The following is a 70,253-nucleotide window of genomic DNA, read 5'->3' on the forward strand; positions in this document are numbered from 1 at the left end:
AACTGTTAAAGTCAGTATTTTGGGGTGAAATGACCATTTTTGCTCCTCTAATATGTGGGGCACATACAGTTGTTGGTGATTGATCCTTTACTTAGGCCAGTGTACTTCTGAGCCCTTCCACCACCCAGGAGGGGGAAGGAAAATAGCTGTTCAGAGTTAGCCTACCAAACCAAGAAACTGAGGTACATCTTTTTGTGTGCTGTTTACCCTGATATTATGTCCAAAAGAATCACTTACACGTGTAGAGATCCCATTCTCCTGCCCGTATCTGTGTCTCTCAGAGACGGTATCACTGCTGTTAGCTAGCATCGTCAAAATGCCTGCCCGCCTTTACTGTCCTTTCGCTTGCTTCCTCTGACTCCACTCTGAATTCCCTCTCTCCTGCTGTTTGCCTCCAGGACCGGCCGTGCTACTGGAGTTTCTGTCACCTTTGCAGTTTCAGAGGGCCACCATGATCTGAGCTGATTTCGAAGAATCAAGCAGCACCTCAACACTTGAAGATGAGACACTGCAAATGTGTGAAGAACTCTCCTCCTTCTCCTTTCGGCCATCAGCTGATGCCTCGAAGCATGAGGTATGATAACTTTTATACTAGCGTGTGGAATGACAGAGGTTACTCATAATCATTAAATCACATAGCAGCACAGAGCCGGGAATGGTGGAAAAGCCATCTGGAAAGTAAGGAGTGTCTGATCCAGCGGTTGCTGTGACTCACGGGGGGATTTCACATGGGAATGACTCTGAGCAGACACAGGAGAAAGGCCTTCCAAAGCACAGGCTTGCACGGATACTATGAAAGAGCAGAGATAAAGATAAAACACTTCCATGAGGGCAGCAAAGCAACTGGGAAAGCAGCCTGTGCCTTCAGGGTATTCCTATGAATGGAAAAAGCGCTCTGCTCTGAGCTCAGAGCCAACATGCTTTCCTCAAGTGTTTGAACCACAGACCGTAATGTCAGAACAGTCACAAACACTGTGGCGGGGAAGGCACTGCCCCGAGAAACAGTAATACATGTGTGTGGGAAGCGTGGGTGCCCCCTGTGTGACTTGGGAACATGGATGGGTGGTGTGCAATGTGCACACGGATGGGGGGGTATAAATGTGCCTGTATGACCCATGCCGGTATGACCGTGGGACACGTGGGAGCATTCCGGCAGCATGGCGAGTGTGGTGTGAGTGCCTGCTCAGCCGTGCACACCGCGGTGTGAGCGCACACTCCTGTGGATGCTTATTCTGTGTGTGGTGCGCAGGGAGGCAGGCACACAGCATGTGTAGGTGCGTGACATGCAAAAGGCAACATGCCCACACGGCTGGCAGGAATTCCTGGGAATGCCTCATACGAGCCTTGGCACAGCCAGTTTCCGCATGAGTGAGGACCCAGCCCTCTCCTCCTGCCTGGCTGTGCTGGCAGGCCAAGCCCTCAGCAGCAGGGGGGAATCCCACTGTTTTCTGAAGACACCAGAAAAATGGAGCTCTTGGTTTCCAGTGCTGCAAGTCAGGTACTGTTCCCCCACCCACTGGCATGAGACAATCCATCGTGAGGAAGCACTTTGTAGCCCAGTGGTCTTCCTCTGGTCACTGTTGGTCACAATTTCCCCACACGGCAAAGCCACTGACTCCCAAAAAGCTACCCGTCTGGCTCCTGCATCCGCAGCTGAGGCAAGCTGAGCTGACCAAGGCTGGTGGCACCCAAGGAGCAGATGCCTGAAGCACTGCATACCTCTTGCACATGGGTGATGCTTAGTCACAATGGCTTGGTCTTAGGTGCTCTTGTTTTAGAATCATAGACTGGTTTGGGCTGGAAGGGACCTTTAAAGGTCATCTAGTCCAACTCCCCTGCAGTGAGCAGGGACATCTTCAACTCGATCAGGTTGCTCAGAGCTCCGTTCAGCCTGGCCTGGGATGTTTTCAGGGATGGGGCATCCACCACCTCCCTGGGCAACCTGGGCCAGTGTCTCACCACCCTTATAACTTCCTTGTATCTACTCTAAATCTACCCTCTTTTAGTTTAAAACCATTACCCCTTGTCCTATCGCATAAGGCACTGCTCCAGAGTCCCTCCCCAGCTTTCCTGGAGCCCCTTTAGGGACTGGAAGGGGCTCTAAGGTCTCTGAGGAGCCTTCTCTTCTCCAGGCTGAACCCCCCCAACTCTCTCAGCCTGTCCCCACAGCAGAGGGGCTCCAGCCCTTGGATCATCTCTGTGGCCTCCTCTGGCCCCGGTCCGGCAGGTCCATGTCCTTCTGCTTTTGGTGCCCCCAGAGCTGGAGGCAGCACTGCAGGGGCATCTCCCCAGAGCGGAGCAAAGGGGCAGTTTTACCTTCACTCCACACTGGGAGAGTTTTGGGGAAGGAGTCTCTTCTCGCCAGAGTAGCCACCAGTGCCTGGGCACGTTGCCTGCTCCTGTCTCCTCCAACCTCTGTCAGACCACGACCACGACCACGACCACGACCACGACCACGACCACGACCACGACCACGACCACGACCACGACCACGACCACGACCACGACCACGACCACGACCACGACGCGAGCCCAGCGCGTTCCCACTAGCGCCCCGAGGCGGCGGCCGCGCTGCCCCACGCCTTCATGTAAATAAGCGTGTGGCGGCGGCTGCTGATTGGCTGCGGCGCGCCGCGCTGGCGCCGCCCTCGGCAGGGAGGGGAGGCGGTGGCGGGCGGCGGGTGGCCGCAGCCAGGTGCGCCTGGTCGGGGCCGCCGCTCCGCCACCCCGCTCCGCCCGCCGCCCTGCCCTGCCCGCCACCATGACCGTCACACGGCTCGACCAGGGCCAGCGCCACCGGCCGCGGATGGCCTTCCTGAAAAAGGTGAGGGCTGAGCGGGGGTCAGCCGCACCCCTCTGGGCACCAGCACCGGCGGGCGGTGCGGTGCCTGGGGCAGCGCTGACCCGTGCTCCGGGCGGGGGGACCCGTGTTCGCAGCATCCTGCCCGGCCACGGCTCTGCGGGGTCCCTCTGGGGTTGCGGGGTCCGAGGGGTGACAGCCCCATCTCTGGGGGCTTGGGGCTGAGACCTGTTGCAGCGCCCTGTGGGTCCCAGCTGGCTCTGGGGTTCAGGCTGTGGGGCAACGTGTGCTGGAGTCATGGAGAAAATAAAACTGTAATTTGGGGGTTTTTTTATAGCTTAGCCTCAGCTGAATTATTCTCCTGACGTGTTTTCTCTGTCTCCCATCTTTTTCCCCAAAGACCCTCAAAACTGTGTCATTTCCCAGGGGAAAAACCATCATCTGCAGCACCAGGCCACTCAGTTCAGCTCTGGGCCGTGGTTGGTCCAGCACACGCGTTCCCAGTACTTCCACCTTATGTCTGCTTTGGGAGGATGTATCAATGTATCATGGCCAACTATCTGCTCTCTGCCTCTTTCTACTTTTTCAGAAGCAAGCGTATTTGTGACCAGAAACAGTTGAAAGAGTGGGAAGATGTATGCCTACGCTTTTGGATGTGATGCGTAATTTTGTAAAACATTAGGTGGTGTTTTTTTCCTGTAGCATTCATTCAAAAGTGTAGCCAGTTTCCATTTAATTTGTATCTGCAGATTTTAAAAAGCAGAGTGTTAAGCTAGCTTTTCTCCCACCCACCTTTCCTGCTTGTGGCTTATCCTGTTGAGTGGAATTAGCTGAATTTCCAGTGACAAGTACAGCCAGCCAGTTGCTGTTCAAGTCGCAGTTAGCTCTCCTGCAACGCCCACGACCTGAGGAGGGTTCCAGGGGGAGAAGGGAGGAAATTTGGGGCTGTTCAGTGCTAAGGCATGAGCCTGGCAATACAAGCACTGTACTTTTTAGGCTAGAGGAAGTAAAGATGGTATTTTCTTTGGTGCTGTCTTTCAAGGTAAATTTAGCTGGGGAGCCCTGCCAAAGGAAATACTCTGGGACAAATTCTGCACTGAGTAATATTCTGTGGAGTTGCATGTAGGGTGCAAAGGACAAGCTGTGTGCTTTGAGAAAACAACCTCCAGCAGCTGTACTTTAGCTGCTCTGTAGGAGCATAGCAGTCTTTGCAAAGTGCTCTGAGTTCCTCAGGTGGGAAGACTTGTTAAAATATAGTGAACTGCTGTTACGGACTGTGCGCCACTCACACTGTGAGCAATGAGAGGATTTGGGTAGTTCTAGTGCTTTGCAAGTCTAAGACCTGTTAGCATGAGGAAAGGAAGCTCCCAGATGGTCAGCAGAAAGGTTTTGGCTCTCATCTCTGCTTTCGTTCCTCCTCTGTTTTTTTTTCAGACCTCAGGGAAGTCACGGATGGAGCCTTGGCTGTTACATGGCAGTATGGCCTGTATGCTGAGGGCCGTGTCCTCAGAGCTCCCCTGAAATACCAAGCACCTTTACTGCTTGCCTGTGGTGGGAGCTGAGGATGCTTAGCAGGCATCCAGTGAGCGCCTTGCAGGCTTAGATCCTCAAGGAGCTAAAATCCTAGAGAGAAGCTTTGTTAATTGCTTAAATCTGTGCTCAAGCTTTGCCGCCAGCTGGCACATAGGCTGTAACTGTGGGTTTGCGCCAGCCGCACGGAGGGATTCCTGCCATGTTGTCAGGCTGCTGCCCCCGTTGCACCTTTGCAGCTGCGATGTGTCTCCGTGTGCTGGTTCTCCTCAGCTTGTGACCACAGCAATCCTGCCACCGGACAGGGGAGAGGAAAGGGGGTTACTTTGGGGGTGATGGGCAGTGCCATGTACTTGCTGTGAGGTTGCTCTGCATGACTTGGGCTGGGCGTAGAGCTTGGTCTTCATGGCCAAACCATGGGGGAATTGGGGAGCCCCTTCCAAGGCCTTGCAATGCCTGCTAGTCCATGAAATACCCATGACTAATGCTTAGGTTTTATTCTATTATTTTCCCCTCCTAAACTGTCTTGGTAGGAAGAATATTGGCACAAAAGTCTGTCGGGGCAAGGAGGAAGCCTGTGAAATGCATTTTGGCTGTATGCACTTGGCCAGATGCTGGGAGAGCTTGAATCAGCCCAAGCTCTTGGTGCCTGTGCCCGCCCCAGCAGCCAGGATCTGGCCTCTGTTGGGCATCAGCTGGCAAAGCAGGAGGCAGTGCCAGGCAGGGTTGTGCTCTCCAGCAGCTGCTGGGCTGTGTATTTTTCCTTGCTGTGCTACATGAGCTGCATTGTGACTCATACCTTGTGGGTAGGGCTGATGGATGCTGCTCGCCTTTTTCCTCTGCCCCCTCCATATTCTAGTCCCTGGTGGCTCCTCCCAAGGTAGCACTGCAACTGGGGAGGGACTGGCCTGGGGTCCGCAGCGTGGCCAGGGGCTTCTCCGGCCTAGCTTCAATTCTCTGGGCTTAGACTCTCCAGCAGCTGCTCTCCCTCCTCTGCCTCGTTTTTCAAGATGTGTGAGCATCTGAATTGTGGTTTTGCTGGAAGGAGCTATCCATTGGACTCCTGCTCTCTAAGTGAGGCCCTGGACGCGGCTGGAGCTGAGCTTTAGGCCAAGCTCAGCCTCATCCCATCCTCCCTTTCCCTATTCCAGATGGGGAGGTGCTGGCGGTATGCATTTCTGCGGAGCATTGCACCAAGCGTGATGTGCTCCGAGCAGCCCTGGTGGGAGGAGGTGTGCTCGGCCAGGTGGGACTGTGCTTAGGTTTGGTTTTGCTGCTGTGTAGGTTTAAGTAGGAGGCTCGGCTGGAGAGGTGATGGTGGGTCAGTGTGGGAAGAGGGAGCACGTGGAAAGAGCCATCTAAAGCCCTGCCCGCCCCAGTCACGGATTTACTTCCTTTGGGTGTGGGATCACTGTGCACTGGGTGGGAACAGGCCTCCTCCTCTCAGCTTTAATTAAGAAAAAGCAGGAAGCTTTAGGTGGTTAGCAATTTATTTTCTTTCATTTCTTCTTTTTTTCTGATCATCCATGAATGTGCAAAGCAGGATTGTTAGTTGTAGATCTAGAGAACAATTGAATTACTCTTCTGAGGCTGGAGTTAACGATGGAGGACAGTATTGCTATCTTGGAGATCAGAGCAGGGAGGGATGATCTTTGCAAACAGTACTGAGCAGTGAGGGGGGCTAGAACTGGGCAAATACTCACGATAGAGAAAGAATCAGATGTTTAATTATAGCACCAGGAGTGGGCACTCAGCTGCAAGCTGGAGCCTGCTGGGACAATTTGTCTGTCTTACATCTGAAGCAAAGATGCCTCTGTCTGGGCTGACACTGAGAGGGGCTGAACGCCTCACCTTGGAAGTGTTCTGCTGTTGCATGTCAGAGTCTCGGCACCTGGAGCCTGACACTTCTGTGGTGCAGATGCCTGGACCGTGGGGAGCTGGCGGGTGCCCAAAGGGTAAAGCTCAGAGAAACAAGGATGGGAAACCCACCCAGGGTAACTCACCCAAGCAATCCATCAGTGATCATCTGCCCCGAGTGCTCTCTCCTGTGGGAGAGCATCCATGCTGGATCCATCCTCCTCCAGAACTATGGGCACCTCATCAATCACTGATCATTTGTGGAGAGGACCCTCACCCTCCCCAGGGCTTCCCATGTGCTCCTGAAATGTAGTGATGCTTTTTCTTATCATTTGCGAGTTTGAGTTTTGCTTTGCACTCAGTGAACCCGGTGACATCTTGCAATCAGATGGCGGACAGACAGTTTTCCTGTTGTCTCCTCTGTGGCTTTCAGGGTGAGGTCACTGTGCAGACATTCTGGTTGATCTGAAGGGAGACCATGGTGGGGCTCATGCCCAGCGGTGGTTCTATGCTTGCTGTAAGTTCACCATGGAGCCTGGTTAGTTCAGCAATCCTCCTACTGATATTTACCTCAGTGCACATCTCCACCCATCAACGAGCATCAGGAAGTGGCTTCTGGCTCTACAAAATTCAAACCAGGCAGCACTTCCCTGGCTGAAAGCGTGAAAAATGTGCTAGGGCCCTTAGCAGTGCAAGCAAACATTCCCACTGTATTTTAGCAAGCACTCCTGGCCTCCCGCTGGCATGCTGGTGCTGATAGCAACTCCTGATCACCAGCAACCCATAATCAGCAGTGATCCCTTAGGAGCAGAGGAAGAGAGGGTGAGTTTTGATCAGCAAAGTGCATGGTTTGCAGGCACAGCAGCAGGCACCCCCCCAACAGCAGCTCCCTGGCTCATCTCACTTGTTTCTTTTTAATGTATATTATTTCTCCAACAGCAAGAGGGAGCCCAGCGGGGTATGAACACGACAAGAGTCTGGAGCTCTTTGCTCGTTGAAGAAAGGGAACATGCTGTGCTGAGAGGCTGTGTGGGTTTCTGAGCCAATTCCTCGCTCTCGGATGGTAAAGACCCGTCTCTCGAGCCCGCTGGGGAGCAAACAGCAGCCCCATGCTGGGGCAGGGTGTGCTGTGCTAGTAAGGAACAAGTCCTCCTCGAGCCTGGTGGGACCTGCCTGGTGGTCACGGCACTGGGGTATGGTGGTGATGAGCCGTGCTGCGTTTGCCCCCAGTATCCCTGAGTGCTGACGAGGTGCTGTCTGCACGTGGTTACGGAGACGTGGTTACGGACACGTGGTTATGGAGAGAGCAAGCGACTTCCCCAAGATCACCCACGTTTGCTGAGAGGGAACTGAATCTGAGTTTCCTAAATTAGTGCCCTGCCTGCTGGACTGTCTGGCCTTGCCTCATCTTGCACAGCTACATGAGCTTCTCTCCACGCCCAATCTTGAACTTGCTGAGGCCGAAATCGGGGGTTCAGTTAAAAGGACTAAAAAAGCCTTCACGTTCCTTTGCTTTGGAACTGGTTTTGCTATTTTAAAATATTTTATATAAGTATTTATATGAATATTTGCATGAAATTTTACCAGGCTTCTCCATTTTAGTATTAATTTGACACCGGCTTTAAAAACAGTTGAAAATCCATTTTTACTGTCAAGCCTGGAGTGCATCCTGTCACTACAGGCTTAAATCCTCACTGAACTTGGCAAGACGTAGGACCAAAGTCACTGTGGTGCCTGTGAAGACAATACCCTTCATTATGCATGGGTGTCATCAAGTGACATTCATTACATCCTCTAATCCTAGTTAAAAAGCTACAGCCTCGCCTGAAATGAATGTGCAGAGAGACCAAATTGGTCCTGTTGGACCAGTTTTGATTTAATATCTCTGGAAGCAGAAGACAAAAAGAAGAGCATCTTCCACAAAGCCAATGTTCTCACAGCACTTGGGTAATATAAAATGAGGAGATGAAGAGCACGCCCAACCCCACATGTGTGAGCAGAGGATCCTGAGTGCAAGCAGGGGGCTCTTGCACGTTTAGGATGGTGCTAGCAAGAAGTCAAATATAAGAGGAGGAAAATACCTTTGAAAATCTTAATCTTTAAAAAAAAAAAAAAGATAATTGGGAACCAGAAATAAAAGAAGTCTGACCCTGAGGGTGGCACTCATCCTCCGCAACATGATCTGTTAAAAACTCAGGCAGTGAGTCTATAAACGAGTCATCAGCATCCCTCAGGAATCAAAAGCGGGAGATGCTGCCAGATGGGAGGGTGCGTTGCTCTGGATGGTGGGTCTCTGTCCCATCCCCAGAGGGACTGAGCTTTGCTGCCCACAGGCAGGGCTAAGACCCCAGGTGGGTGAGTGCAGTCATCCCCAGGAACAGCTGGAGAGTCCCTTGGACACCTCCTTCTTACAAGCTGGGCTCTATTTCTGTGTTTGCAGTCTGCTTTCCCACATGTAAATTCTGGTCCCTGCTGTAATCGGTCCTTGGCCAGGTTTTCAAAGCCTTGGCTTGGGTGGTGGCTGTGCTTTCTCAAAGGACGGGCCGTTCTCATCTCCCCCGGGCTTGAGCTTCTTGCTCGGCCCTGGAGCAAAGTGGTGTGCATTTGCTGTTGCTCTTCTAAAGTCTTGTCTGGTTATTATCTGCAGACCAGAAACAGAACCTTTGCTGTTTGGTCTTCAGCCAAAATATTGCTTATTTGCTTGGTGCATGGTGCAATATCTACAAGTCTATGCACAGCTGGGGTATTTGTGCAATAGAAGCACGGATTTTATTTCCTCACACTTTTTTCTTTCTTATTGCCCCAGCAAACAGCGCACTGAGCCAGAAAAGAACATTCATGGGTAGCAGAGGGGTTTTTTTTATTTTTTTGTTTTTTTAGCCCAGCTCTCACGGAGTGGTTACATCCTGTCCCTGGTCTGCTAACCCCAGCTGTGCGTGTGTCTTCTGTAGGAGGGAGTGACACTGTGAGTCAGTGTGAGAGCTGACATGGCTCGGAGGTGGCATCTCTGATGGAAAAGAGGAGGTTTGCAGAGGACTGTGGTCATTGCATCCGTTCCTGTGGCACATACCCATCTGGGATGCTGCCCAGAGCTGCAGTGATCCTGGGGCACCCTCCTGTCCACTCCTGTAACGTGTCCCATCCCTGCCCTGCTTTGCAGATTGAAGCGCTTATGATGGAGATGCAGAATCCAGATACAGGCATCAAGACGCAGACGCAGAGGGTGATGATCACAAACATCCCACATGCTGTGGCAGGTAAGAGCTGCACCAGGGGAAGGGACTGGGACAAGGAAGTTCATCAAAGAAAAGTGATGTGTTGACCCCATGGCCACCCCAGGGTTACCACTGCCTGGCTGCATACTGGAGCCCATGTTCCCAATAAATACTTGCTGTGCATCCTTTGAGGCATACCTGCTCCCTCTGTCTCATTTTCACTCTTGTCTCATTTCACTCCGGGTTCTTTGAATCAGAGACACAAAGATTGATAATCGTGTGCTTTTAGCTGTCTCATGTGAGTTTAACTCAAGTGACCTTGCTTTCTCTTAGCATCGAGGTGAGTAGGTGCTTCAGCCTCCTGACCTGTCGTATTCCCCATGAGGCTGGGTCACAAATAAAGATACATATTAAAATACGATTAAAATAGGCATCCTGGAGTCAGACTGAAAGATGGTACTTCAGAAATGAGCAATAAACAATTAGTCTCCCTTTTAAGGTTTTCTGCTAATAATAATTTTTCTTCAGTACGCAGGAAAAGAACAAAATATTCAACCCACTTCTCTGCCTCTAAATGACAGCTTTTCCTCCTTCAGGCGGGCTGAAGAAGAAACAGATGGGGAGCTGTGCTGTGCTGTGTCACGTATGGTATTACAGGCAGCTCTTATCGCAGTCTCCTTTGTGCCTGCTAGCTCCTTTCACAGGGCACTATCAGTACCTCTGCTTCCCTGTTCTCCAAGCCTCCACAAAAGCTCTTGTGAGGCATCTGCCACTATAAATATTCACACATACTGTACCAAAGTTTCCTTCTCCTGCTTTAGTCTTTCTGCAGCACTTTGAAATCCAGAACAAAAACTCCCACTGAAACCAGTGAGCTTGCTCCAGGCAACTCAGGAGACAACTTGGCTAAATAGATTAATTTTACCCCACTGTATTTGCAAAGCCCAGTAGGCCCTGTGTGTTGTTTGCTCCAATTTTTTTTTTAAATGAGGAAGCAGAGGCATTGAGATGAAGTCACTTGCCCATGGGTACAGTCAGTCCGTGAAAGCGTAAGGAGAACTTGGATGACATCTGAAGCTTGTTTTCAGCAGCACCCTCCATGCATTACAGTACAAACCATATCCTGGCTTACACAGCTATTATGCAGCTGAATTTGGTGGAGTGCTTTGCATCTGCAAAGAAGCTGGCCTTGCCTCCCCTAGCTGTTAGTGGATAGTTAAGGCAGCACTGCAGAAAAGATTCCCCTGTACTGGAGATGACGTGCCCCCTAGATTAAGTGCAGGGGGAACAAGTACTTCTCTTGATGTCTGGCCAATGTAAAATATCACTTCCTAAAAGTCCACAGCTAAATAATGTGGAGGGAAGATGCCTGTTGATGCTCATCCTCTTTGCGTGCTGTCTGCTTTATTCTGGTTCCTTTACCAGAATTGCTACAAGTTCCCTCTTGCATAAGTCATAAATTCTAGTCAACTTCTGATAGGCAAGTGAGTTCCAGTCTCCTTGTGTGGCGGTCATCACTCTCTAAACTATGATATTTTTAGTGCTGCACAAGTTGCATATATACCGATTGGCTTCTGGGTGTTGCAAAAGAGACTGATTCATGTTTAGTAAGGGAATGGTGAAGACATTAGAGCAGTGGGCACAGATCCGCTGAAGACAGCTTAGTTCTCCACGTGCAGGAAGATAACTAGTTAAATTCAGTGTCAGTAAAATAGCTTACAACAGAAAAAGCAAATAAACCTTCATGTTAAATGCACACCTTTGGGGGAAAATGCTTTCAGAGAGAGCTGTCTAGAAATGAGTGATGAGATAATCCTTTAATTTCATCTATTTCAGGAAGCAGGCAGTAGGATAAGAGCTCTGAGCCCCTATTAGAAAGTTAAGTCATCACTGCAATGTCAAGAAAGGTCAACACCTCAATCTGCAGTCCTAGGGGACGTTTGGAGGAAAAGACCAACAATTGATCAGGGAGTGAGTGCATTTTTGCACTGTTTAAATTGAAGGAGGTTCATGAAATATGCCCCCAGAACATAAACCTAAAACTGCTGAAGGCTTATGCTGACCATGGGTATGACTGGTCACACTCCAACAAAAGAACTGGGAGGGATTAAGTGTTTGTGAACACAGAAATCTTGTTTCCCTTTGATATGTCCTGTGACCACTACAAGCTGGGTCTGAGACTCAGACATCCCTTCTGTACTGAAAATTGTGTCTCTTAAAGGACTCAAGAGGACTGGTCACTGGCCTTTTACTAAAACTGAGACAGGACTCTGCTCTGTGAATCTGGAGATACTTTGCAGTGAATCTTTCAAGATGAGATGGTGCAAAACACGCGGCACTTCACCTTCCCTGGGCGTGGAAGCTGTTGCATTGCTTAAGTCCTTTCTAAGCCAATGATGAGTGTTTAAGTGTGGCTCAGGCCACGTGTGCTTTCACACGCTCACGCTGTGCCATCCTGAGGTCACTGCCTGCCTCGGGCTCCCTCTCCCAGGGACTGCTGCTTGCTTGGTCAGGAGAAAGCCTGAAGGACAGCATGGCCAGTGAGAGAGCGGCAGTGCATTTTATCTCCGCTTGGAGATCTCTCTTGCACGGAGCATTTGAAAGCATGTTTGCAAGAAGGGGTCTGTGCACTTGGTGAGATCCAGAGCACAGTGAGGGGTGAGGACTGGAGAAGGCTCGGTTTTGCCCATGGCTTTTGGCACACTCCCCATCTCAAGCACCTGACATTTTCTTTGCTTTACAGGTAATGATATATTGCAGTGGATTCACCAACGCTTGCAGATCACCGAGGAAGGTGGGTATTTGTATGTAAAAATTGAGGCTTTTCAGCTTTGAGTTTAAAACTTTAAGGTCTCCATAGACAAAACCTCTTAGATGAATTCTTCTCTGCTGAGCAGCAGCTCACTTTTAAATTCCAGTGCGCTGTTTCTGTGCAATCAAAACATCTGTCTTCTCCATTTTCAGAGGCGCTCCACCTGGGTGACCTGTTTGTCAAATATGGGTACATCTACCCTCTTCAGGAGCCAAAGAATCTCACCCTTAAGACAGACGGCAGCCTGTACAGGTTTCAAGTGAGTTGCATCTTCTCTAAAGCCATTGAGAGGGAGTTCAGCACCAGTTTTAAAAACAGGCAGCTGGGGCAATTCCCCAGGAGCTGTAGTCGTGAGGCCATGCTGTGTAGCTGTGCTTATCATTCACTGTGCAGGAGGAAGGGATCCACACAGAAGCCTCAGGCCAGTTCCCTCAGTTCTGTGTGTCAGGTTACAATTTACAGGCAAACTGTGATACTTCCTTCAACTAAATTAGCATACTTGTTCAACTTCAAACTAGCTGTGCTTTCTTCCAAATGTGTGTTCCCTTCCAGGTCTTAAAGTAGCAAATGGAATCACTGGCTGAAAATAGAATGATCTGGGGACACTGAATAATGAATACACAAAAAGCACAGTAATAACAGGATGTTATCAAGGTTATTCCAGGAAAGTGGGGAATGGGAAATTAAGGTACCCTCATTCGTACTTTGAATGAGGAGTCTGGTTCCTACACGGTGCCAAATCAGGCTCCAGCATCCCAGTCTGAATGCTCAGGCAGCAGTGAGAGGCTGGCTATGGCTATGGATTTGATATTGGCAGTCTGCTGACCTCGAGTCTCCTGCTGTAGGATCTGAGGCTCTGAGTCTAGCAGAGGAGAACTTTCCTCTCCCTCCACTGTGAGTGGTGCTGTGCACCTCTTGGCATGAGTTCAAGGCTACTGTGCACTAAGAAAGGCTTGTTTTTCTGCAGACTCCCTATTTCTGGCCTGCACAGAGCTGGCCTGCTGATGACACAGACTATGGTAAGTGATAGCATTATACATGCTTAGGAGCTGTAGCGCAAGCCCTTGTGTTTGTGCACGCAGTCCTGCGCCGAGTTTGCTGTTCATCTTTTTGTGCTGTGTGTCCACATGCAATGACCAGCCCTTGCATTTTCTTTCATGCTATTTCGTGAATAATTCTCAGTAACGCTGAACTGAGGGAACGCTCTGGATGTGACCGCCTTGTGGTGGTCTTGATGAGAGAAAGTGCTTACACTTCTCTTAGGTTCCACTAAGACCCATCTACTGGAACACATCTGAAATACTGTGATGGGTAGGGAGGCATTAAACACAAGGTTATATTTCCCTGAGTAGTTAAGTGTATTCCTGGATCTGAGCCCAAGACTGTCTTCCTGTCGATTTGGATCAAGCCCTGCATTCAGAGATAGTTCTTTCCTTATATAATGCACAGTGGCTGCAAATATCTCTTGATGGCTCTTTCCGTATCAATCTTTTGTTGCCTTTATAATGCTTTTTATTATAGGGCTGGTTGTGAAAGTTGGGCGGATCAGCTTGGTTTGCTCCTGCTGGCTGTGCAGTTCAAAGACTGCTTTGTTTATACCAAGATTGTCCTCTGTGGCTTTTATCTACGTTACGCTGTAGACCTTCTGGAGAAATAAAAAAAAGCCCATTTTAGATTGGAATGTCTTTAATAGAACTTTGAACAAAACATTGGCCTGTGTTTGGAAAACTTGGAGGTCAAACTCTGAATCATAGGTTGGAAGGGGCCTTAAATATCATCTAGTTCCAACCCCCCTGTCCTGGGCAGGGACGCCTCTGAAGGCACTTCTGCAGAACCTCAACATCTTAAAGATTTGGTCCAGTATCCTTTGACCTGTGAAACCCTGCCTGAGTTCCCAAAGGAGTGACTGCTGGCAGGAGGCACACACTGCCCGTTCTGCGTGGCTGCTCCCAGCCTGGGCACTGGCTCCTGAAGCATCAGTGACAAAGTGAAAGCACCAAGTTCATTTTTTTTCAGTGATCTTTTGTGAGCTTGGAGCTCATGCCTGGGAAGATACTGTAGCAGACAAAGATTTCTGTGTTTGTCCTGTGGGTAAATTTTTAATTATTCTTGGATTTGTTGGCCTAAGTATAACTGACTGTTTAATTGCTTCTTCTTCCACAGCAATCTACCTAGCAAAGAAGAACATTAAGAGGAAAGGGATTTTAGAAGAATATGAAAAGGTAAGGAGATGTTGTACTTGTTCCATGGCAAGCCCTGTGTTTGCTGTAGCTTTAGCCCTTTGTTGCTAATGAATGTAGCGTGGCAAAAAATCACCTCTTCAATTGCATGAGATGTTACTCCAGCAGCGTCAAAAGCCAAAATTCTGGCAGTGAAAAAGTGGCTAGTACAGGAAAATACTCTGAAGTCAATGATAACTTTAGAGGGGATAATTGCTCTCCTTGCAGTGGTATTTTTGAACTGTTGCAATTCATGTAATTACGTTCAGAACAATCCAGATTTCTTGGCTTGGTTGCCAGCCTGGCCTAGTTGAGCTATGGAGAGTCAAGAAAACCCTACCATGGGAGCGCCTTGTCCAGAATTTTCACACTAACTGCTTTTCTTTTTTTATTCCAGGAACATTACAACATGCTCAATCAAAAGATAAACTACAAGTGGGATTTTGTTATTATGCAGGCCAAAGAGCAGTATAAGTGAGTTGACTTGCATTCCCTTATTTGCATCACTGGGGAGGGTGTGAGGAGGCAGAGCTTCACTGTCTTGGTACACAGTTAAATTACAATTTAAAAACATAAACTGCAGCTTTAAAATAACTTGTAAGTGCCCCTTAAGATTGTGAAACAAACCTGCCTTTCATATCAGCTTGGGGTTCCTCCATTTAACAAGGAAACATTGTTCACTTTGCACTCACAAGTGAAGGATTTCAGTTGTTTTCAAATGACTGGATGCCCGCTTGTGAAGCTTCGCCCTTGCCCGCTGCACCTGCGTTTCTCTCCCCGCCTGGCATTTCTCTGCCGAAGACATGAATCGGTGTGGTTTGTGAGAGCGAGAGCAGAGGCGGGGGTGGGTGCCTTTCCTGCCGACACATGCACATGCCTCTTTGCAAATGGTTTTTGCACATGTGTAAGTGTGCAAGGGCAGGTTTAGATTTTGCACCTGATGTGAGTCCCTGAAGAAGCCGAGGTCTGATGTTGCAGCGTGCAAGCCCTCGTTAGAGACAGCTTCTTTTAGCTCAGGGATGTCCATGAGCATTTGTGGATCAGACCACTGGACTTAGGACATGTTCTTGGTCTGGTTCAATTCTTGCTTGCACGTGTCTCACAGCTGAACTGAATGCCCTGAATCAAGAAGCAGTAAATGTTCCCAGCAGGGATTTCTGGAGAAAACTCTGAAATGCATACTTACGCACCCAGCCAAAATGTCTTAACTTTAGGAGCTGAATCCTTCAGATTCCCAGGAAAGTGAATGTGAGATGGGATTACTCCTTTAGAGATAGGATCTTTCCTACTTCTGTGTATTATTCCTTTTACCTTTTTTCACCTTCCAGCATGGCAGGCACTGCCTCCACTGTTCAGCAGTGTTTCTGTCTTCACTGGGATGGTAGCCAAGTCGTCAGAATACAGCTCATCAGATAACTGTCTCATTAAACACGAGACTGTTGTTCTTGTAAATTGAGGTCAGACTTGGGCTAAGAGATGCCAAATGCACTTTTAAAGTTAGATACCGAGACTGTGTCTGAACTAGTAGATTAAACACGTCTGAGGCTGTTTGATGGTGATGCTGGGGCAGACTGGTGCAGAACAGCCCGCATCCACCCTGCTAACCACAGCAGCGTGGCCACATGCAAACAGCCTTCTGGGAATGCTCTGTTGCCCATGCTAAGTCCCAAATTGTGCCCAGGAGTTGTCTGGGAAAGAATTAGTTGGTCCAAGCCCAAACCATGCTGGTGCTTCTTCTATTTAATAGTAGAGGTGATTTGGGTTTTAGTGCCTGGGAACACTGCTTCGTACCATTTCCAAATAACTTTTGTGAGAAATGCCCCCCTTTACTGTGAGACGGGGATGAGACGTGGCAGGATATATCTCTGTGTGGCAGTCCTCAGATAGCACCCGGGGACATCAGAGATGGATAAACATGAGGCAGCAGGACTGACCACAAGTAGCGGGTTGTTAGCATAAAACTCTACCAAAGGGCTGTCTGTCTAATCAAAAGAGGATGTGTCTGCTCCCAGCTGAGCTCAGGAAGACGATGATTTCTCAAAAGCTACAGTCATGTGTGGCCGTGTGAACAGCGTGATCTGCAGACCAGAATTAGCTGGGGTGAGATGTGGTCAGGAGGCTGCATCAGAGCGTCACGCACTCAGACTGGGGCAGGGAGGGACTGGAGGTGTGCCCCCTTTCTCATCCCACTGGTTTTAGGAGAGCAAAATTCATGAATTCCCCTGGTAGAGTTAAATCCTATTCTTGGCTTTGCAGGGCAGGAAAGGAGCGGAAGAAAGCAGACAGGTATGCCCTGGACTGCCAGGAGAGAGCCTACTGGCTTGTGAACCGAACTCCCGTAAGTAGAGGATGATGGTGTGTGGCTTTAGTGCTTTGGTGGTGCCGTCCCGGCACCCACCTGGGACAAACTCCCGCATGCTATGGGCACAGCCGTGGGCATAGCCTCTGGGCTGTGCACCGTGTTGCTTCTCCTCAAGGAACGGGTCAGCCCAAGCCTGCCCCAAGTCTGCACCTTTCTCCTTGGTTGCTCTCCAAGGCACAAGGGATGGAGGTTCGGCAGCGGCACCCATGCTTGAAGGGGAGTGATCCCAGATTTGGGGGCAAAGCTCCCCCAGGGCACTGCTGGCCAGGAGCTGCTGGCACTGAAGCCCTTCGGGGCTCCGGGGTCTTCTCAAACTTCCTCAAACAAATGAGTTATAAAGCTATTGATGTTTCTTGTTCATAACAGCCCGGCATGCTAGATGTCCTAGAGTATGGAATAGACCGCGTAACGGATCCCAATGAAAATAAGGTAAACCAGGTGAGACAGGTTTTTGTTTCATACCTACTGAATTTGTTTGGGAGGACCCAGACAACATCCCTGGGACTGTGGGTTTTTGGGCACTGCAGACTGAGCGAGTCAGCTCAGGGTGACAGCCAAACAGGCCAGAAGTTGAAGCCGTCTCATTGTCCAGGGGGTGGAGCCCTCAAAATAGGCTTTGGCAGCATCTTTTGGCTTGAAAATGCTTTGTCAGCTTTCTTGCCACACCAGTAAGTGTGAGTGTTTAGCTACAGGACATGTTTTCTCTGTTGGGGAAGCTGAATTAAGGAATCCTCTACCTCCAGATGCTTGTTGCTGCCTTTTTATTAGCGGTGAATGAGCTCTGCGTGGGGTTGGGCATCAGAAGAAAGATCCAAGTTTAAAACAAAATGACAGAATACCTCCAAAATGGTAATGTGTGGTAAGAAAGTGGAGAAGTTGGTGTGGTGGGTAGGAGACACAATCTGTTACCTAAGAATGCATGTTGTATAGCTGGACTGTAAAGAAACAGAATTAATGAACAGAGACCGTGGAGGCTGTAACTGGGTGGGACTGGTTCAGAGTCCACAATAAGACACATGCAGTCAATGGATGAGGAGCTGGAGCTGCGCTTCTTTCTCCATCAGTCCTTTTAAGCGGTTTTGGATTTGTGCACTTAATGGTGTTCATTTGGAAGTGAAGTCAAAATGTCTCTCAGCAATTAAATGCAAATGTTACTGTGATCACACTCACTGTATTCCCACAACTTCTCATTTTTGTAACAGCCTTTAAACATCTCAACGGCCAGAGGCAGGATAATTGCTTTGGCCAACTGTGTTCTGTTGCTATAGAGACTGAAAATGAGCAAAATGTAGGGTTTGGGTGCATTTTATTTTTTCTTGCTGTAAGTAGCAGCTGCTGAAAGCCTTTTTCTTTCTTTTTTCTTTTTTTTTTAAGAGGAAAAAAGTGGAGGAAAGGCAGAGGGATAGAAAAGAGGAGTAAGCCAACTTCCCACCCACAGTTTTACAGCTGACATGGGAGGAGATTTTAAGTTTGCAAACGGTCTGAAAGCCCATAGCCATCTGCCAGCTGCTTGGTAGCACAGAGGAAGTGAGCTGAGGGATCTCCGTTCAGTTCCAGCCTGGACATAAGAGAGATGGTTGATTCCTCCCATCAGCAGAGACTCCAAGGAGGGCATGAGCCTAAAGACACCAGCTTTGGGGTGACCTCACTGCTTTTCTCCTTTAAGCTGATCTCTGAGCTATGCCTCCTCTCTGGAGCCTGAGCTGAAGGGGGAAGTGGTTCTTGCTCCTCTTTTTGCTTTGGAAAGACCAATTGACAACACAGGAGACAGCCAAAAGCTTGTCTCTCGTAGAGCCATCTTTGGACTAGCAGCTTTTTTTTCCTACTTCTGCAGGCTGCTGTCACAAACACCCGTGGCTCAACAGCCTTTGGTGAGCAGAAAGGATGTCCCAAGCTCTGCTGGTAAATGCTGAGCTGGACTGTGCTTTGTTGGCCATATCTTACCCCTGCTGAAGGTGGTGCAGAGTTTTATCGATGTTTTCTGTGGGCTCAGCCTCTGGCTCTGACATAGGTGAAACGATGAGAGCAGAAGATGAGTGCATGAGTCCAGCACCCGTTTAATTGATTTGTGTCTCTGTTCCTGCTCAGTCTAGCTTCACTTTGTTGGCCAATTAGTTTTCTTTTATCTTGGCAGCCGAGAAAGAAAATTTTCCCGGTGATAATTAATTTCTGACATCAGAATGATTTCTTTGAAGCTGATATTGGCATGAACATCCCTCTTTCACTTGCCTCAGACCCTTTGGTGGGCTGCTGCCTCCCTAATTGATAGAGTCCTCTGGGGATAAACAGGTGCTCAGCCAAACATCGCACTCCTTTGAAAGGGATTTTTATTACTGACCCATGGGCATCCCTCTCGGTTATAATGAGTTAGGAGTTGTAGTTGGGCAGGAGGAGTAAGGCAGAAGCAGCCGTCCATTGAACAGCTAATTAAGGGATGCTTTAGCCTTTTGTTACTCGGGTCTCGGGCTCCTGATCGAGCCTCGCTACTCAGTGAGTTACCAGGCAACTGCCAGAGCCCGCTGACTCCCTGCAGGTACACACTCAGCTTTTGCCTTCTGTAACCAGAGAATCTTTCTGAAAGGTGCTTTAGCTCAGCCAAAAATCACTGTGCTAGATTCAGGGGCTACTGACCGAAATGCCCTGGCTTGTTGTATGCAGCGAATCAGCCACAGATTATCATAGTCATTGCTGGCCTTTAGTTTCATAAGCCTCTGTCCGTTTGGCTGCCTGATAAACACATAACTTCTGCTCCATCCATCACATTTTTTGAAATAACAGGGTCAGAAGCAGATAAACAAGATAGGGGAAAACCAGCAATTTGAACAAAACTGGGCATGTGGACTGTTACAGATCTGATTTCCAGTTGTTGAGCTGGAAGCACGAGGACAGTGGAGATGCATGTTGAGATGATCTTACGCTAGACTCAGTATCTGCCTCTGTGCTTGTTCTTCACTCCAAGCTCCATCTGGGCATACACACAGAAGCTGTTGTCCAGCTGTTTATGGCCCCTGTAAACACTGAATGGCGGCCAGACAGACAAAAACATAATGACCATTATCTCCACAATGTGGTCAGAAAGACCCACACTGAGAGCAGAGGAGGTCCATGTGAATGGTTAGCTGGAAATTAGCAGATGGACCAGCTCTTGTAGGAGCTCGTGGCTTCAGCCGTGTGGATCGGCTCCAACACAGGGCTCTTGAGCAGGTCCTGGCTGGCTCCCAGCTGAGTTTTGCAGTTCGCGGGGAGCACTCGGCTGGTGGCAGCGGGGTGTGACGAGGCCGTGCAGGGTGTCCAAGTGCTGCTGTGTGTCCTGGGGAGGAGGATGTTTAGCAGCACGCGGCACTTGCCTGAGACAGACCAAGGTCTTTCACTAATTGCCATTTTGATTTGAAGCCTGCAGGGCTGGGGAGCTTATCCGCGGTAATTGCGATAAGTCACTCATTAAGGGCATTGCAAAATTAATCTCATTATAAGAAATTACTCTTTTGTTCCAAATATTATTTCCTTCCAAATGAGGGTGGCACAGGCACTTCAGCAATGGTGCTCTCAGGGGTAAGGATAGGTAGGATGGTGGGGATAACTAGCAGCGCTCAATGGGACACGGAGAGTATTCAGGGTCCCTTGTACCAGCAGCTAAGCTGGAAACTGGGGATGGGAACACTGTGGGAGAAAGGGAAATGAAATGATGTGCAGCTCTGGGGTGAAACAGCTGAGATCCTTCCCAGTTACTGTGGATTTGAGAACTGGAAAAGGCTGGGCACAGCCAGCACCTGCAGCCCTCAATAGGGTGTTCAGTGCTGGGCACCTCTTTGATTCCGCTCCAGTTCAGTGTGTGCCACTGGGCGGTGATGCTCAGCCCCCTTTTCTGTGCAAGCCTTGGCAAATCCCCTCCCCACCCTGGGGCACCCCATCAAAGGCCCTTGGCTTTCCCAGGACCAGCTGTCCAGAGCACTGACCTGCATGTGACAGGAGGGGGGATCCTTCGTGTAGGATGCACTTAAAAAAGTCTTTCCTTATTTGCAGACATGGCATTATCTTTGATTTTATTTGCCCACATATAATTTTTCTGTTGTGATGGCATTTTAATTCATGCCTTTCTTGCTCTATATAACATTTAGCTTACTGTTTTCTTTTACTCTTTTCCCCCAGCTGTTTGTCTCGTGTGTGTCGTGTGCTGCCTGCCTCTAAGACCCCTGTAGAAGATAACACAATCTTACTGCCACATGAGCTGCCTTCAAGCGATTATGCCAGCATCCACCTCTCCTCGCCCCACTGCACCAGGCCTGTCTGAGACACCCACTTGACAAAAGAGAGAAAGAAACGAGGGGCCTTTTAAAACCATCTAATGATTTTAACGTGTTGATTTTAAATGCCTTAGTCACACTAAAGTTCCATCAAATGGAGCAGTTCAGGTGGCATTTGTAAGTCTGATGGGGCCAGGTTTGTATCTCTGGTTCCCCAGGGAAATAATGATCTCCTATAGTGCAGGAAATACCTGGCCTGAAACAGAAACAAAGTTCTCTAAAGAGGACACTTCTAGGACAGTAGATGCAGCGAGTTTCTCTGCACAAGCAGGTGGGGTTTTTTTGCCCCACGTTTCTACAGTCTTTCTGAAACAATGATGACACTGTAGAAACAGAGGAAGAAATGGTGCCTACATGGAAGCTGGCCTGGCATCAGGGGTACAGCTACATGGTGAAAAGCTGTTCTTTAGTCCATGTGTCCTCCATCATTTATGTGATGTCCCAGGAGGCTTTGAATCAGCAAGGGAGGCTGTACAGCCCTGTGGGCACCGATCCTGTTGGCCAAGAATTTTTTCCTCCCCTTGATGTGTCAGCCCTTACCCCCTCACGCACAGTTTCTTGTGTGTGGCCAGCAGAGCATCGCTGCTGGTGCAGCTACTGTTTGCGTTTCTTTTTGTCCCTGCTGAGGTTGTGCACTGCAGTCATTCAGAGCTGGTTGTGATATTTCCGGCAGAAAAAGCTTCATCCCTTTGCAATGCCACAGTGAGGATTTCTATTAGTACTGCGCTGGCCAGGCTGGGTTTGTGTTAGGATCAGATGGGCTGGCTTCATGGTAGTGCTGTACAGATTGGCTGATCTGCTGCATATCTGGCTCCTGCTGCTGAAATGGTGAGTGTCCCCTCTCAAAACCAACCAAGTTTCAGCAAAATGTGCGTATTTTTCTTCCATATAAAGAATAGTTTCTCCCTCCTGAGCAGGGCTAGTGACAATGGTTAAAATGCAAAAGTAGATCTGCACCAGTGTCCTCACGATGGTCCCCTCACAAAGCAGCCCTGGGAGATCATCTTGCCTTTCCTAAGCTAGGGGCAGCTCAGGTTCTCTGGGGAGAAGATGGGAGAAGCAGGCTGCCTGTGCCATTCAATACCACGTGCTTCATCCCTCATGGTTCACAAACTGCACTTCACCAAGGCACTCTGCATGCCCGTGTCTGCCACAGGATTAGTTTGATAGAACAATTCTGGAATGCAGATTTTGTTGGCTAAAATGGGAGAGGAAGAACCGAAACACTGTATAAGCCTTTAAAGGCTTGCTGTGAGCATCCCTGACTTAGCCTGTCTTTCCTTCTCCCTCCTCAAGTTTATTTCACACGAAGTAACTGTGCTTCAAAGGAAGCTGTGTGAATAAACACCCTGCAGTTAATTTCTTGCCTTCAATTGCTTGCTCATTTGTGGATGACATGTAACATAGTTTGAGTTATTCAAATCACAACATAAGCACCCTTTGCACAGCAGATACTGCTTCTGAGGCTTTTAATTGTGGTGTTTATATTTTGCAATGTGTTGGTTCCTGTCTCCTTTAGCTAATATTGAATGATCTAATCTGTGTCTCGTAAACGAATCTATTTTAGTTCCTTTAGAATAACCCCTTAATTGAAGGCATACAGGCAGACTGTGATGGAAGAAGCAACACTAAACAGTAAATACAGCTAATGGAACGATTTACCGTGTGTGGATGCTCTTAGCTTTGATGATACCCTGATTAGCTGAGCTGCTGTGTTTGATTTTAATTGTAATGAGAATTAATTGGAGAGCGCTGCACAACGGCAGCCCTGCAACGGTGTTTTCGTGTCTCAGAAAAGTGAAAGCACCCATCCTAATTTAATGATTTTTTTTCTTTGTTTTACAGAAAAAAACTATGGATGTTTATAGGAGAGAGGTAAGTGGCCCCCCCCTCACTTCTAGGTGTTCATCCCCTATGTATTGCTTATGTTGGTGTTGCATGGGGGCTTAAAGCCCCTTTTGCAGGGGACAAGCTGTTCTAAAAACACCTGGGTTTGGCTGGCAGAATCTCTGCCCCATGGAGCTTTTGGTCAATGTGCTTTTGGGACGTTTCCTGCCCCTGCACCTCCCACTGCAGGCAGCCAGCAGCTCTCCCAGTGACGGGAAGGCTCAAGCAAGGACAGACACCAGGGATAAAATCCAATAGATCAAAATTAGTGGTGGGGAAATCGTAGGAGATACATCCAGTGGCGCCAGCGTAGAGACAGCCAAGGATCAATGACAATTACATGCTAAATCATCCAGAGCATTTGTAGGTGCCTAGAATGGTAGCTATTATCCAATTTTTATATAGCATGGGGAGTGCTTTTTAATTACTTGCACATTGCAAAATGCTCTTCTGACACTTGCAATAAGCTCAGTGAGAACAGCCATTTTACTAAGACAGTTTAGAGATTCTCTGACTCCTTGGACATCCAATAATCAGGGAAGAAGCGGTCCCTGTTGTAGTTAGCCTCACTACCTGGGAGAGGGCACGTTTGAGGTTCAGATAGACGGCCTTGTCTTCACATCTCCATGCTTCTAACCATGGACATGTCTGATCCCTCTCAGATCATGTACTATCAGCAGGCCATCATGAAGTCCAGAGTGAAATCTTCTGTCTCTCTTGGAGGGTAAGTCCTCATTTCCTTCTGTTCACACATTAATTAGTCTTCAGCGCTCATCTCCTAATGAGATGATTAAGCTATCTGCTGTAGCAGCTGGTGACTCAGTCGGGGGAATCGATGTGGTGGTCACATGCAGTGTTGTTTGTGCTGTTTGGGCTGTGTGTTGCCTGGGCCAGGAGGCATAAGGCAGAGGAGGGTCAGGGTCCCATTCATGACAAAGTCTCCCTTGGAGCTACGGGGACTTTTGCTGTGAATGTCTGTAGAGGAGCACCAGCCTCTCAGTTGAGATTCCCTCTGAAATCAAGAGATGTTCAGACTGGTCAGGACTGGGCCGTGGCAGCTGGGACCCAGCACAGCTCTGCAGTCTGGAAAAGCAGCTGCATGGATGCTGCCTTGCGAGGATGCTGCAGTGTGTCCATCCTGTGCCTGTTCCTTCATGGGACGAGTAAGCAGCAGAGACAGACTGACCCTCCTGTCCCTGGTCCCCAGCCTGCTGGGCTGAACTCAGCCCCAGTGAGTGTTCTTGCTTGTATGGTGATGCTCACCAGAAGACGGCAGAGCTGGGGAAGTCTCTGGTTATTCTGTATTATGCAGGAACACACTCCATGAGCGTCCAAGCAATTAGTTAGGAATTCCTCTTCTCAGTGGGAGTGTTTCCTGATCAGGTTCTTGATGAACCCAATTCAGTGCAAAGTCCTAGCACTAGCCATTAGCGCATTTGCCACAGGCATTTCTTACCTGGAATTTTATGTGCTGGCCAGTTGCCTAGAGGTGCAGTCCACACCACCAGTCTGTTTTAGTCATTGCCACCCAGAGATTCATATCGAATCTAAGATAAACAAGGTGCTCAGGCCTGTTCCCTGGGAGAAGACAGTCATGGATGAATCAAGTGGGAGGAAGAGTCTGGGAAGCAGTGCTGTCTTCAGAGAGCCACAACTTCTACTCATTTCACCCATCACTGACTCCCAGGTCGCTTAAAACTCTCCTGCCTCAATTTTCAAAACTGTGAGCTGGAGCTGGGGACACCTGACTGCCTTCCAGGACTTTTGTGGTCCTTAACTGTTTGGCAATGGAGCTTTTCACACATTGGTCCTAGTCTTCTGATGGATAACGCCCATCGCCTAGAAGAAAAAATTTGGATTTCCATCTCAGCTGTAGGATTGGGTCCAAATCAAATGATTATTGATGAGGATAAGAGCAGAAACTAGATAGTGTGCATGCATCAGAGCATTGCATTGATTTAGGAGGAGCTGCAAAGCACTAATCAGTAAAAGGACAGAGCAATGTTACCTGAGTTGACAGGTTTAGATTTGTAGCTTGATTAGAATATATGGATTGAAGTGAATAATGCAGGTGCTGAATGCCTTGGCATTTCCAGTGAGAAGATAGGATCGAGCACTTCTGTGCCAAACCTGTGGTATGCTTTGTGCAGGCACATTGTATAATTGCAGGATCTGTGCCAAGGTGCCTGTTAGCAACGGGTCCTTGGACAGTGCACTCCCAGCTTTGAGCACATGAAAGCAGTTTGGCCTGGAAGGAATTTTAAACGCAGAAACCAGATGATTTTTTCAAGAATGAAAAAGGGAGGAGAAAGCTGAAATTCCAGGACATTATTAGCAAAATCGGTTGTAATTACAAGTCTGGCCGACTTAGAAGGTAGGAGAAGTGTTTGTCTGGTTCCTGCTAGGATAGAGACATTTTTGCTTTGTGCCAAGCCCTCTGAGTCATTTGCAGAGGAATGAGCCATGCGGTAGGTGAGCGGAGGAAAGGAGAAGCTGGGATGTGCCCTCAGCACTCTCCCACCTCTCCCGGGGCTCCCTGGGCTCTCCCACGCCCCATGGGAAGGCTGCAGACAACCCACCCTGAGCAAATACAGCACTTGCTTTCCTCCTCTCTGGCACTTTCCTCTCTGTAATGTGTGGCAAAACCAGCGCAGCATCAGGCCTTTTCCAGTTGGCTGGAGAAGGAGCCAGAAGCTGTTTGAGGGCTTAGTCCCATTTCCTTGAAATGAAGAGGCAAAAGGAGGCGATGGAAGAGAGTCTTGTATCTCCCTGCGCTTGAACTGACAAAATCACTGCTTTGAAAGACAACCAGAAGATTACTGTTTGGGAAAAGGAAAAGATTAACTGAGCTGATGAATCAATTTTTCTAGCAAGGCAGGGGCCACATTCCAGATCCCCGTGCTGATAGGGCTGCACCTCTGAAGACATCTATAGTCTGTGCAACCATTTCTTTGGTTGTAATGGAGGTGGCTGCAATTCTTCCTGCAAATTACTGTTTTGATTTTGTTGGATTTACTCGCAGGCTTGTGAAGTACTCAGAGCAGTTCCTCTCCAATGACCCTATCCTGTCTGGATGTCTCCCCAGCAACCCCTGGATAACAGATGACCCTGAGTTCTGGGATCTCAATGCAAAGCTGTATGTATTGTATTTGTATTCTTTTGCCAGCTTGTGGTTTACACTGACCTTTATGCTGATAGAAATCAGAAAAGGGAACCGCTGATTTCGTCATGGTATCTGGTCTCTGATCATGAGCAGGGAAGCATTCCCTTTCTGACATAGTCTAGCCATGCTAAAGAAACTGCCTCTTGGGTATACTCCATGCTGAACTTCCAGCATTATCTTCAAGTGGAGCCTTCCTTAACATTACAGAAATTCCTAAACTGATGATGGGAGCATGCACTCAGCCCCTGCTGAGTGGGTCTAATCCTCCCCTTGGATGAGTGAAGTCCACTTTTACTAGCACAGGAATGGAATATGTCCAGTTACGCTCAGGTATAGCACTTGGTTTAGCGTTAACCTTGCTAAATTAGGTGCTGCCAATGGTGTAGCAATTCAGGGTTCAACCCCTGGCCCTTGGTGTGCACACCTCAGGCTGCTTTCTTAGGAGAAAATTTGGGTTGGAGGCACATACTGGCTGTCCATCCCTTCTCTGAGGTCTCCCTTGCTTTTCCATTTGGATAGTATTTGCTAATTATACAGTGGCATCTCTGTGCTTGAGGCACACAGCATATTACTGGTTCTCATTTGAGACCAGAAATCCTGTTAGAATGATAACATCCCATTAGACAGCCCCAAAGGATACCTTCACAGAATGCCTTTATGAGAAGAAAGGTTTGGGCCACAAGCAGTGCCTCCGCCAGAATGGGACTGAGTAAAACCTCTGGCAAAGCTGGGCCGTCATTGTGAGAGCAGCATAAATCCAAGATAAATCCTCATCCCACTGTGTACCAAGTTGTTTAATTACAGCTTACTTAGTGGGCTGACTTCAGGAGCTCATTACAGCATTCTGGAAAACAGAGAGTGCTGAGAAGTCTCTTGGCATTCCAGCAAAGGGCATTTTGGTTTTAATTAATCTGCCAATTAGATGGGCCACATGAAACTGGCAGTGCTGTTTGTTTTCAATGTGTGCAGAGTGGAAGTCCCCACCAGAATGCGCGTGGAGCGATGGGCCTTCAATTTCAGTGAGCTGATACGAGACCCGAAAGGTCGGCAGAACTTCCAGCTCTTCCTGAAGAAGGAGTTCAGCGGTGGGTCTGTTGCGTCTCTTTCTTTGCCCTTGCCTAGGCCACCCAGCAGGACAGAGCAGTGGTGGAAATCCATGCCTTTGCAGTAGGTGCTGTGAGCTGAGGCAATGACGAAGTCGCAAAGTAAAGGCAGTAGAAGTGACTTCGGAGGCGATGGCTGTGCAGCCAGTGCATGCAATACCATCTAGTGGCACAGGACACAAAATACAGCCCAGGGCACCCCCTGTGCCGGGGGACTGCTCCCAGGCAAGCTGGAACTGGCTGGATTCACAAGCTCTTCCAGGTGACGTTTGTCCCTGAGCAGAGAACAGGGGAAAGTTGTTTTCCTCCTTCAGTCCCAGGGGGATTTTCAAGGTGGCAGTAAGAATTGGGGAGACTGAATTGGGCCAAGACATACTAAGTCAAGTTTAGGAGTTAATAAATGGCATTGCATTTTCCTCAGTCTTGCTCTCTGCTGACTGCATCCTTGTTATGCAGGAGAGAACCTGAGTTTCTGGGAAGCCTGTGAGGATCTCAAGTATGGAGACCAATCCAAGGTCAAAGAAAAAGCAGAAGAAATTTACAAGTGAGTGTGGTAATTCTGTATTCTTAAACTCTTTGTACATGAGTCCTATCGCTGCCTTCTACGCATTATCATTCTCCAAATGATTTATTCCTGAGACTTTTCTTTGTAAGCTGTCATCAAATGTGGCAGTCCGATGTCCCAGGTAGGAAAGGAGCTTTTGAAGATGAAAGCATAAATATTGTTTTGTTATATAGTTACTTTTCCTCTCTGTTCTCCACTATTACATTTTGGTCTTAGCATGTAATGTAAATAGAGGTGTGGAATAGCAAAGACCTTGGGGCTGCCACAAGGAGAGTGGAGAGACCCTTTTTGCTTCCAGTGGGATAAAATTTGGTTTATATTGTGTGTTAACAGTGCAAGAGGAAGTGACTGCATGTCAAACTGTTGAAGAGGAGATTGACCGCCCAAGATCAGGACAGCAAATTGTAGTGGGGAGCTGAAGGGACTTTTCCTTTCATGCATAGATAGAGGAATCTCTGGGAATTCTCCAGCTGATAACTGCACTGTTGATTCCTCCTCCTTGCAGGCTTTTCCTGGCTCCAGGAGCAAGGCGCTGGATTAACATTGATGGCACAACAATGGGCATCACAGTCAAAGGCCTCAAGCACCCTCATCGTTATGTTTTAGATGCTGCTCAGACACACATTTATATGCTGATGAAAAAGGTTTGTTATTTGTTTCCAAAGCCTCAGGGGGATTCCAGTTCTCTGGGCCTTTCCATGCCTTTGTGTGCTATCAGCTGTCACTTTCAAGTGGCCTTTGTTTGAAAATCCCTCAGATTTGCTGACTTAAGCAAGCACTGGTTCAGGCTTTTGTATTTTGCTGCTTCTTCTTCCCTCTAAGGCAGCATGTCCCCAGGGTGATGGAGGTTAGGTGTCTGCTGGAAGCCCCACTTTCTAATACCAGCTTGGTCACTAACTCATTCAAAGCTTGAACAAATCTTTTAACTTTATTCCGTTAGTACCACTGTGTGTGTCACATGAGGTATCCCTATGGTGGGATGCTTGTATCCAACTGGATTTCAGCAGTGGATGGGAAAGGTAGTAGCAATTGTGATATAAATGCATGAGTTTTGTACCAAGAGCATAACCAGACATGGCCCATTTCAAGTTTTACTGAGTTTTTTCACATATTTTTCTGCGGTTATGTTGATAGACACCCTTCTTCTAGGTCTGACTGATGCAGCAGACTACGGGCTAATGTCAGTGTACTGACATAGTGATGTCATGGCTTTCATTAGATCATGGTGACCACAAGTAACCCGTAATTCCTCCTTATGAGCAATACAAAATACACTTAGCAGGAAGGAGCATTATGGGCCGGAGTAGCAGCTAATGCACGTTGACACTGAAAGCAGCAGAACTATGCAGATTTTCACCAGTTGCTGGAAAGTTTGGCTCCTGAAACATGATCACCTCACCTTTCAATGACTGTGAGACACCACTGGCCTGGGCTAAGCTCAGTTCAGACCTTTTGGTCTGGATCTTACCTGGGAAGCTTTATTGTGAGGTGGAAAATCCTGGGAATTTTACACCAAGATGAAAGGGTATTGGGTTAAATAGCTACATTTGCCTGAAAGATGCAAAGTCCCTTGGGCTGCTGGGGAAGATTATCTAGTTCCCAGCCTCCCTGGCTCCTGAGCAGCTGTATTTGGTGGTGATTTTAATAAGGGTGTTTGCAGCCCATAACTACCAGTTTCTCTTTTTTCTCCTAGTAGGACTCCTATGGCCGCTATTTAAAGTCTCCAATATACAAGGAAATGCTGGCCAAGGCTGTTGTGCCACAAGAGACTGTCAAAAAAAGGCAAGTGAAACTGGATGTAATTGTGGGGTTTGTTTTTCTTGTTGTAGCAAGGGTAGAAAAAGCCTGAGTTGCAGCAAAATTACTATGATTTAGATGTTCGCTTAATTAAATAAAATTTTTTTGCTAAAAAGATGCTTTGCTTTGAGACTGATTATGCTGTTTATTGGTGAGCCCTTTGGAAGTGGCTTGTGTGCAGTCAGAATCAAACTGACGATTGCTCGGCTGCCTTGTCTGTTGGGTCTGTTTAGAAAGGCTGTGATTGTTGAATTAACCATGGCTCCTTTCCTGGAAGGAGAGAGCATTGTACAGGGCATGGGAAAACTCCCACCCACGAACCATTGGCTGCCAGAGGAGACACAGAGCCACCGCAGGGTCCTCCATGGGTTCTGCTCAGCTCTGCCTGGGCAGAGCCGCTTACGCCTGCGAAGTGAAGGTGACAGGCAGCCACATGGGAGCAAACAGCGTCTTACCTGAGAGTGACTGCTGGCACAAGGTAGACAGACTTAGAAGGGGCAGGCTTGAAATGGCTTTTTCCTGACCAAGATGAAGGTTGTATAGCAAATTTAGGCCATTTGAACTGCAGCTGCTTCTTAAAGCTGAGCACGCAATGTCAGAGCCAGACTGAGTGGTGTGCTTTCTCTGTTCCTCTTCCACTCACCAACCTAGCAAGCAAGAAAGAGGAATCACGGACTGTCACACTATTGTTTCATCTGAAGCCTATTTCAAGTCAGTGGAAACAAAACCTCCTGCTGTCTTGCCTGGGATTTGGTTAGTTTTTCCCTGAGCCACACATCACAGGGTCGCTGGCAGGTGCTGGTTGACCTGTGGTGATTACATTTGTGTTTGTCAGTACTCATTCTGGACACACGATACTCAGCATCCTGGGTGAGCTAAAAAGCTAATAGCTTATCCAGAGGTGTTTTAACACTTGTTTCCACTGCTGCTGGTAATGGCTTTGCTGAAGCAGGTAGCAGGTGTTTTTTTGGGGTATCACAGACCCCAGAAACACCCATGCTGGTCCCTATCTTGATCTTACTGAGGGCACTAGAAAAAATTCCACTGATGACAGTTGTTTTGGCTTCACACTGAGTGTTAGTGATGTGCAAACACTTATAAGAAAAGGAGTAAATTACTGGCCATCTCCTGGCCCTGGAGTCCCTCGACCGGGAGCAGGACTGCCTTTACGCTTTCAGCAGTTCTGATGTAGCTGATGTGTGGCACTGAGTCCTGCTTTAAACCACCTCGTCCGCGTTTGCACTACTTTGTTGTTGTGGGGGTGAGAGTGACACCTCCATCTGTGTCTGAGCTTGCCCTCCTGGTAAGTTTTCTTACCAGGGGTGAGTTTTTGGTGCCCTTCTACTTCTCAGTAACGCCCTGCATCTTTCTCTCACTCTCTGCCCAGCTCCACTTTCCCGTTCGGACGCCGCCACCTCCGCTCCAGCCCCAGCCCCGTCATCCTGAGGCAGCAGGAGGAAGAGGCCAAAGCCAAAGAAGCGGCCACAACCGTGGACATCACGCAGGTCATGAGCAAGCTGGATCGCAGGAGCCAGCTCAAGAAGGAACCTCCCAAGTAGGCTCTGAGCCCCACAGGGCATAGAGCAGGGAAAAGACAAGCCGAGGCCGGTGTTGTGCTTCGTCTCCCCTTCCTGAAGGTGTCAGTGCTGCTTTAGGTTTCCCAGAGCGGCTCTGCCAGCAGCCTGCTTCCTGCACGTTGCCATGGCTTCTGGAGCAGCAGATGTCACTTCCCAGGCACGTCAGGCATGGGAGTGCTGCCGGAGCCAGGCCGCTGGCTCTGCCGGACTTGGGGTGCAGGAGCCCGGCTCCCTGCCCGCACACCTCGGAGGGGGGTTGCCTTCTGGCTGCCCTGAGCTCCCCCAGGAGGCTGGGCAGCTGGGATGCCTCTGCCAGCCTCCTGCTCCTCCAGGAGCCGGGATGGCACAAGGCAGATTAAAGCTTTGCTGTCCGTCCCCGTCCTTTGGGTTCACTGGGAGCAGAGGTGGTACATGTCGTAGTGCATCTGCGCTGGCATCCATCCTGTTGGGGGATGTGCACCCTCCCGAGGGGTGCACCCCAGGCACCCCCTGAGAGGAGCACACCCCTCACTTCAAGTATCCTGCACCTCCTAACCAGTGCAAAGGAGCCACAGGCAGTAGAGCAGGGTGGACTTCTTGTGAGAACAGTAGGATGACTGTTTCTGAAGGTTTGGGTGACACTTTGAATTTTAATGACATTCCCAAGTGCCCCCTGGCATGTTGGGGATGATCAGTGGGAAGCTCTGCTCCCCCCCGTGACTCCCCCGCACAATGAGCTAGATGTGCAGGCATAGAGAGCCTTCTCGCAAGAGCCTGCAGGAGGGCTTGAGAGATGCAGCCGCAGCTTTGTGTTTCTTTTATCAAATCCTTCCTGCCTCTTGTCTTGTCTTTTTCCTGCTCTTCTATTTTCAGTTGTTAAAAAAACCTAACAGGAGGTAGTTCTAGTTGTCACTGGCTTGTAGTCCAGAGGCAAGGAAGAACCAGGGCAGAGGTGTTAGGAGCTGATTTCAACTTTAAGTAGTGGTTTTTTCATTTGCTCTGTCTCTTTTGCTCTTTAGAATGAGGCAACCTAAAACAACTGTGTTAGTGCTAAAGAGCTCAGGGACATTCCAGGCTTTGCTGGGAAACCCCAGAGCGTCTGGACCAGGCCAATGATTATCAGAAGTGGGAAGATTCCTGCAAAGCCCAGTAAAGGGAATTGGGGGGAACAGAAAAGCTTCCTTGTTTCTTAGAATTTAGAGGAAGCAGAGGGAGTGGGTGGGAAGGACTGAGGTCCGGGAAGCTTCTTCACTCCTGTTTTATTGTTCACCCATTTTTACTACTGGTGTGATTTTACAGGAAATGGGAGATGGAGGAAGCTGGATGTGAGTGGGAGCCCTCAGGTACCGGGGTGCATGCAGACCAACCTCTCGCAAACAGGGAGATAGTCAGAGCTGTGTCTGAACAGCTTTGAACAGCGACTCTTGCCCTCCCTGTGCCTGTTATCAGGGGCAGAATCAGGGCTACACGGTCTGATCTGGTACCACTGCAGAACTAGCCTCCTTCCCTGTGCAGCTGAGATAGGGAGATTTTCATGACGTCTGTTAGCCTAACGGTGATAAACCTTGGAGGAATTGAAACCAAGTTGCGTGAGTCTTGTGCTCTGATGTCAAGGTCTGCTTGCGAAGCCTCTGCTCTTATTCCCAGTGGAAGCAATGGCAAATTTTGCAATATTGTGAAGGCGAGCAGGCTCAGACCATAAACTTTTTAATTCTGCTTAAAATCACAAGGCTTTTTTAGGTGAGGTACTGAGCACCATCAACCTACTTTGACATAAGAGCACTGAAGGATAGTCAAGAGCTTGACAGGGTCGGTCCAAAGCTACTTGGATGTGATGGGCTCTGCAGTCTCTCCAGAGTTTGTATAACATGGAGCACTGAGCATGTTGGGATTGCCAGTATGTAGTACCATGTGGAACATGAAGTCAGGGTATAAATAATAAATAACAAATCTGTGTGTTCCAGTCAGTCCCTCTGATTCTACTTCTGTTTTGTTCAGCTTTGCTTTTTATGTTCTCTCTATCCATTCCTTTCTCTGATTTTTCATCATCTCAGCTTTGCATTGCTGACATGGGTTAATGCTGCATGCTCTGGAGTCACTGTGCTTGGGAAACGCCAGTCCTACACTTGCAGGCAGAAGCTGGCTCTCTTCTGCTTATGGGCTCAATAAGCTGGCATGACCCGGTGTCCCGCTCCTTGGTCCCTTGCTGTTCAGTCCCTGAAGAGGAAGGTTGCCTGGTACAAAGTGTGACCATGGTACAAACTGAACTGCACTTTGTGCCAGCCAAGAAATTGTTTGTTTCCATTGGAAATCAGAGCAATATGTTGTTTCATTTCTTGGCCGTCACTTCCATGCATTCATCTGTCTAATAAAAATAAATGTAGAAAATGAAAAAAGAACGGAGTTCATCCTTCTCTGTCTTGTCTCAGTGTGTTCATCCTTCACTGTGGCATCTCTCGGCCATGCGTGCATGCACCTTCTGTATGTGCCTCTGCTCTCATCACTCCTCTTTGGACACTTGAGCTGCGTTGCATTTCTGCTGGGACTGAGTCCTTGGGAAGCGGCGGGGGGGACCCCAGCATGCAGCATGTCCTCTGCTGATCAGTCTGTACCCGGGCTCGTCCTGAGGGCTGAATTAGTGGAGCTGGAGACTTCCCAGCCCCAGCCAGGTATGCTGGGGGCTTCAGCACAAGACGTGGCTTCTTGTATTATTGGTCATCAGGGTTTGGAGCTCAGTGTTCTATTTCTTGGCCAGCACGCTGATGCTTTGGGTGTGACATGGTTATGCCGTTCATGACCAAGATCGCATTCTTGGGATAACCGACTCCTCCGTGCTTGGAGCTAATTGTTGTAAGGAATGAGACAAGCTGGTGTCTCCTACAGCATCCCAGGGGCTGTGGGGCCGGATCTGTCAGCACCCGCCGAGGCCAGTAGCCACGACCCTGTTACTTTCCATGGGCAAATCGTGACGCCTCCGCTCTCCCGCTGTGGGAGGGCAAGGAGGGGGCCAAAGCTGCAGGAATAGGGGGCACCATCCCAGGCTTGGCTGGGGGGGCTGCCGGCTGCCTCCCAGCTGAGCCCTGTCTCTCCCGACAGCATCGGCCGCACCTGGCCCTTCTCCTCCAAAGGCGGCACTCTGGTGGCCTCCAAAGGCGGAGAAGGTTTCTCCTCCTGAGGAAGCCTGGGGAGGCCAGCCACCGGCGTGCGGCCCCCCCAGGGCCTGACTGAGCCTCTCTCCTTTTCCTCCCCACAGCCATGCCACCTTGCCTCCCCGGCCCCTCACCTGGCTGTCTACGCTGGCACCGGCACCCTGCCATGGCCGCCTGCCTGCCTGCCCCCCGGCCCCAGCAGCCTGTCTCCTGCCTCCCCCGGCCCCCCGGCCCTGCCCCACAGCACCGCCTGCCCCTCGCCCATCAGCGTGGCCCTAGACAGCATGGCAGGCGCTGAGAGGGACCCTGAGGGGACTGGCCCCAGCCCCTTCCCCTCCAGCAGCGGGAAGTCCCGTGCGGCCACCCTGTCCTTCGGCCGGTTCCTGAAGAGGGGCTGCTGGACCTCGCCCGTCCTGGCCACGCTCTCGCCCAAGTGCCCGGCCGTGCCCCACGGGAAGGTGCAGCCGCTGGGCGAGCGGGAGCAGCGGCTCCGGCCAGACACCAAGGCAGTGAGCAGGTAAGCACCGCGCGGGCACCTGGATGCCCTCATGAAGGGCCCGCCTCTGAGACCAATTCAGTTTGTAATTAGGTTGAGATAGTGTCAGCTGAGCCCATTTAAGTGGGGCTTGTGCTTCATATTCCAGTCAGCTGTCGCCACCTCAGCCCCATGTCTGCCTGCTGTGAGGCTGCCTGTGATGGCGGCTGCCAGGAGCGGGCACCGTTGCCCCTCCTCCCCGGCGTCAGGCGAGAAAATGGAGGTGCTGTACCTTCCTGCTGGCCCCAGGGAGCAGCGGACCATGAGGCTGCTGGGGTACAGGTATGTGGCCTCTGCTCCCGCTTGGGGACACCAGGCCCTACCTGTCCCCTCCTGCCCCACGTCCTGAGCCCCCTCACGCCGGAGCAGGCTGGGGGAGATGGCGGCCCCCTTGCACGAGACAGCCCCAGCTCAGCCCGAAGAGACATTTTTGTTTGCCCCCACATCAAGAGGCTTCATAGGCCGTGGGGCCTTGCTGCCCTTTGTATGTCAGCAGAAGTTGTTATTTATCCGATGTGGTTATTTTGGTGGCTTTGGAGATGAGCGTGAGGCCTTTGCCCCAGCAGAGACGGTGAGGCGCTCAGGTACTCCAGGGCAGGGACCCCGTATGTCCCTGCGAATCCTCCCTGCCAGGCTGCGCGGGGCTGCGAGCCCGGCTGACGGTGGCCTCTCCTTAAATTGCATCTAAAACCCACCATGGCATTTGCGCTGCCTGCCGCACATCCCGGCCAGGCCTCCAAAAGCCTCTCTTCCCCTCGGCTCCGTGCGCTTGCTTTCTGTTCCGGAAAAGCGGGCAAGAGTCCGTGCTGGCCAGTCCCCTCTGCTGCGCTTATGCCTCCTGTTCGTGGTGTGAAGTCCCCAGGTTTTACTTTTGATCCCTGAATTTTGAAAACCGCTCGTATATTCATGTTTGTTCTCAAGCGCTGGCTCAGGTTTGGTTTAATGATTTGAAAGTCAGAGGAGACCCAGAAGTAACAAGGGAGGAGAAATCTTGAGGGAAAGTCACAAAGCATTTGTCATTCCGGAGCAGCATGTGTAAGAATGGAGATTTTTTTGCCTGGGGAGGTTGTCACTGTTGAAACCAATCCTGGCCATGTCCCTCACGATGAGTAACGTGCCCTCAACCTCTGTTAATCCACCTCTGCTGCTGACCGAGTGGATGAGTCCACATTAGAAATTCAGAAGCACAAATCTGAGGGCTCCTTCTCCACCTGGCTCTGCGCTCTGGCTGTGCCGGAGCCGTGTCACACGGCAGTTTTGCTTCAAAGGGGTGGGAGTGCACATTTCCTTCATTTTCCATCTCTGCGGGCTTGTGCCTGGGAGTTTTGCTTTGGGATTTGGGGTTTGAACCGCGGAAAACTCAAAGCCAGACTCCGTGCTGCGTGTCCGCCCTCTCAGAGAGCACATCAAAAAGTGCCATATGCGTGATGAGTTTTTATTTCACAACACAGCTTCTTCCAAATAAAAATGGATGCTCCTTCGGAGAGCCGAATCCACCCCATAGACTCTGCGGAGGGAGAGGACAACCGCCACCAAGCTCGTAAGGACTCTGCAAAGGAGGTGATCTGCCCTTGGGAGAGCCCCGTGGAAGAGGGAAGAGCTGGGTAACGAGCAGCCCAGACACGGACCCTCTTTCCGGGCCCGAGACCACGAGGTTTGCCATGTGGTACAGTACATGGGCCGCGCTGTGGAAGAAGTGCATCAGAGCCGTCCTTCAGCATCGAGGAAATTCAGAGTACCACACCTATGAATAACTGAATGCCCATCTGTTTGTAATTCAAGAATTTGAAGCATTTCTGGGCTGGTTTTCTTCCCTATCTTTGGTATCTTCAGATCTACTCATTACAAACTCCTTGATAAATGAACCTCGTTTCTTGCCTTAGAGCAGATGGAGAATTTATGTGTATATTTATATGCTGGGAAATGGTGTCTTATCTGAGTTACTTCCTCGGCCATGAGGTGTCAGCACACTGTACACAGCACAGCTGGAGCAGAGCTTGCAGGAGTTTTTCAGTGTAGGACTCAGACTCCAATGCCACAGATCGGGGCATGTTTATGTCCCCAGCTTGGGTCCATCTCTTATTATTAATGAAGATTTCTTAATTTTAAAGCAAGTTGATTAAGAGACAGCTGATTGCTGGGGAAAAGAAAGTAAACCCCTCCTGAGAAGCTGTGTACTGTACGGCATAGCATCGTTCCTTAATCCAAACCAAGAACCACCCCAAAGAGCACGCAGTGCAGGAGAAGAGCAAAGGCTCCGCAGCGCTGCTGCACTAGCTCCAGTCTCCCTTTTGTGGCCCCTCAGTGCTGGGATGGACTTTGAAACCGTGACTTGAACTGCACCCCAGCAGCACCTGGGAAGAGCCAAACTAAATCTGTGTTTTAGGCCTCTCCAAACTCAGATCGATGCATTGCCACAGTCTTTAACTGTGTTGTTATCAAAAGTGTTAGAATGTCGCTTTCCTTATGTCGTGTCAGTGTTTGAAGATGGTTTTTTGTTCAAGTGCGGAGGGGGTTCCTAGGTGTGTGTGACGTGGATCGTTATTCCGTAATTTGGCCGTGTAGCCTGCGATGTCGCTATTTTGTATTTCTAATTGTAAATGGAGCTTTGCCTGTGTGGCTGACGTGGTGCATCATGCTGACTTCTACTGTGGGATTTATACTCTCTTCTCACACACGCTCGGTGGTCCCCATTTCCCCCAAGTCCGGGATGACGCTTGTAATCACAGGGCAGTTTGGGAAAATCAAGGAGCTGTTTCTGTTTCCAAAGTCTCTTCGCCAGAGGAGCAGAAAGATGCGCTGCCCCAAAGCAAAGGTGGGTGCTGCCCCACGCTGCCCACGGCGCTTCTCTTGTGCGAATGAACGTTTCCTTTTGCTGGCTTTGCTTTGTTGGGAGGATCTGGTTCTGCTCTGGCAGTCACTAGCGGTGGCCACCTATTACTCATGAGAGACAAACGTGGTCTCTTTTGTGATTGTTTTTGTTAATTATTTTGTTAAGTATTGTTACTCAGCAGCTCCTGACCGGATACTGGTAACATACAATCCAGGAAACACAATGGCAGGAAGACATTGTGATGTCTGAGAGTTAGTGATATTATATTTAATATTATGTACATATTATAAGAGTTATCCTACTGCTAATATTTCTGTCATTGATTTGGGGTTCCTCTTGTGCACCTCTTTCTCCACGTTCCACTCCCGCAGCCACGGATCGGCAGCGTGTGTCTGGGGCTGGGACGCGAGTCACGCTATGTGGAGACAGTGAATGCCATCACGTGGAACCCGGACATCTGTGGTTTCCTCCTCTTCAGCACTGCCGGCATGCACAGAACCGGGGTGGGCACTCAACACCCGCTCCCCGGCCCGGTTTCCTCCCCGCCTCGGCTCCACGTGCCCTCGGCTTGCTGAGGAAGACGCGCGTCTTGTCCCAGTTTCGCAAGCTGACAAATGCATGCGTTCTCCACGACGAACTCGGGCACTTGGGGCTGTGCTGGCTCTCCGGTGGTGCACATACGGGTGATGGAAAGCTCATGCTCTCTGGTGACCTGTTCTGCTCCTTAGGGGACAGACTGTGAAGGTCTCCCCTTTTTGCCAAGGAATTAAATAGCGCAATGGCATCATGCTCATCCTCTAAGCCAGAGGAAGGACTTCAGCATCCCGAACTGGCTGCTCTGTCAGGGCTTGGACATCCTGATGCAATTACATCCAGACAGACAGGTACATACGTGTCCCAGAGGCCAGCACTGGGGTTTCCCAACATTTATCCCTTCAGGGCACTGCCTTTTTGCCCCAATATCTTTCAACCTGAGGACTCCCTGGGGGGGACAGACCCCTGCATCCTGCATCTCAAGCCTGTGCCTTGCTTTCCTTCCTTCCTCCCTTCACCCGCAGACCTCCCAGGCGCCTGCTGACTGCGGGTTGCAAACTGCTGCTCCAGAGGCCCCGGATCCCTCCTGCCACCGCACTGCGCTCGCATGGTGACATCTGACGATCTCGCCCCCGCTGGAGGCCTGGCGTGCTGGAGTCGGGAGCGCTTTCAGCTCTCGCAGTTCAAATCCCCTCGCTGTGCAGGAGCCCATTTAACGCTGCCTGGAGTCACCTGGAGGAATTAGCTCACTGCAGCAACTTAGACATCCAAGGTATTCCGATAATGTGAGGGATGTGTAAGGTTAATGACTGGAAAAAGTGATCGCTCCCTGTGGGCAGTTTCTCAGAAAACTCCCCGCTGCTTGGCTGACAGAAGAAAGGAGACTCCAGCAGCAGCGAGGAAGCCCCGTGCCCTCGCCTCAGCGCCTCCGCTCTCCTGCCTCCCACGGCTGCGGGGGCTCACGGCTGGCACAGACTCATGGAGTGGCCACAGCTCCGCTCTGGCTCGTCGGTGCTGGAGGAGCTCCCCACACTCCAGCTCTGAGCTGATGTGCTGCAGGAGGGGCCGCAATGGTCAGACTTTGGATATTGATTGAATGAACCTGGAAGGAAGATGCTTAATTTGTCCTGTGGTTCTACAACGTGCTCCACTCCCACCTGTCAGGGTGGGCTCTGCCAACGTCCGTCCTTTGCTGGGGCTCAGGCTGACCCGCGGCTGCTGGGATTTGTTTGCATGCTCGCTCTGCAGCGGCGGGCCAGCCTGAAAAGCAAGAACAGCTTCTGGGGTTCCCCCAAGCCTCCATGAGGGCTCTTCCCAGGCTGCCTCAGCCACCGACCTCCAGGGGACACTGTTGGGATAGGATGGGAGCGAGTCCCATGCCGGGGAACCTCAGGCTCTTGCTGGAGCGCTGGGCAGGTGGTGGATCCTGCGGCGTGGGCTGCCAGCTTTGGGGCGAGCCCTGCTCCGGCTGCGTGGCCCAGCTGCGGCTGGGGCTGCTCCGCGGCTCTGCCCCGGGCCGGGGTACACCCCACGCTGCACCTGCCCTGCAGGGTGGTAGGAAAGGTGTATGCCAGGGCATGACCAGCGCAGCGAACCTGATTAAAATGTCCAAATCAGAGATCTGTTTTCCAGGTGATCGGCATCTCTTGAACCTCCCTTCAAGTCTGACATGTCGCTCTCTCCTTTCCGGCTGGGACATACGGCCAAAGTGCCAGAAACACCGAGGGACTCTTTTTTTCTCTGAAGTCTTGGCCCGCGCATTGCTCAAGTCTCATTAATTTAAAAATGGAACAAAGAATGCTCAGCATCCAGCAGGATCAGGCCTCAGGAGCAGGAAGTACCAGCTGGCTCAGGAGAGGGATTGTTCCCATGAGATTCCCAGTGTGGTTTTGGCAGGCGGCATGGTTGGGATAGCTCTGTGAGCAGGCTCTTCCTGCCTGAAATGCCAGCCGTGGCAGAACAGCTGACTCAGAGCATGACAGCTCTTCACAGCATCCCCTGGTGAAAGGAGCCGTCAGAAACGCTCCTGACACCGCTGCCTTTACGTTTTGTGAGGGTGGCTTGAAAGCCGAGACGTAAGCCGAGCCCACGTCATGGTGCTCTTGGAAACGGTGCTCTGTGGGTGGAATTCACCTCTGTGCAGGGGCTGCATCGCGTTACATCCTACTTAGGTCCCAGAATAGGGTGTTGGTCGACCTGAAGTGGTTCATGGTACATTCACCCCAACATCTGAATATCTGAATTATGATAAATATGTTATGAAAGAGTCACTGTGAATTGGCTTTTTGGGGTGCGGGAGCCTCAGGGATGCAGGAAGAGACCTGGTCACCCGGGGAATCTTCCCCTTGCCACAAAGGATATGTTTTATGCATTTTGCAGTACGCCTGGCCCAGAAGAAGAGGTGAGCACCTCACAGGATCCCTTTTAGAGTAGAGGTTCCCAAATCTGTTCCGCGCGACACTAAAGAGGAAAAGATAAGCTCTTGCAAGTCAGTTTACTTTTTAAAATTCATGTTGCCATAGCAGCTTAGCACACTGTCTCAAGTCCTCCTTCTTGCAAAACTTTGATCACCATGAAAACAGAATTATGTTGTTCTCCAACATGTTCTACATATAAATGTATCGAAGTTCCCATAGTTCATGCTTCAACATCTCTGCAAAGACCTCTTTTATTTCTCTCTCACAAAAATTTTCTCTGGCCAAAGGAGAGTATTTTAAATCCTCGAGCTGCGTGGGGCTCACTCTTGGTGTAAAGCCGGCTCCTCAGCATCTCCGTGGTCCTGCTGCTCATGTTCCCAGCTGAGGTTCTGGTTCCAGTGGTTTCTCACACACTCCGGTACACCACAGCACTGAAGCCCAGCCACCAACTTCTGTCCCCAAAATTGCAGGAGTATCCTCCTCCCTTGGCTCTGCTCTTTGGCCATCAGCCTAGTCTCTTCCCTGGAGTATTAAAAGAGCACAAATTCCCCTGAAACATCTGTCCCTTTGCTGTTATCCAGCAGAAGCACTGGGCTGCATTTTCCCCACTCACCTCGAGTCCCAGCACCCTGGGTTCCCTCTGTCCCCAGGGAAGGAGTTGGTCACCCCTCTTAGGATGGGATGAATCTACTTTGGAAATGGTTTATTTCCTCTGTAGGCTCCAGGGGACTAACTCAAGACTGGGCACAACTTTTGTATGAGCAGGATTTGGTGACAGCTTACATATGGGTGGGATTACCTGACACCAGTGGCTTTAATGAGAGTTAGTGCATCCAGCGTGTTGTGTGTAGGCGCCTGCCGCAGCCCCTGGTACGGTGGTCTGACTCTTTGCAAGCTCTGCTCTTAGCCTTAGGAGACCTGCGTTTACTCTCGTTCTTACCCAAGTCGGGGCTGCCTCATTCTTGCTCCTAAACTTTCCCTCTGATGCATGTGCTGGGACCAATGGAAAGAACTTTAATAAACACCAACACTTTAAATCCTGCTTAGAGCAATCCTTTTGTTTCCATCAGGTGTCCCATTTTTCCAGCTGCATTCATGCTCGCAATATTGGAAAAGACAAAAATAAAAAAAAAAGAAATTAGGCTAGACGTAGACAAATTTGCAGTAACAACCTACGCGGTCGTTTGGTTAAAGAGCACATTACCCCAAGCTACCCTGTTGCTGTTGTTGTTCACATGAATCCATCTCCTCACCCCAGAGAAGACCCTTCCAGACCAGGACTGGGAAAGGTTAGTGGGATTTTTATTAATGTTCACAGCCAGATTTCTTCCCATCAGCCTTTTTTTTTTTTTTCCCAATCAACTGAAGGGGAAAAAAAAAAAGAAGAAGAAAAAATTGGGGTAAAAGTTGAAGAACACTTTAATTTATAAGAAAAAGAACTAAATAATTGATGTAGTCATGGTGCCAAAGGTAATTTCTGCTGCTCCCTCTATCTCACAAAGACATTTAGCATTGATTGAGATCAAAGTATCAAAAACCCCTGCTGCTGAGCTGAAAGGCAAAACTTTCGGCTGCCTTTCTCTGCTCTAATAATATCGTCTTTATGTAGTTAATAAACTGCACACTTCAGTCAAACTATATCATTACAGAAGACTTAGGGAGCTAATAATTTAAAAGCAAAGAATTGCCTCTGTTCTTCGCTTTGAACTAAACAACATTCTGTTGAATGAGGGGGACATCAAAGCTTTGTTACTATTACCAATGTGGCTGGAGCATAGGGCCGCACAGAGTGTGTACTTCAGTCATCAAGAGAAAAAAAAAAAGATTAAAGATATTGGCTTATCAACCCACAGGCAGAACCAGGTGTTTTCTTTTCTGCTGTGCAAGCATCAGGTGGTTTGCTTATCAATGAGTTTTCTTGTTAAATAGATGTACATGACTTAGGTTGATCCCTCCAATCCTGTGGCCCTTTTATTTTCTGAGCAGTCTTTGAAAAAGTTGGGATGAGGGGCTGTTTGTTTGCGGGAGGATGGCTAACTGGGCCTTTTGTCGAGGGCCAGCTCCCGTTTTTGCTCTGCTGACGCTCTCCTGTTGTGCCGTGCTCTGCTGCAGCGGCGCTCCTCCCTGCTCCCCACCTTCCTCCTGCACGCGCGCCGTGGGGCAGCCTCCTAGCATGTGGGGCAGCCTCACACTCTCACAGAACCATAGAAGGGTTTGCGTTGGATGGGATCCTTAAAGATCACCTAGTCCTTTTTAAGAATGGGTGCAATGTCTCCCTTTTTCCAGTCACCCGGCACTTCACTGCCGTGGCTGTTCAAGTATCACGGAGAGTGGCTTGACCGCTACATCAGCCAATTCCCTCAGCACTCTGGGACGTGCCTTGTCAGGTCCCATAGACTTGTGTCTGTTGAGGTTCCTCAGGTAGTTCCTCCTCTTCTCTTACAGTGGGAGGGACTTTGCACCCCCAGTCCCTGCCTTGCGGTCCATCCACTCGAGACGTGTGGGGAGAGGGGTTGCCAGTGAAGACAGGCAAAAAAGTTGTTGAGTACCTCAGCCTTCTCCTCGTCCCTTGTTACCAGTTAGCCACTCTTGCTCGTTGGGGGGGTACACTTTCTTTGACCTTCCTTTTCTGGCTGACATACCTGTAGAAACCCTTCTTATTCTTTGCATCCCTTGCCAAGTTCAGCTCCAGCTGCGCCTTGGCCTTCCTGACCCCATCCCTACACATCCTCTGCTGGATGTGCCTCTATCCCCCACTTGCCATCTCATCCCCGCGGCTCCAGTTCCTCCGCTCTCAGGGGAGCAGGCTCTGCTTTCCCAGGTCAGGAGAGGTGTGTCCCTGCAACCAGAGAAGATCCTGTGGCATGGCTGGCAGTGAAGGAGGCACCACACTGCTCCACTTCTCTACATGGGGAAGAAAGAGAGGACCTGCCGTCCTGATGTTGCCTTCTCCGGCTGCACCATAGCCAAGAACTGCTTCTTTCCCCTCTCACCCACTGCACAAAGGTTTGCAAAGATCTGGCCAGTGCCAGGAGTGGGTGGCCATGGAGGGCCTCAAGCATGAAGATCTTAAATTTGTTCAAAGGTGTGTGAATCACTCATGCTTGTGCCAGCGCTGCCTCCTTGCCAGATGTTTTTTCACTAAGTATGGCACTGTGGGACAGAAAGGCTGTCTTTCAGTAAAGGCTTTTTCTTTCCAGTAAAACACAGTTTTTCCTGGGACATTGGACAGGGACAGAATGAGCAAAAACAGCCCAAGAGGACTTCAGGAGCTCTCCTCCCATCCTTTCCCTGCCATGGCAACACCTGCCCGTGTTGCGTGTCTGGGTCTGACTCCAGGTTAGACCTTCCGCACTCTTTGGCTGGAGACGTTTGAATACGGGGCTGTGGTGTGAGCCACGAGGTCTCACCAGGAGGAACAAGGTGACTCATGAAGTCAGCACTTGAGAGGAGGGGGGTCTCTAAACCCTCCTGCTCTGATCTCCTGGGCTGGATGGACCCCAGGATGTTGCAGACTGGCCTGGGAGCTGGCAATTTGGTGTGAGCTCTATTATGGGATACTTTTACTTCTTAAATGCTGCTTTTCATTTGCATCAAAAACTCTCCTTGGTTCTTGGCGGTCTGGATCTCATCCCCTATTAAAGACTGGGATTTTAAAAAGCAGAAAATAATGGCTTATTTCAAAGTAACAATTCGACTGCTTTTTGAAATGCTGTCCTTATTCAAGACCACTTAAATTTATACATATTTCTAAGTCTTTATTATTCTCAGAGGCTGAACCAATTTGGATTTTGATTTCCGCAAGTGTTCTCCTTGATTTCTGTGTCAGAAAGTTGAGAAGTAATGTGAACAGATTGGATGTTAACCATAGGTAACAAGTGGCTTCCTGGGAACTATTGCTTAAGTTATTCTTTAAAATACTTTGCAAAGCCTATTACTACAGGGAGAAAATTCATAGCAAGAAGACTTTCAGAAAGGGGTGATCTCCTGCTTTTCGTCCTGTCGAGCTGCAGGCTGGAGCGCATGCCTGAGCACATGTGTGGGCACACGTCCACGTGTGTGCTTTTGTGGACTTCGTTCTTTTTTTTCAGTGGAAGTGGCTTTACCACGCACCGAGAGTGATATTCTAGCCCCACCGAAGTGTTCTTTTTGCCTTTCATTTCGGTAAGACTAAAATTTTCATTTCTGAAATGGAAGAGGGTCTTCCAGCAGGTACACACACGGCTGACACGCACCTTATGACCAGAATAACGCAAACTGCCCCGGAAACAGCGAGAAACTCCCTTCTGCGTCACTCCTCCTGCGGGTTAATGGGTGACCTGCAGATACCACGTGCTGGTGGTGTGTGTTCATTTTATTATTACTGTCCTCAAAGAAGAGGTGAGAAAAGGTCTTTTACTTGCTCTGGCTCAGACAGCATGTGATTCACAAACGCCGCCAAAGTTTTAAGGAATGTTTTCTGAAGCGTTGGTCTCAGGAAGGTTTTGAGTTTGCCTGAGCTCATCAGACAGCCGCTATCCTGGGAGGGTGAAGTGTGTCACAGTCAGGTCAACCTGATGGGTTGTCTCTCAGAGAGAACCATCGAGCCAAAGCAGACCCCGATGTACTCTGCTTCCCTTGTTTGGATTTTCACTGATGGGATCTATTGTACACAATACCCAGGATTTGCACCCAGAAATCGGAACGCAGTGGGCAGTATTTAATACAACCTGTAGAGCAAAGTACCTAATGCAAATCCTAGAGCACAGTACCTGTCTGCCTGTCTGTCTGTCTATCTACCTTCGTACTACAGGCAGACGCATTCACAGAACGACTGTTTCTGCAGCATTTAGAAATGCTCCCATGTGCAAAACAGTGCTACGAGCCGGTGCGATGCTAAGAGAGGCTTTCTAGCTGGACAGAGATGCAGAACTAAAGGCTCTTGAGCCAACCTTTGCAAGATCTGGTAATACAAAGATAATAAAGTGACTCTGACGGGAGTGCAAGGCAGAGTGAAGCTGTCTTTAGCCTTTACCAAAACCACTGTCAGTGCCTTTGCCTTTTCATAGCACAGCTCTTCGCAAAGCTAATTGGGTTAGTGCCTTGCAGGGGGTTTTCAGTGTCTGCAGGAGATGGGCTGCTGCAAACACCTTCCCCTTCAAGGCACACAGCGTTGCCTTTTTCACACCACAGCTCTCTCCCTGGCTTCTGTTCTCGAAAAGCAAAAGTCCCAGGCTGTTCTTCAGTATCAGCCATTACAGTGTTTCAGTTCTTTCCTCCCAGCCATTTTCAAATGTTCAACTTAAAAGGAAAATGTTTCATTTTAGGCCAAATTCCCCCCTCCTCTCCCTTTCCCGTCTCTTCTCCTTCATCCCCCCCCCCCCCCCCCCCCTTCTCTGGAAGAAGAACAAAGTCATTCAAATCAGGAAGCTGAGGAACTCCATGTATACTTTCCACTGGGACCTCGATCCCTACTGGTTTGGCTTGATTTGATTGAAGTGTAATTTAATCCTTCATCATTTGTCATAATGTCATTTATATATAAAACCAACACTGCATCCAAACTTCAGATCAGCACGGAGGAGCTCTCCAGGAGGCAGGGGAAGGCAGCGGAGGAGCAGGCTTTGCTGATTGCGAGGAGGGTGTGAAGCTGGCAGGCAGCGTGGCCGCCATCCTGCTCGCGGGGAAGGCACCAGGCTGAAGCGTGTCACGGTTAAGTCAGGTCGCATTACAGTAGTGAAGATGGGTCTGGCTTCACAGCTGAGTGAAGGGGTGATTGTGAGCACACGTATGGAAAATAATTCAGATAGTGTAGGTGAAGTACCTGGGAGGAGGAGAACAACCTGGATTTCAGCGTAGGCTAGAAAATGGAGTATATTTGCAGACACACCGGTAAGTGTAGTGACGGTAATGTCACTGCCCTCCGTTACCAGCTGGAGCAAGGTGGGGCTGGAGTCTGCATACCTCAGACCACATCTGCCTTTGTAGTAGAGGAAAGGGAAGGGCCTTTCATGATAGGAAATGACTAGCTCTCCTCTGCCACCACATTCAGTTTTCCTCCATCCCCTCTTCTTCAGAGTGGCCTCTCCGTTGTTGGTGCTCGCCTTTAAGAGTTGGGGTTGGGGCTGCAGTACTTTTTTGCCACTGAGTCCCTGTCATGAAGCCTGTAGGTGGGGTAGCAGGAGTCACCAGACACTCATCTCGAGGTGATAGGAAGCTGAATCTTCATCCTCTGCCTCCAGTGTCTCATGGGTAGCTCTGCACAGCTCAAATACTGAACAGCCGAGCTCTGGCATCTCTCTGCTCCTTCCTTCAAGCGGTATAAGGTGGGAGAGGACAGGCAGGGAGGGGAAGTCATCAGCTCTGCTGTGACTCCAGGAGGCTTGAAAGTGCGTTCGGCGGTTATGGACTCGGCTGCACTCAGGCAGTGAGATGACACGTGGTCCAAACCCTGTGACCCTGGACTCCCCTGTGAAACCTCCTCTTGACTCCAGCTCTCAGTGTTCCCATCTGTGAAATGGGAGCTCGTCGATCTGCGGTGAGGCTTGTGAAGAGGCAGTTACAAACATATCCCTGTGTTACTGCTCCTGTTCTTCACTGGAGCCTCGTCAGTGTAAGAGCAGCTTCGGTAGCTTTGGTGCAGCACGATACAGACGTAAAACCAGGCCGGCAAAGGGTAACTGGGACGTGTTGGGAAAACTCTGCACTCAAGAGCCCCGAGGCTTTTGTTTTCACCTCTGTGCTCTGCTTGGGCAGGGTTTGCTCCCCGTGCTGCAATCTAACACACAATCAGAGGCACCGGCCTGGCTCGGCACCCAGGCAAGGTTGCTTCTCGTCCTCTTTCAAGCCTGCTGGCTCACCGTTCTTCGCCTGAGCATTTTTGGCACGGACTGGCCTCGCAGCTAGGCCTGTCCTGGGATGCACCGCGGCACGTCCTGCGGAGAGCCACCACGGGACAGGAAGGTTACGGCTAATCTGCAAATGTCGTGTGAGGTGGTTTTACTCGAGGATTTTTTTCGAGAGAGATGACGAACATCTTCACTTTCCCCTGCCTATCTGTTTGCTGAACACCCTAAAAGGTAGTATGAGCGAGGGAAACAGATAAGCCTTATCCTTCAGAAAGAAAACATTCCTGCAGTCAGGGTATATAAGCCAGATACCGCCTGCCTTTCTTCAGCCCGAGCCGTGCGGGTGTCACAGCAGCCGGGGCCTGGCTCTCCGGTGGGGCTTAGGACAAGAGCCAGAGGTCGCAGGGCTGGTGGGTGGCAGCGCCCAGCACAGCCCTCCCCGAGGGACCAGGCTGCCGGGTCGCCTGCCGTCTGCTCTGGGGAGCCGGGAGGACCCGCTGTAAACCCCCCCGCCAGAAACGTAAGCAGAGAGGGTTGTGAGAGGGCCCCCGCGCACCCTCCCCGGAGCACTGCGGTCGGGGCTCTGCTCCGTCCCTTCCCTCCAACAGCAGAGCAGAGTATCTATTCACAGCACTTGTCAAAAATTAAAGCAGAACCTTCTTTCAAATGCTCCGTCTGTACTTGACTGCCAGAAAAGCGATTCTTCCTCCAAAAAAATTTGCATTTAAAATTCCAAATATGCACTTTTGCTCAGACGAAAGAATGTGTGTTCCCACTTTCAAGTCAGGTTCTCTGTGACCTCTAGGTTTTAATAATTTCAGCAAAGTGTCATTTGACAATTCAAATACAGTCGGTAAGCACAGGAAAGTAAATGTCCTTTAAGATAAGCGCATATTATATTGAGAGTTGATGATGAGAAGATTTCACCTACAGCTAGAAGCTTCAGAGTAATATGCACGACACTTCTGCATATTAAAAAACTGCTTTGGTGAAATATTGGTATTTCCAGATTTCAGCTTTGCCAGCGCTAAAATGTTTCTGCTCTTTAATTCATAAGAAAATGCGATGGCCTTATATGTGGAGGTTTCACCGTTTAGCTTTTGCTTTCCGATTGAAAATAAATTAGTGTTCAAATCCTGCTTGCTGCTGATGTGAGGGGGCGAAGGACCACAATCTGGATGGCCAAGATCTGCTCTGCCAACCCACTCCCCTGCCACGGCGCCGTGCCGCGCGTGGTGCCGCAGCCGGGAGATGCTGCAGCGGGGCCAAGGGTACTGCTCCTGGTCCAGGGATGCACCGGAGGCCGGGGCCGACCCCACCGTCTCTCAGCCCTCGGCCCCGGGTGGATGTGCTCGTTCACCTTCGGGTTCCCTCCTCCTGCTCTGGTTTCCTCAGATCCTCTCGGCTTTATTGTGCTCTCCCAAACCCCTGGCGCAGAGAGGGCCGTTGTCGCACGTACGCCCACCCCTCCGCATGCAACTCGAGCCACCAGTCCGCAAGCAGATCAGCTTGTCACAATAATTAATAGGCCTCCCTGTGGTCCCTGGTAATCCATCCCAGGGCTGCACAGCACCGGCTCTGTTTTACTTAGGTATATGTAAGCCTTAGAACTGCCCCAAACAGAGCCTTTTTCATGAAACTGCTTCATTCAACACCTTATAAGGGCTGCGGGCGCAGGGAGGGGGCAAGTTTACACAGATGCTAGTGTCTCAGGACTTGCTAGCAGGTGTCTCCTAACTTTACACAGACCACCCTCACACTAAAGGGACTCTTTTGCTTTGAGCCTGTTTGAGTTACATGACTTTGGTCTTTGAGTTCCTGTTCAGCGGGCGATTTATGACTTTCCTTATTGATAATGCTCCCGTAAGCAGAGGGATGGATTGTTAGCCAGCGGTGTGGGTTTCACGGCGTCTTCGAATAGCTGAAGTTCCCTCACCGTGCAATTCCTCAGGCTTTCTAGGGAAAGGAAAACAACAACACCACCCGTACAGGCTGCGGGGTTTTTCATTTGTTTGTTTGTTTATTTAAAACAAGGAGGGGGCGGGGGGGGAGAGCTAATGATAGGTTTAAGCAAACAGTTTCCTCTGAATTTGGCCATTTTCTCTCGCTGAGGTCATATGACAGCTGAGATTACACGATTAGAAATGTTTTAAGGCATTCCTTCAGCCTCAAGAGGGGAGGAGGGGAAATATTTAGGGTTTGCTGTCTGTAATTCAGGGAACAAACATCTGAAGAGCTCTCCCGCGTCGGGGTGATGGCGGAGGGCGTCGCCTCTTCCTCAAGGGACGGAGCTGGGAGGCAGTGGTGAGCTCAAGCTGCCGTTCCTGACGGAGAATTCAAGGTCCCTCAGGCTTTGGGAAGTTTGGGTTGGGACAGGCTGTTACAAAATTTGTTTTTTTGCAGTTCTCTGAAACCTCTCCAATTCTCATTAGGAGTTAACGGGAAAGGAAGTGTTATTGGGGTGATGTAGTGCCCAGGAACCCCACAGCAAAGAGCTCATCCCTGCTTCAACTCTCTGTTTTCCACAAGCAACCTCTCCTTAGTCTGGTGCTACTGCTCCTTTTCATCCCCGCAGCCCTCACGGTCGTTCCCACACGCTGGGAGAGAGAGATCAGTCCGTAAGCGCCCCAAGGCCCTGTGCAAGGCAGGGTGGTAAACAGGGTTTCGATCTGGACCTGCTCTGTGATGGATCCGTTACCATTACAGCTGAACACTTTGGCCAAACTCTACCACCTTCCCTCTCTCCGAGTCACACTTTGACTCTGCTAAAAATCCCACTAAACTTAGCAAAATGTTCTCTTAGAGGGGTGAGAAATAGGTACATTACCCAGCCTTTGCGTGAGTTTCTGGAGATTATATAAAAATTGCTGGTTTGCTGCTGGCCAGGATTTCTTCCTACTTTTCTGTGCTAGCTCTGAACATGAAAATACCCCTGCAAAGCAAAGCGGAGAGCGTATTATTGCAGGTTGCAAGCCAATTGCTACCAGTTAAAGAACAAAAATATAATTGGTAACCTCTGAAGTGAGCTCACCTCTTGCAAATAGTTCTGCGTAGCACGGTACAGTTCTGCTGAGCTCCCCTTGGCAGCACATCGCAAGCCCACACTGCTGAACAGTGGAACCCTGCCACGCAAGGGGGGGTCACGACGCTTTCAGATTGACTCGTGACGTCAATGAAAAAGTCCTGTTGGCTTCTCAGTCTGTACAGCTTCACCCCCACCTGAATTTAGCCACTGGATTTGTCATACTCACCTGGACCCACCTGTATTCCACAAGGGAACTAAGCATTAAAATATGCACTTACATCTCCCCGCAGTGTTTTTGGGAATTACTCCCTCAGGCACCATTTTGATCCTGGTGAAGGTTTCTTAATGACCAACAGCTGTTTCCACGGCATGACCATTCAGTGGGCTGCCCGAAATGACCTCTGAGTCTCAGCCCTTGCAGACAAATGTCCCCAGTCGAGTCCTGATGTTACAGCTGTGCCTCACCAGCTGGCTCAGAACCAACGGGAGGTGCTCAGTGATAGAAATGACTTCTAGTTCCAGTCCTTACCTGGTGCAATGAGGAGTAGCAAGAAGATTCATCTCCTCCTCCTGCTTTATCAGCTCCCACTAGAAAGGAAAGGGGGAAGGTCTCCTGCTGATCATAGGGAGGTTATTGGCTGAGTTTATTCTTGGCTACTTGATAACTTTATGCTTCAGCCCTCATCCCTCAGGTCATTTAATATTTTGCTGTAGAGGCACCAATTGAAGCCCAGACTCTGTGTGTCGGATCTGGATGGTCTCTCAAAAGGCAGCTGGTGCTTTATAAAAGCTGTAAGGGGTTAGTTTGGATAGACACGATAAAAAAATAAATGACTTTGTTGTGCTTTTGGAACCAAATAATGCTTTAATAGCAGAATCCTTTTTCAAAGTTAGTAGTTAAGAGTAAGCAGTACTTTAGGCAATCCAGGCATCTGCTGCAGGGACTTTCCCTGGTAATTAGTTAATGAGCTTGATGTACTTTTCCCATCTAATTAAGATGCCATCTTTTTAGCCTTGTTAGGAAAGGTAAACTTTTGAGAGATAATAGAGACAGGTTCCCTACCTGGCCCTTCCATCCCCAAGTTGGGCTGCACAACTGGACTCAGGTCCAAACCAAACCTCCCAGGACTGGGACTCGCAGACCTTCAGGCAGGTGGAGTTCCAGACCCAATTCCCAGCTTAGACTCCACTTGAGGACCAAATATGTGTTCATCTTCATTCTGGGCATTATCCTTACCATGATTCACAGGATAAGGGTGCACAAAAGGGCCCAAGTGCAGGGCAGGGAGGTAGGACAGACTCCTCCCAACTCCCTGCGTGCTAATGGGAGATTCGCTGATGCGTGAGTACGATCTCCATGAGCACAGGGAGTCACGCTTGTTCGAAGAGATACCTCGGATCCAAAGAGAAGCAGCAGATCTCACCAGAGCCAGTGGTTTCACCAAACTCCAAAGAAAGAGCTACTTTGAAAGACCTGGGAGAGCTGGGAAGCTGCAAGCCTGATGGTTGGTCAGAGCTGCGGGCTGAGAGTTTTCTCTGGCAGCAAATGAAAGCAGTGTCAGCTACAGTAGCTGGAAGCTGCCTGTGTGCTGGAGTGCCAAAATATAGGAGAGAGCACTGCGAGCATGAATCCAGAAGGAGAAGGGCTGGAGTGCTTGGCAGGGGGATTGCTGAGTGAGGAACCTGCCAGCTCTTGTGCTGGGTTTGCACGAGCATCGTGGCAGGCGGCGGGAGGGAGAGGCACCGACCGAGGCAGCTCGGGGGAACCACGGCCACCCTCGTTTGCTCTGCCCAGCGCAGAAGTCACTTTGGCTGACACAGGAAGGAACAGTCGCGGACCTACGCGACCTCCCATCACCGTTACAGCTCCACTCTGTTCTGTTACAAAGCACAGGGCTCTTGGGCATAAGCCTCCCCTGCTAATGGCAGGTGGGGAAGCAGCTCCTACTCTTTCACGGAGCAGCTGGTGCACCGGATCCACATTAGGATGAAGCAGACTTGGTAGAAGCGAGTAACTTACTGCCTTTCAAAACCAGAAAGTGAACTGGTGGCCGCACTGGGGTTTCTGTCAGCCTCTTTTCCCAGCTGACCCCATTTTCATATGTTCCCCCTTCATAGCTGGGCTCCAAAGCCTGGATACATTTCCTCCTGGCCTGCCATCGTGCTGATGGGATTTAAATATGAAAAGCATTGCTCTCTGTGCAAGTTAAGCCTTTGGTTAAAAGTGCAGGATGTTAAGAGGTGCAGGATTTTTTTAGTCTCTTGTAAGGTCTTTTTCAGTGTGTCCTTATGAGACGGCGTTGAAAGTCTCTGTAATATAATGATCTCACAGACTGTATATGCAATATCTCTTCTCCCTTTATGTAGAGTTTTCCTAGCTAATTTCACCATATACTCCATTAAATCGCCATCCTTTTCCGTGAACTCTGAAGGTTCTTGCTGCCACATGGTACACGTGGCTGCTGCTTGTGTATCTGCCTTGAATTAATGCGTACGGGCTTCATCTCCTGCAGGCTTTTTGCAAAGATCAATGGGCTTAATCCGTGGCCTCCAGAATCAGGCCCCAGAGCCACACAAGTCCCCTCCAGTGAGCTGTCTCTTCCTCTTACCCTGTGGTCCAACTTTTTCTCAGCAGCCTTTGAGCAGAAGTTTGACCTCCTCCAGTTTGGGAAATGCAAAATTCTAGGAACTCGAGACGAATGAACCAGGAGGTGTCCCTCAGCCAGCTTAGGATCCTCTCCCTGAACCACAGCCTGCTCGGGTCGGTGAGACTGGCATCGCTCACGAGTAGCTGCAATTAGCAATTATCCCACACCTTTGCCACTGCTCAACCGTGCCCAGGTTTGGAGGCCTGAGGTTGCAGAAAGCTCCCTTCTCCCCTGCAGAAGCTTCAGAATAAGCATAAAAAGAAAGACGAAGAGAGCAGTCATGGATTCGGGACTGCCAGCAGCACTTTTACAACTCAGATAATTGTCTTCTCCAACCCTTCACTTATATTTTCCCGAATCGATCAGCCCAAGGCTTCATCCACAACCCAGTTCTGTCAGTGGTGCTCTTCCCATTGTCTTCAGTGGGCCATAAATCCAGCTCCCTGAAGGTGACCCTCAGCTGCTCCCCGCCTCCGTGCCAGGCACCCCACCACGTCCCCTGGGATGGCATTTCTTGGCGTAGGAGCCCCAGCTATAAGGCAAAGACAAAGAGGGGACCAGACTGTAGGTCAGGCTGCAGACTTTTACATTTGCATGGCTTCCTCTTGCCCAGCCAAAAAAAAAAAAAAAGCAAGGATGAGAAGACGAAGAAAGAAAAATGAGGACAGGAAAACAACAGGAGGAGAAGGCTATGGCTATAAAACACACTTTAGCGTAAGCTTCTCCTATTAACTGCAGATACAATGCGCTGGGGTGAACAAGGAGGCAAATTCTCTTCTTTCTCCCCAAACCATGCACACCTCGCGCCTTGCAGTGACACTGCTGCCACCTCGGTCCCCCCAGGCGGCCGGCCAGAGGGGAGGCTGCCAGTCATTCGGTGGCGCTTTGATGCGGGCACAAAAGAGCAAGTCATTTGAGACGCTTCCTGACTGGTGGCCTGTATCAGCTTGTGAATCATCTGAACGCTTCTGCTTAATCCGCTTGTGTATCTTTGAAGCCTTTTCTGTCTCGCAAACAAATGATCAACTGCAACTTATTTTTAATCCATTAAAAGGTTCCAGATATTCCCCTGTAAAAACAAAATACCTCGGTACCTCGGGGAGGAGTGAATTTTGTAAGCATTGATTCCGTCTCCACTGAGCACAGTCAAATACTAGCATCAATTCGTGAGTTACTTGCTAGGAAAAAATCTCAAAAGTTCAGCTTTTGCTGTGATCTAATCCTAGCTATTAAAATACTGGGATCTCAAGGAAAGTAGCTGCAAGACAGCATCAAAATGGCTTGGACTACAGTGTTGTGTATGGCACACTTGATCCGAGGGGGCTACAAAGTCAGGTCTGGTGTGTGGAAAGAAATCCTGGCCGAGCAGTACAGGGACAAGCTCAACGCAACACTTCCACTGTTGTCTTTCATTTGCAGCTAGACTTCCGCGGAAGGACTCCACTTTGTGTTGCAAGACATTTATATACCTACCCTCCCATTAAGTTTTATGTGAATTAATTGCTGCTTTCCATTCCTTCTTCCGTGTTTTGCTCTAACTGTCTGAACAAAATACTAAAATTACAAAATCCAGCTGAAACTTAATTGAAAACACCAAGTTCCATCTGGCCTCACATAAATTACAGTCGAAGTTGCCATTTTAAAGAACAGTTGTTGTTGTTGTTTTTTAATGCCAAACTATAAATCAGCTCAAATTGAGTTCAAACCAGCTCGAAATTGGGACCAGGTTTGCTCGAGTTTGCAAACTTGAGCAAAAAGCTTTGGGCGAAGTTGGGCTGAACTTGCAACGAGCCGAGAGAGCATGGGGCTTTGTACTGAACGCTTCCCGGAGACATGCTTCTAACAAAGAGGCGCTCGGAGCTGATTTATGCCCGGCGGAGGGTGAGGAGGGTGGCGTGGGCAGGGATGTCCTTCCCCCCGCAGGGGGAGGCGAGAGGGGAAGGGAGCTCAGGTGGGCACGTTAGGGGGGGGCAGCGCAGGTGCCTCCTGTTTTGCCTTGACAGGGCTGTGAGCGTGTGCCCCAGCCCGTCCCAGCGAGCCTGCTCTTAAGAACTGCTGCAGCACGGCCCAGCTCCGTCCCTGGGGGGCTGAGAACCCCCATGTCGCAGCCTGCCACCTGCCTGCTCGGCTGTGGCGATGGTGGTAGCGGGTCCTGTGCTGTCACTGCTCTGGTGAGCATCCTCTAGGAAGCCAAAGGATGGTGGGACCAGCGTCGGCCGTCAGGGTAAAGGCAACCGTCTGGTCGCGCAGGTGAGCTGGGCGCGAGGGCTTGAGGCAGAGGGTGAGTGGTTTGTGTCTGGGCTGGCATCTGGGAGCGCAGGGAGAGCCTGGTCCCTGCCGTGACCAGAGTGTGCGTTGTGTCCTGGTACACGTGTGAGGGTGGGTAGAGGATTCTCCCCCCTCTGGGTCATCTGCGGTTTTACTTAACCTTCAAAGGTGTTGGTCTGAGGGTGTTTTTAAACACGTAGTCTAAAGATCACTTGCACGGCACTCATTTTTGACTGTGTGAGTAATGCGAGTCTGTATTTTACACTCTTCCTTGGGTTTCCTGATGCTGAGGAGATGTAAGAAAGCTTTTTGGGCAGCCCTCGGCCTGGCTCGTGTGCTGTGGCGCCGGCTGGGCGTCAGTCTGCTGCGGGTGTTCGTGCTGCTGAAGCAGCACGTCTGAATGGCGAGAACAAGGCCCCTAGACACAAAATGTGTCTCTGTACCACTGTCCTGCCATCCCGCTACAGAGCAGCTCTTGAGAGGCTGTAAATAATGCAGGAGGGATGGTTTAGTAAGGGGAATCGGAAGCAGGATTACTCTGGGATGTTAGGAATGAAAACACCTCTTAACTCTTTGGTGAGTAGTAGAGTTAATACTTGCCTGAAACATGCATAAATTGTCTGAGCAAAAGATGCCACTGCCCTTGGGAGGCTGACTAGGTTATTTTTTTGGTATTTATTTAATGGCTGCACATCTTTAAGACACAAATACTCAGCTGATCCTTCTTCCTTTTTGGCCTTCTGGAGTTGAGCATCCTCCTGTGATGTGTAAATGATGAGTGACTTCTGATGATCAAGGAGTACTGGCTTGATAGACGTATTTCAGCTTCCTATTTGATACCCAGATGGCATTTTGTACCAGCCCTCATATCCAAATGTATCTCTTTCAGGGCACGTGTTTACTAGATGATTAATTCTTTTCAGGCAACCAGTTCAATGGGAGCCATTCCTTCTTCTGGCCCTGCTTCTGCATGACTTGTGATAGCAAGCGCCTTTGCTCCTGTGAGTAACTGTAGGCACCCCCGGGGTCCCCCACGATGCGATTCAGATGCGCGAATTTTGTTTGGAGCAGGAGTGGGGGATTAGGATCAAGTTACCAGGAAAAGCGTTAGTCCTGCGTCGCGGTAGCGTGAGCAGAGCAAAATCCAGATCTCCTGCCATGCAGAAAATAGGATGGGGTGAGCGCCTCGCAAATTGTCCATCCCATCTCCGTGCATGCGGCCCCTGTGTGACGGTGCGGCGCTGGGCGAGCGGCCACCTGCCCTGGCAAAGGGCTTGTGCAGGCAGAGGCCGTGTGTGCCAGCAGCCTGGCGGCTGGCTGTCCCTTGCGCCAGAAGAGCTGGTACCTGCAAACCCTTCGGTGGGGTTGTCAGAGGAGCCTGAGGGACGAAGCACTTCAGCCCAAAGCTTTGCTCTCGATGCAAATACCAGGTGTCAATCGGAGCTTTTTTGCTGTAGCTGTTCAGGAAGCACACAGTAACTCTCATCACAGGGAGAAATAAACTGTCTACTTAAAAAGGAAAAATAAAACATGATTAGAGTTAACTTTCTCCTTACTTTGTCAAAGGAAGACACCGGCCCCCAGTGTTTGGGGAAGTGCTTTTGCATCTTCCCTTTCTGATACTTCCTTTTGTCTTTAGTCAGAAAAAGTCAAAGCATCATTTGCCCCCGCTGCATCCTGGAGAAGTTTCTGCAAAGACAGCGCTCCCTGTGCGCAAACCCGTATTAAAAGGGGAATTGTTGGTGGTTTGTATTTGGATCCAAAAGGCACATTCTGCCGAGAGGGGGTTGATCTGTAGGAGCATCATCCAGCTTTGCTTTGCGTTTGTTCCTGTCCACTGGAGTGTAACTGGTGTGGTGGGGAGCTGGCTCTGAGCTCCAAGCTGCGGACGCAGCCTCCCCCATCACTGCCGCTGCTGAGCGTGTGAAGCGCTCCAAAATGTGATGGGCAAAACCAAGCCAGAGGCAAGTGATGGTTAGAAACGATGTCTTCACTCCGGAGAGATCTGTGTCCTTCTCAAAATGGCAACGATGTGGTGTGTGCTTTGGAAAACTGGCTTTAATTTTTTTTTTTGTCCCCTGGGAACCGAGGGATTGTTCCTCCACGCTTGAAGCAGGGGACAGAGCAGCGGGACTGGCGCTGGCCGAAGCAGGCACTGCTGGCTGCAGAAGTGTTGTGGTTAATGTCCGGTTGCTATCATTCTGCTGTTTAACCTTCCAACACGAGGAAAAATATTTCAGACCACTGGAAGCGGCAGTAAATGGCTGGCGTTGGCTCCAAAGTGTTATAGGAATTGCAGGGACTTTGATCCCCCACCCCTGCACCCCCTTCTACTTTCTGTTGTTTAAGATTTACCAAACATTGCATCTCTTCACATAAAAATTCACCTTTGTGTTGCTACGTATAATCATTGAATAGTGATAATAACAATAAAACTCCTAGGAAATCTCCCTGTGGCAACAAGTAATTGACCCAAGAATTTTCACTACAAGGAATTTTTTTTAATAACCAGACAGCACTGGAGGTGCTCGTTCATCGGGGGATACACCGCTATTGTTCTCATCAGTCCTGATGCTTTGCCTTCACCCTTTGAGTTTTCTCAAAGGATTGAGATTATTTGGTTTCTTTGAAGAACAAAGGATAAAGAATTTTTTTTAGATGACTGGCTATTTTGATCTGCAAGGTCTGCGCGCAGTGTGAGGGAACAAACATCACTAAATCATTAAGGGAAAAGGGAAGGGTATGCATAATGGAAAGGAGCAACACAAAAGCCACCGAGGCCGGTGGTTAGAGGAGGGCGCTGGCAGCCGGTGCCTGGGTGCTGTTTTCCACCCCGCCGCTGATCCAACGCGAGGTTTGCTGCCTTGCTTCTCCGGACCTTGGTTTCCCTTATCTATAAATTGCCAGGGTAACTCTTACAGCCAAAAGGCTTTGTCAGGTTAAGTTAGTTATAATTTTCAATTCCTTGGGCCTTTGGAGAAGTAACAGACAGTAAGTAGGACGTCTCACTTAAGCAGCCCCAGTGCCTGTCTCCAAGTGCAGCCGACGCTTTGCTGCGAGATATAAGGTGCCATAAACGTGTCTGTGAAAATCCTACTGGGCTGCCCGACCTCCTTGTCTGTGGCTGGACGTGGCACCAAGGATGCCAACCTCGGGCACTTGGCACGAGGCAGCGGTGAGCACCGGGATGAGGGACGTTCGCCTGGTCTCTGCCGCTGCAGCAGCGCACAGTCCTCGGCGCATTTCTTCTCCTGGAAGCTTTTGTCCCCTTCTTGGTGGTGTGGACTGAGGTTTTGCAGCATAAGGGTCCGTGCGTAATGGTCAAATCTAACTCAGAGCCATCATCCCCACGCTTGCTGATGGCTAGTGTCACGTAGGAGGACTTGAAGGGGATGTGAGGCGGAACCGTGAGACTCGAGCAAGGACTGGCCAAGCCAAGGTGCCTCCTTTGCCCCCTGGGCTGTGATGCTTTCGAGCTTGCCTTGCTCTCTCCCAGTGAACAGCTCCACAGAAACCCGAGATCCCGCCGTGAATCCGTATGTCATAGGATAACACGCAAACGTACTTCCCATTCAAATGTGCCTTTTCCATTTTGGGAGATAAGAAAATATCATATGTTCTGAGGAAATAGGATTAGCCTGTAATTAAGCAGAAATCCTTCTATTTAGCATAATAATTTTTTTAAATTAAAGAGTGAATATTACCTGCTAATTATGGGGTACACAATATACATAGAGCAGTGTCTAATTTGTATATGAGTGTCTATTTTTATTCTATTTGAAAAAAATTAAAAGTTAATATAGTCATTCACCCAGATGCATAAGTAAAAGACATCTTCTAGACTTCCAGCTAAACAAACAGCATCCTGCTGAGCCGAGCCCGTCGCTGCTCCTGCCAGCTGGAATACCGCAGATGATGCCGTAGCTGACTTAAAAATACAGAGTCTGCGTTCAGCTCGTCATGGTGGCGGTCACCTACAGGGTGTGCACGTACCACAGGGCTGTGGTGGACTGTCCTTGGGTTGAGCAAGGTCCGTGCAAGGGTGTCATGGAGCTGGAGGCTATAAACCACGGAGGACAGAAGAGTCCTGAACTTTGGAGAAGTCTTGGTCTGGATCCAAGCTGTGCAGCGTGATGCTTGGCCAGGGCCTGGAGCCGTGCTGGGCTTGTCCCGGTTTTGTGAAAAAAAACTGTAAAAACCTAGTGTAGCTTTGACAAAGTTTGGACTTGTACAAGTGGGCTGGGACTATGTTGTGGTTGAACTTTGCCCTTGTTTAGTGGATCTTGGGAAATGGTTTGCTTGAAGCTATGGAGGGCAAGCGAACTTATTCTCCTCAAATTTTGATCCCTCTATTACCCATCAGTTTTAGATTTAGTCCTGAATTCTGCAAACACTTAAGCACATGTTTTGCTTCACACACTTAACAGGAGTACTCACTCCTATGCAGTTAAACATATGTACTGGTTTTCACAGGATCCAAGAGTCTGCCACAAATATTTCAGGTTCAACTTCCATTTCACATCCCTCGAAGTGGAGCTGGTCTTGTTTCAGAAACAACCCACTACCCAAATTAGTCGCTTTGATGCGCTAATCCCCCTGCTGCCCTTTGCATGTATCGACGTGAGCATGTCCCTAATCTTCAGTGGGGATTTTTTCCGGTGACTTCACTTTCCATATATCTCCTTGAGATGAATGAGTGCTCCTGACACACGAGGTGGTAGTAACTGTGATGGTCATGGGGTTAACCAGAACAGTTCCGAAAACACATGATGAAGGGAGAAAGCATCGTGTTGAAGTGCCACTGCCGTGTATGAGCTGTTTCCCAGCTTTAGCTGTCTGCCCTTGAGAAATGAGTGGTGCCAGCGTGCTGCAGCTCAATATACCGACTGTTAACGTTGTGCAGCACGGTAACGGGGCAAAGAGGGTGGCGGCTGAAGGAAGGCAGCACCGGGTGACAAGCGATACCTGTTTTTTCAGGAATATGGCGTATTTTTCCAAATTTCAGCAGTGCCGTTTAGCTCCTGGTGTCTGAGCAGGTCGGCTTCAAGCCTGCCCCCACGCTTTGGGTGCAGAAGGCAGGGCATTGCCCTCCCTTCGGGGACAGTTGCCCTACTCCCCGTTGCGGGAGGCCGATGCTGCACCACGATGGTGCTGGGCTCGGGGCCAGGCGGTGCTGTGTCCCTGCCCGGGCTGCTCTTGGCCAGCAGCGCGGTCCCCGTACCTTGTTTTCCTGGGTGTAGAAAGGAAATGCAAAAATCTACCTTGCAGAAAAGTGGGGCTTCCTCAATTAATAAATGTGCTTGCAGGCTTGCCAGATGAAAGAAATGCAAAATATCTTGATGGGTTCTTTTATGATCATTAATAATAGTATAACTTACCTGAAAGGCACAGTGCATGTCCCCAGTGAGTTTTGATCTCTTGTCACGCCTGGGTATGTGGGATGGGTAAGGCTCTGTCTCTTTGGGGGGTTGTTAGATGAGAAAACAGGCGGCAGATATTTCTCCACCCCCTGCTTCGCTCTATTCCCAACGCTGCTTCACTCCCAAGGATCAATATCTGAACTGAGACATTATATTGTGAAGCTGCATATTGTAACCACGCATCAAGCAGAGCCCCCTTCCTCCCCTTGGCACGCATTAGGTGACCTGGTGGGGTGGTGTTTCTTTTGAAAAGATTAAGAGCATCAGCCTTGCAAAATATGTGGGGTACAAGAGTGGGACAGTCCTTCTGCAGAGCGTGTCGGACTACTTTGTGTGGATTGCTCCTTCTCAATTTGCATTACAGAAAAACAATCTTTTATTTATTTAAGTTGGAAATCCCTTTGCATCTGAACTTCAAGTGTGCAGCAAACACACTTTGATCATTTTAATGCAGAAGTCACTGATTTACAATAAATATTGTGTTTTCTTTTCATACTTCTTTCTGTTCTTTGAGGAGATTAGAGCAAAGGAAGGATAATTTTGACCTCATTAGAATTGTCTGGCAAAAGAAATATGCAGAATGTGGAAGATGCTGGGCTTCAAATTTTCCCAACTAAGGACAGAAATTACAGCATCGATCTATTGGTCGTTAATTGCTGTTACGGTTTATTAAGACTGGGAGGAGAAGTGACTCTGCTCACGCTGCCTTGGACTGTGATTTGGGGGAGTCTAGTCGCTTGCTGTGAAGCATCAGGAGGACACGATGCATCCCGAGATGCATCTTGGCTTTGGGTGGGTGGTTGAGGTAGCCGGGGAAGAGCCCACCCTCGCCGCTGCGGAGGGAGGGGGTGGGTGTCTGTGTGTGCTCGGTGACTTGCCCCTGCGGGGTACCAGACTTGGGGGTACCCGACAGTCCCATGACAGCCAAAATCCACAAAGATGTACAATGCTATAAGATATCGAAACACCTTGGTGAGAGCTTTGACGTGGATCTTCCCAAGCTTTTCCACGGAGCATCTGCCTCCTGCTGCCCTCTCCCTGCTGCGGGTGAGTGCACGGGCGAGAAAAGCCTCTACCCAGCGTGAGCATCAGAGGCTGGCACGGATGCTGAGGGGCTCTGCTGGTCCCCTGGCTGCGAGGACGGTTAGGATCTGCACCCAAATGCAGATTCTATAAACGCACCAGCTCCCCAGTCCCAGAGCCAGGGTGACACGTGGGGTGATGGTTCCCTGTTGTGGACCTCTGTGATTGTCTGATGGGCTCTGGGGGCGTTACAGAGAGCAGAGCCGCACTGTGGGCATTACGGCTTTCTCTATCCTGCAATTATCATGTGGTATTGATTGCAGAAATCTTCACTGTGTGCCGGGGCCTGAACTTGCACTGCCCAGCTGAGCTGGGGACCAGGATTAAGCCCAAAAGGGGGGAAGCCCAAAACGGGCAGTGAAGTGTTAGGAAAGCAGCAGTTTTTCTGGGATCTTGGACGTAGCACCATCTCCAGGTTAGAAATTGTTTCTAGTGAACAGATTTGGCGGTGTTCGAGCGAGATCAGTGAATGGAGTTCGGGATCGAGTGACGCAGCGGCTGATCCACTGGGATCTGTCAAAGCTGTCTTGGGGACGGGCGTTTTGCTGGAGTACCGTGGCGGGTCACGCTTCTGTGCACGCAGGCTGAACCCACCGGCAGCACAGACTCCTCGCTGCTGCCTGAGGAAGCTTTAGTGTGGGTTTCTAGAACTCCTCTCCTTTTTGGGGACAGAAATAGATACAAAGTCAATACTTAAAAAATGCAAAGAAACAAAACCCAAACAAAAACCCAAGAACAAACCCAAAAACCCAAACAAAACCAAGCCACACACACAAAAAAAAACCCCAAACCAAAAAAGCACCCCCTCAAAAAAAACCCCAAAGCCTATTCAGACCACGTCGAACAAACGCAGCTTTCTTCTGGAGTAATGCAGTGTAAAGGGAAGGGCTCAGCTCCCTTTATGCGCCCGCTGCACTGACACTGATCCGAGCTGACTTGGGTCTTTGTGGCCATCCCGATGCCAGGAGCAGCAGGTCCAGCTTACAGGTGTGAATTCCAGCTCTGTCCCCTTTTAAAAGGGGGATTTTCATGCTGGGCAGGCTTGGACAGAAAACAGTTGAACAAAAAGAGCAGTTTACTTTGCCTGTGGAGTGGTCCTGCCTTCCCTTTCTGTCCTTTGCTGCTCTTTTTATTTCCTTAATCAATGTGAGTTCCTTTTGCTTCATTCAGTGCTTTTTCTTCCCCCCCCTTTTTTTTTTTTTTTTTTTGGTTGTGGAGTAAATCTATGAAATCATATTCCCGGTCCATGTTTCTAAAGAAAAGGCCATAAGGAAATTTGGGTTTCTTAAGCTTTACTCGAGGTTGTAACTGGAACCAACAAAAGCAGTAGGTTGTTTGGTCGCACCAGGTAGATTGCTTGCTTCGGGGCGTAAAGAGTTGTTTTGTGTTTGGTCAGAAGCTCCCAACAGATGTGGTGGAGCAGAAGGATGCTTTTACTTTTTACTGGGAGGGCTGTGAGTAAAGAAATCTGAACATCTTTGAGTTGTCCCAGATCCAGGTTTTCCCCCAGCGCAGCAGAGCTCAGAATACGGCCCATCGTCTTCCCTTTCGCTCCACGATAATTTATTATTGTACAAGGTTGTTACCAGAACAGTTTAACCCCAAAGCGATCCACCCTCAGTTACACGCTACTGTGTTACTTCAGACACAAAGAGACGGGAGACACATCCCTTTATCCTGAGCATCTTGGACAAACAAAGCAGGGGGGTTAGTGGCAGTGTAAACACATTTAAATTACCCTTTTTGGAAAACCCTGATCACTCATTATGGTCAAATCCAGCTGGATGGAGCCAGAGTGACACTTTAAGGTTTTTGTCTGCTGGGGAAAATGCATGTTAGAGAGCGTGTGAACACACACGCAGAGTCACCGCGCTGGCTCGTGTGGGGAAGGTTTTTCCTATTGAAGACTGGTCAGCAGTTCTCCTGCTCCGTCCTGCGCTCACCGGGGCGTTCTGATGGACCTCGAGATGTGGCTCCCCCTGTGGAAGCCAGAGATGAAGCTTTGCACAAATCGTTATCAGCACTGCAGCTCACAGGATGCTTTTTCTAGTGGAGATAGATAACTTCTGACCCCACTTTGTACCCAAACGCATCCCCTCCTTCCACCTCAGCAGGTGGGACAGACCAAGAAGGTCATGCTGGGGACATGGTCCCAGCCCGTTCCCGCTGGTCTCCATCTCTGTGGAGAGACTGGCATTGTCATGGCTCCTGTCCAAAGCATGTCTAACCCTGCCAGCCAGCCTGAGGGCTGCGACACCGCAGGTATCCCGGGGCACGTGGATGGGGCAGGACACCTCGCTTCTCTCCAGCAAACCCAGGTCATGGAGCTGGAGCACCAGAGAGGTGGTGGGGAAAGTCAGTCCCACCGGCAGCAGTAGCAAAGCAGTCACCTATGGATGCACTGCATCCCCTCCATCCTGAACGTGCCTCTGACCTCATTCCCCCGCTGGGAAGTGGTGGGTGCTGCACGGGGCAGCTTTCCCTGCGGGTCCCCTCCTTTTCCACACCTTGCTTCCTCTGCCAGCGGGGAAGATGCTGGGTTCCCCGTCATCCCAGGCTAAGGATAGAGACCACAGCATCCTGGGGAGAAGCCTGCCTTTGTTAGTGCCAAACCGGGAGGGTGCCAAAGCCCAGGCGAAGGAATTGGCACGAAGCGGTGCACGCTCCGGAGGCTGCAGTGTGAGCAGGAACATCAGAGGGACGCGCAGGGGCCAGGGCTCCATCGCTCACCCCGTGCGTGGGAAACAAAGCCCCAGGTCTCCTCCTTTCTCCCCAGCGCTGACTGAGACCTTTAAAAATGAACACTTGTTTTCACTTAATCCTCATTTCCTGTCAATTTAATGGGATTTGATCATGCAATTCCCTTCATACGCTATTTGCAGTGAGCAAGTTTCGCTGGGAAAACTCTCAGGATCTTGGTGGAGTTACAGCGGGTCTGAATTCTTCCTTTCCTGTAAGTGGGTTTAGCAGAGGCTGTTTCCGTAGACAGCACCAGCACGTCCTGAGAAAACTCCGTCAAAACCCAGACAACGTTTTCCAGTTATTATCCAGTGACTGATTGGGTTTAGGTTCCCCATTGACAATAAAACAGTGGGTAAAAGGAAGTGATTAACAGCTTACAACTGTATCTAGTTCCTTCTGAGTAAAGCTCTTTGCTTTATTTTGGGGTGTGGAAGATGAACGGTACTGTATATTGTTTGAAAGTGCGTCCTCTGTTTTGGAAAATCTCCATATATTTTGTTTCCATGTTATCTGCATGGTTGTAATTAGAAAATGATGTGCCTGCTACATGACCTCCTCATAAAGAACATATTTAAAGTGAGACAATAACATTCAATTCCCTTTCTAAACCATCAAAAAAAACCAAAACGGTTTTCAAGGCATTTCTTGCTCCTTCCCAATTCCCTCTCTTCAGCCACTTGGGTGGTCTCATTTGACAAGTTTTACAATAGAGGACTTTTTTTTTTTTTTTTTTTTTTTTCATGGACAAACATGTAAGTGCAGGAGAAAATCTGAAAATGGGAAACAAACGCTTCCCCCCTCCCCTTCCCCTAGAAAAACTCAAAGAGGCTGAATATCAGCAGATCCTTCCACTGCTCCTGGCAAAGGCAGGGCGAGAGGGAGACCCTGCAAAGGCAAATCTGCTCAGCCCCCCCCTTTTCTTCTTGCTTCTTACCTGCATTACTGCTCCAAAACTTGACAGTCTGTGCCCAGAGGAGGGGGGAGTGTGTGGATGCCCAGGGAAAGCTGGGGACAGTGACAGGCACTTTGTCCTGCGCAACGGGCAGGGGATCCGCAGGACCTCCGGAGCAAGGTGAAACGCAGAGATGGTCACCGGCAGGATGACCAGAGACTGCGCGTTTGTGGGTACAATTACATTGCAGGGGCAAGTTGGACCGCTCTGCGTCTGAATATCTCTGAGGGACTAAGGAGCAGACTTGGAGACGATACTGGAACTAGACGGGAGGAGGTAGTGGAGGCAGCAGGGCTCACTGGAGCAGTGCTGGAAATGTGAGAAAATGCTATTTTGCGTACATTAAGGATGCAGAAGATGAGGTGGGATAAATAGGTTGATAGTGCCTGTTTTTCACCAGTGAAAACCCTCCAGTCCACAGAACCACCTGTTTCTCGGGGTGCTGGCAGTGCACTCGCTGCGCAGCTGGTGGAGAGCTGGGAACTGGGCACGGCTTCCCACCACCACGCTGCCGTGTGCCGCATGTGGTGGCGTGTTCCCCGCTCAGTGAAATGGTGTTTTAAGAAGTCTAGCTCCCTCTCGGTAGATCCATCTGGCTTTGTAGCACCCTCAGGCCCCAGGGAAACACGGTTCTAGGTGCAGCCCGGGAGCGCGTCTCGCTCTCATGGTTCAGCGCCGTTGGCTTTGGCGCTGCAGTCCCAGGCTGTGTCTGCGCCACACCAGGCACAGCTCAGCTGGCTCTTCAGCCTGCGCTTGAGCAGCTCGCTGGTTTTATTGGGCTGGGTTACCAGAACGGCACTTTTCCCTAAAGGTTACATGGGAGAGGAGCACTTTGGAGACCTAGAGAGAAAGGCGGAGGGAGAAGAGATAGAAAAGCCGGGTCTGATACGGTATAGAGATAACAGAGCACGCATGCACCGAGTAAAGGAAAAACATGATGCTTCTGTAGGATAAAATACACTGGATCCACCAGTGGAAAATACAAACGCACTGAGGTACGGTGAGATTCTTTGGAGCAGAGCAAAATGAGTATATCACTCCTGAATGCTGCTCCGGGAGGAAGATGTCCCTGTGGTTAGTTACCTGTATCGTATCTTAGAAAATGGCTATCAGAGCATTAACAGAAAAATAGTTGGAAGTTCCCAGCATGGAACGGTGTTACTTTAGTGGCCTCCACAGGGTCAGACTCCTGCGGACAATTAGTGTGCAATGAGCTCTCTCTTGTTGATTAGCAAAAATATCCTGAGCATGATTATCGTTCCCACTGCAGCCCTTTGCCAACCTAAAGAGACTTTAATATAAATGAAAATTTGCATTCATGACAGTGGGCACCAAAACTGGAATGTATTTGCAGCCTCCAACTGTCCTGTCTGCCTGTTCAGCTCAGCCATCTACCGTCACCCTGCCAGGCCACGACGCACGCAGAGGACAGCATGTACGTAGCCCAGGCTGGCGTGCCCTTTGGATGGGGAGGTGCAAGCAGCAGTGTGTTTAACCCCTATTTTTTAATGATCTCTATGTTAATCAGCTCGTGTGTTTTTGCAGAAGAGGCCCCACAAGCAGAAACCAGAGCAGGTCTTACAAGAGCGGCTTTGTGCCTTGGGAATTTTCCACATTGCGATGCCAAGAGGGCACAGGTGCAAAGAAGGGAGGGGGGGAAACGTCTGGGCTGATGACAGTTCGGTGGCTGCAATGTGCCCCCACCAAACCCGTGCCCGTGCACCTGATATCCGTTAGAGGGGCAGATGCGAGCTAGTCTTTCAAACAGGTGAGCGGCCGCTTTACCTAAAATCCCGTAAAATAATAATTAAAAATAAAAATAATCATGACGCTATAAAACGTATTAGGCAGCGTCCCACTCGGATCCCGCGGAGGGGGAGCTCTGCTGAGCTGCACCCTCTGGGGGGCCGAGCTGTCACTGGGTACCTCTCTTTAGAGCTGGGAGAACTTGTATGTGCATTTCTTTGATAAACCTACCCAGCGGTAAGCGCACGGCAGCAGAGCTGGAGCCAAAAGCCATCTGGAGCCCCCAAACCAGCCTTGTGAACTGCACGGTAACGTTCGCGCTGGCATTGTGTCCTCCCTCGCCACCCCGGGCAGCACGAGGAGCAGAGGAGCGTTCGCGGGGCAGAGGGGCAGTTCGCTGCCGAGCTCGCGGCTGCTGGGGCTTCTGTGGACACGGTCTTCCCCCGAGATGGGTCAACGCAACAGAGCGTTTCCCAGCCTACATCTACTCGAACTTCTAAACCGACTTCCCTGCGTTTGCTCCCCTTTCCTGTTCTCCTGCAAAGACTATTCCCACAGCCCCGTTTTCAGGAGTGACTCAGTAAATGGATCATTCGGAAGAAGGTCTGGAGGAGCATCACGTCCAGCTACAGACACCGACAGCCTGGGACTGAGTCACTGGCTCGGCAGGAACGTGTCTCCGGACTGAAGTGCCCAGTCGCACTTCCCTGCATGACACAAATTTCAAATACAATATGCTATTGATGTCAAGCCTCTTCTGTCGTTAATCATACCTCAGTAGCTGGGGAAACGGATCAAATAATGTTATAAAAATATGGAAATTTAAGAAAAAAAAAAAGTGCCAAGTTCTTTTACAGCTTTGTGTACTGTGTGTCTGTCTATCTGGGCTTACAATCTTTGACACTGAAATGACAGCAGGGATATTGTGAATATTTAAAGCCTGAGTTAGCATCAGCATTCCCATTTAGGTTTTCCTTTATGTTGTCTCTGGCACGTTAGCTTCACTGCAAATGAGCTTTGAGATCTCGATCTGGTCCTGGTGGACAAAAGCTTTCCTAGAGAGAGGAAACACAGCCCCAGCAGTGCCTTCAAAGCTGTTGGAGTCTCATGTGAAGATGGGAAAGCAGCTCTGAACCTATTGGATTTTGTACCTCCTAAAATACAAATTGGACCATAATTTTCATGTCACTAAGTCATTCTGCTGCATCTGGCCACTCAAAGCATCGTTTCTTCTTTCTCCAACTTTTTTTTTTCCCCTTATGGCTTATAAAGCAACGGGATGAAGTCTACCAGCTGGACATCAAATGCATGTCAAAATTCTGAATTCAAAAGGGGCCCATGGGACCCTGGTCATGTCTCTCTCCCCAGAGGAGCTGGACGAGGACTGCTCTGTGTCCCTGGATCAGGAATAGCACAAGATATAGCACACACTGCTCTGTGTTCCTGGATCAGGAATAGCACAACCCTTTGGGTTGGGTACCCCTGGTCAGCTGGATGTGTCAGGTGCTCCTGCAGAAGCTGGGCGTTTGGAAGATTCCTCGTTAGCTATACAACGCTGTGAAACAAGGAAAGGGGAAAATGATGGAGATAATCTCCTTCCTTTAGCAGTCCTTGTACCTGTGCTGCTTGCGTGGACTAGTTTAGTCACTCTGCCTCGGAGATGCGTAACCACTGGGGTCATTCCACTATATTTATGGCCGGGTTTCGCTCCATACAAATCCCTGATACAGCTTGTGTTAGCAGGGCGTCTGTTTGGGTTTTTTTCCAGCTGTAGCTGAAGTTATTCAGTGCCTGGGGACAGGGAAGGCACAACACCGAGTATGGCGCCTGGATGCAAAGGGGGTTCCAAGGTGATGGCACTGTGGAATCGCACCGTCTCCCTCTCAGCCTACTTGAGACTTTAAATGACAATCGTTTCATATTGTATAAGAGTATAATCTGTCCTATACCTGTGGCAGATCTAAAAATAGTTTTCCTCTCAGTCATTTTCAAGATTTTTTTTCCTGCAAAAGGTGAGGCTCTTGGTGCTCCTCCTGGATAAAAAGCTCCTCACAGAGATGTGCTGCTGGAGAACGCGCGCCCTGCTTACTGCCCTGCTTGCTTAGGGTGCCGGCATTCTTTTTGCGGTCTTCTGTGGAGTCAAAACGATGGGTTGTTTTTTATTTACATGCAGGACAGACTTTGAGTGACAGATCAAATGACCAGATTTTAGTGTGATTTAGGAAAATTAGTTAATTTGGCTAGAGAAATCGAGGATCCCTATGGAGTTTGCAGGGTAAAACTTGCTTCAGATGATTCATAAACAAAGGGATGTGTTGCTAGGATTGCTAAGTTCAATGGATTTTGCTTTTGCAACCCACTGTTGCAGTTTTACTTTTTCCCTTTCCGTCTGGGAGATATTTAGTTGCCTCTCAATTTTATGTTTTCCTTCTGATTTTTTTTTTTTTTTAAATTATTGTTTTGCACAATCCTTAACAGCAGGATTTGCATTTGCAGTCTGTTTCAGGGGATGGAAAAAAAATAAATGGGATGACAAACAGCAATAATATCAAGTGACTATTAGCAAAAGACGTGTGCTGGGGAGCCTGGCCGAACCAAAAGCGTCTCTGTGGGCGGCTGGGCCGGGCACACGTGTCTGCGCCCACGTGGCGGGGGGCAGATAAGCAAGCGAAGAGCATGAAGCCACGAGAAGTGTGTGCGGGGGGTTGTTCTGTGCCACAACACTTTCTCATTCACAGTCGCCCTTAGGCACGGTTAAGCTTCTATATCAGGGTGTCTTGGCGTATCTCCCAATGCCATGATGTTCCTTAGTGACTCCTTATATTTGTTCTTCATCTGACATTGCACAACAGATCAGGATTCCTTGATCTTGCCTTGTTTGGATACTTTCATGAATTGCATCCA

General features: G+C 49.6%; 1 protein-coding gene across 3 annotated transcripts; it reads left to right on the forward strand.

Moving 5' to 3' along the window:
- The first annotated feature begins 466 nt into the window (after window positions 1–466).
- RGS9 (regulator of G protein signaling 9) lies at window positions 467–33,548 on the forward strand. 3 transcript variants are annotated; one of them, XM_054221921.1, is made up of 17 exons: window positions 467–574; window positions 9,348–9,444; window positions 12,146–12,196; window positions 12,367–12,473; window positions 13,182–13,233; window positions 14,378–14,436; window positions 14,831–14,907; window positions 16,690–16,771; window positions 17,162–17,233; window positions 22,945–22,974; window positions 23,649–23,710; window positions 26,009–26,122; window positions 27,119–27,234; window positions 27,709–27,796; window positions 28,323–28,461; window positions 29,514–29,599; window positions 31,002–33,548. In XM_054221921.1, exons 1-17 carry the CDS (start codon window positions 515–517, stop codon window positions 31,171–31,173), a joined length of 1,464 nt encoding a protein of 487 aa, XP_054077896.1. In that variant the 5' UTR covers window positions 467–514; the 3' UTR covers window positions 31,174–33,548. The 3 variants fall into 3 exon arrangements, with proteins under 3 accessions (XP_054077896.1, XP_054077895.1, XP_054077897.1); XM_054221920.1 differs by lacking the exon at window positions 467–574 and adding an exon at window positions 2,678–2,824; XM_054221922.1 differs by lacking the exon at window positions 467–574 and adding an exon at window positions 2,678–2,824 and having other exon boundaries at window positions 17,162–17,224.
- The last annotated feature ends 36,705 nt before the right edge of the window (window positions 33,549–70,253 follow it).

This window comes from Rissa tridactyla, chromosome 15 (genome assembly GCF_028500815.1).
Source record: "Rissa tridactyla isolate bRisTri1 chromosome 15, bRisTri1.patW.cur.20221130, whole genome shotgun sequence".
Classification (NCBI taxonomy): Eukaryota; Metazoa; Chordata; class Aves; order Charadriiformes; family Laridae; genus Rissa; species Rissa tridactyla.

Excerpts from the sequence above, each read along its gene's own strand:
- RGS9 (XM_054221920.1), top strand. The coding sequence starts at position 2,762 with ATGACCGTCACACGGCTCGACCAGGGCCAGCGCCACCGGCCGCGGATG. Across the intron at positions 9,445-12,145 it reads CATCCCACATGCTGTGGCAG|GTAATGATATATTGCAGTGG; the intron begins GTAAGAGCTGCA and ends TTTGCTTTACAG. Across the intron at positions 13,234-14,377 it reads TGCTGATGACACAGACTATG|CAATCTACCTAGCAAAGAAG; the intron begins GTAAGTGATAGC and ends CTTCTTCCACAG.